The sequence below is a fragment of the Adiantum capillus-veneris genome, chromosome 2 (assembly GCF_014529385.1).
Source record: "Adiantum capillus-veneris isolate H3 chromosome 2, ASM1452938v2, whole genome shotgun sequence".
Lineage (NCBI taxonomy): Eukaryota > Viridiplantae > Streptophyta > Polypodiopsida > Polypodiales > Pteridaceae > Adiantum > Adiantum capillus-veneris.
The window spans coordinates 92,041,657-92,113,745 of record NC_140932.1 but is presented as its reverse complement, the minus strand read 5'-3'; the positions used below and the strand labels follow the sequence as shown (position 1 = coordinate 92,113,745).

At 42.6% G+C, this 72,089-nt stretch overlaps 1 protein-coding gene across 1 annotated transcript; it reads right to left on the bottom strand.

Annotated features, from left to right (window-relative positions):
- Nucleotides 1-23,503: 23,503 nt before the first annotated feature.
- On the bottom strand, nucleotides 23,504-55,139 carry LOC147463182 (translocation protein-like protein). Its single transcript, XM_086487702.1, has 5 exons — nucleotides 54,938-55,139; nucleotides 54,037-54,363; nucleotides 53,371-53,572; nucleotides 24,056-24,290; nucleotides 23,504-23,972 (listed from the first exon to the last, which is right to left on the bottom strand). Exons 1-5 carry the CDS (start codon nucleotides 54,977-54,979, stop codon nucleotides 23,729-23,731), a joined length of 1,050 nt encoding a protein of 349 aa, XP_086343828.1. The 5' UTR covers nucleotides 54,980-55,139; the 3' UTR covers nucleotides 23,504-23,728.
- Between the last annotated feature and the right edge of the window lie 16,950 nt (nucleotides 55,140-72,089).

Sequence of the window (72,089 nt, the reverse complement as noted above, 5' to 3'; positions counted from 1 at the left end):
TGGATCATAAATTTTACCCTAGAGATCTACAATCTCTATATGATGATGCAAGAACAGAAGTATCTGCTAAGAGCAAACCTAAAACATTGAATACCTTGCCATCTTTCATAGGAGAGCATGGAACTAAATCGGAGGTCAAGGTAGTGCCTTCTCAACGGAAACCAATTCCAAAGATGATGGACACCAAGAGCCTTCATGAACTGATTTCAACTCCTATTCAATGCACCATAACTCTCTCAGAGGTATTACATATTAGACTGCATCTATGGGGAGCACTGGGAAACATTTTGGAGAAGATGGGGCTGAAAATTTCTCATCAAGAAATTCCCTTAGATGAACACATGGGTAAACTCACACCTGATAAACCAAAGGTAAAACTAGTACATGTAAACAAGGTGGGTGATTACTGTGAAGGGGAAGAAGGAAACACCACCTTGCTACTAGAATACAAAGGTGTTAAAATGATTGACATACTAGATAGAGGGGTTGGAATGGGGGAAATGGGGAAGATCAACTCTCAAAATTAACAAGAATGAAGCTACAAATTACAGAGAGAAATAGAAGATATGTTGGAAGAAATCATAGTGTCCTCATGCGAAATAGAGTATGAACATAACTTTGCAATAGTAGACTTTGGTAAGAGAAATAACTTAAATGTCATTTTGGGGAGACTATTCATGCATCAGCTTAAAATGATGAAATATCAGGGCTACAACCATATCTACTTAAGGCATGAAGAGGTTACAATGAGCCTTCATCGTCAAGGACCACAATTATAGAGATGTTAGTCAGACTCCTGTAGAGGAGTTTGACTCAACAATGGTTTGAACAAAAAATAAATACCTGCATGGTTATAGACCAAAGCATATCTTTGGATGTGTAGAGCTTTCGAATGTGAGACCCTAGCTAGAGAAGAGTGCAATTTAGAGAGACCAGTGGAGGGTAAAGACTATATTCTAGAGCCATTTGTAGAGGAATTTTTTGCACCCTTTGGTTGGGATCAGATACTAGCTACTCTAGATGTATGCATGAATGAAGCAACTCCAATGAGGTTCTGTGAAGAAGAGGGCTTTGACTTAGCACCCTTCCAAATGGTGGTGTTATCCTGGAATCAGGGCCAGATTTTGAAGACTAAGATGCATTAAAAGCAGTTGAGTGCAAATGCATACTTGACAAGATTTCCATCGGAGATCTGAGTGATGAAAGCAAAGAAGGCTTCCAAGATTCATGGGATGGTGCTCTTGAGATAGATGTTGAGGGCGACCTATCAAGTAGCTGCAAGAGTGAAAAGAAACTAAACAAAAAATGGCGACCTTCTACAATTTCCTTAACCATAAATCTAGACGACAAGGAAGGTACTGCACAAAATGACTAAGAAAACAAAAGCATAGGCGAGAAAAAACTCTGCCTATTATGAGTAACAAAACGCATTATTTAATGCTCATAGGAGCAAAGTATTTAATCAAAGCAAAAGTTACATAGGGATACGTGAAGTCTGCTTCAACAAAGACAAACCCCAAGAAGCGGAGCAAAACAAAAACCAAAGACACAACTAAAACATCATCTAGGATGACAAAAATTGAGCGTAAAGGAGAATACCAAAAACTAAAGAAAACCCTGAAAGAGGTTTGGGCGATTGAAATGGAGAGTGAAGAGGATTTAGACACAAATAAATTTGACACACACTCTCACTAAAAAAAGTACATAATCCAAGATCATAAGATCATAGTTTTGATGTGAAAACTTAAAGAACTAGGGACATCTTATGATGGACCTGAGAAAGAAAATCTCATTGACTTAGCTAAACCTGGAGAGGAACTAAAGCCAGCATACATTGCCAGTGACCTCAAGGAAGAGGAAGAGCAGCTATTGATAGCTGCTCTCAAACAATTTGGAGATTTCTTTGCATGGTCATACAAAGACCTTAAGGGTGTAGATCTAAGCATTTGTCAACATATCATACCCCCTAAGAGTGATGCAAATCCTTACATATAATATCCTTATACATATAACGAAGCCTTTTGCCAAAAAGATCAAGTAGAAGATAGATAAGCTAAAGGAAGTAGAGTTTATCTATGAGATCAAACACACAAATTGGATTTCATCAATTGTGGTAGTGCCCGAGAAGAATGGGAAATTGCGTGCATGTGTGAATCTCAAATAGGTAAACACGACTACTATCAAGGATAACTATCCCCTACCAATTATTGATCATGTGATTGAGTGAGTTGCAGGCAAGGAAGCTTATAGCTTTCTTGATGGTTTTTCTGGCTACAACCAGCTTACGACCAAATACAACCTTTGCTACATAATGGGGCATATTTTATTATAGAGTGATCCTTTTTTCTTGACCAATGCACTTGCCACATTTCAAAGGCCGACGAGTCATGCATTTAAAGAATATCTAAGACAATTGTTAGAGATATACATGGACAACTTATGTGTGCATTCTTTCTTGAGAAACAAGTATATAGAGTATTTGAATAAGATCTTTGAAAAATGTAGAACCTATCATATTTTCTTGAATTCAAAGAAATGTGTCTTCATGTAAGACAAGGAAAAATTCCACTGAACTTGAGAAAATTCAATTGATTGTTTCTTCCCCAAGATCGACGAAATCTAGGGAGGTATAAGCCTTCATAGGCCATTATGGATATTGTAAACGATTCATCTATATTTGCAATCATCACCAAATCTCTTGTCACAAAATTTGAGTGGACCGAAGAAAATGTGAGGAAGCATTCTAGTTATTGAAGCGGAGATTGATTTCTACTCTAATTTGGAAAGATCTTGATTGGACGAACATCTTCCATGTCCATGTCGATGCATCAGCTTATGTTATAGGATGCATTTTAGCATAGCCTAGGAGAACATGTTAGCGTGTTGCTGACAGACATCTGTAGCATAGCTATCTGGCACTAACATAATGTCAATACTCAGGGAAGTGGCTTGGATGGGGCACGAAGACTCTTTGAGGTTGCCGACCTCAAGAAGTGAACCTAACAAGCAAACACACCAACTCAACAACCAAACCACCACTCAATGATCGGAAAATTTTCATATGTCCTTTCTCATCGCTCTAGATCCTCACGCCATTTTGGCACTCGAACGGACTCTAAATGCAACAAAACTTTAGGAAGAGGTCTAGGAAACCTAGGGGCGCTATCCTACCAAGTCTGGTCGCAATTGGACAAGGTAGAAAAATCATGATCCATCATAAAAAGGTCTTGAAAATTACAATAGTACTATCCAAAAAGGTTGCCCTATGGTGGAGAACACTCTCCTATGGTCAGAATGTTAAAGAACAATGATTTAAGCACTCAAATATGAAGATTAAGCTCACTAACTTGTAGTTGTTGTGAACCACAACAAAATTGAAAATGCTTACACTTGAATGAAAGATCAAAGAGAGAGGAGCACAATGCAAGTTTCAAAATCCAAATTGCATTACCAAATCATTCAAAAAGTTGATTATAAGCTGGAGAAGATTAGTCGCTTGAGCGTACGTTTTGTAGAGCTCCTTTCTCCTCAAAATATAAGCCTCCCTTTCACATTAAAGTTTTTGACCTTTAAACCTAGGGCTTTCTAAATGTCCAACAGCCAGCTCACATGGGCCATTACACATATCATGACAGAACTACAACTCAAGGAATCGACTTGCTACTCTAGAATTAGGATTTACACACAGTGTAGCTACACTAACTCAAAAAAATAACAGAGTATAAAAGTGGTGTCTGGCTATGTGTCCGGCCAGGTGGGTGTCCGTTTGGTCAATCCACTAATATTCCCCCCTTTAGCTTGTGTTGTCCCTTGACATGACCATGTGCAACATTGTTAGTAGGGTTGCTTGTAGCATTGTCTTTAAGTTTGGTCTTTAGCTTTGAAAGTGTTTTGTCATTGGTCACACTCCCCCCTTCCTTGAGTGATTCATATCTCCTGTATTGGACTTCAATTGTCAAGGCAACTTTGCATCTTGTTGCTCATTTATCTTTTTTGCCACTTTTGGTGGCGAAGATAGCCTTTGATATGCCTGCCTTGGTCAATAACTTGATGTTGGACCTGCTCTTCGTATCCTGCAATACTTCACTAGCTTCAACACTGTTGAGATTTTTATGTTTGTTGTTTAGAGCTCTCTTGTTGAAGTTGTCATTGTTGGCTAGTTGGATTTGTATGTCATTCTTTGTCTTGCCCTTATTTGATGAAGCTTGTAACATCCTGCAAGATAAGAGTTGCTCTTGACTAGCATGTGGCGATCTACAGTTGTTGCTTTTTATTACAAATGATTTTGAGTAGCCGTTTCTTATTGCTGATGTAGAAGAAATGTATACAAGAGGATGATGATAAGTGTTTTTGGAACCTGGATGACCAAAGGGAAAAATCGGTGGGAAAAAAGTGCCTTTGGTATACGCTCTTATTGGAGTGGAACATTGAGACTTGAAGTACATGTTAATGCAAAGTGAGTGTCGGGGAGAAATAAAGAAAAGTGCCTAATGCAAGTGCCAATTATGGGACACTCTATATGCCTATGAGAATTTTGTCAAACAAAAGCATGTAGTGCGAAAGAGGGATTTGATGGGTGCTTCAAGGATTAAATGTAGCACATGTGATATCAAAGGACATTGCAATAGCTTCCATGTTTCCAAGAAGGGTTTTCAATGTAGAAGCTTCTCCACTCATACCTCATTGTGCTTAGTGTGTGAGTGTTTTGTAAACTTCCTCCTTCACTTCACCAGACATAAATAACATAGACTTTGACTCTTATGCTCACCTATACCAGCATGAGCAACACAACATAACTATGCTCAACTATTCCAGCTTGAACAATACCTAGAATAGCTAAGACGCTTAGACTGCAGAGAATATTACTTCAAGCTTTGGGACTAACACCTCACTCATTTAGTGGCTTAGTTGCCCGACTCTAACTTTTATGCCATGTGTTTTTAATAATGACTTAGGCATACCCGTTCAAAGCCAGAAATCCAATACCATAATTTCTTGGAGATTTGGGCATCTTCCATTGTGTTGGTCTATGGATGCCACCATTTTTTCCAATAAGTTGGCATATTTTGTCTCCTCTTGACTTTCTTATCGAATGTGGATCTTGCTTCGTGAAACATGTTTTTTATCTATAATTGTATGGGCTGATGTAGCCTTTGCTTTATCTCCCATGAGAAGTTGTTGTCAATGTGTGTGGGTTATTTGTGTTTGAGTTCCCACTAGCGATTTCAAAACCCACCTTGTCGTTGGTCTCTTTGTGACTCTCTTTTGCATTTGCTCCTTTTGCTTGATGACTTAATGGACACTAGGCTTCAATATCCATATCATATTAATGGACACTAGGCTTCAATATCCATATCATATTATTTTTGTTGTAAAAGCCTTGCTTTTGTAGTTAAGGATGAGGTATCCATCTAAAGGTCATAACACTGTTAGTTTTGATTGGCTTTTGTTGGCACTTAGTTTTGACTTTTTGCCTTTGGGTGGAGCCCTCTATTCCCTGACTGGTCTTTGTTATTCTTGGCTTTGGTAAACCATATCTAAGTGTTACCTTCATAAAATCCTTGTTCTTTGAGTAGCTTCACTACAATCATCCGCTACTGCACCTGTTTGTGGTGGGTAGCTTGACTTCAAGACCCATACTTGTCGCATTGCTTGTTGCTTTGAAGTTCCTTTCTTTTGTCGTTTGTTGTTGTTCTTTCTCTTGCTTGAGTTGTTTGTCTTCCATTGATAGCTCAACTTGCTCTTTGTAGAACTTCTTTCTTAAGGTGAGTAGATCCAGGCTGTTACTTTAGGCTTTTTAGCCCAAACAATGGTGTTTCCTTGGAAGTAGCCTTGAGCAATTATTGACTCATTTGATGCTACCCACCTTGTCACCTTTTGTTGTTGATGTTCAACTTGTGCCTCATGTTCCCAAATAGGGTCTTTGACTTGGATATGCTCTTTGGATACCAACACTTGGTTGACTCTCTTTGGCTTCTTCTGGAGGCTTTTTTGTGATGGAAACTTTGGTTGAGAAACTTTTTTCTTCGGTTTCCATTGCATTGTTGATGGTGTGGCTCTTGATGTAGAGGCTACATGGGAAGTTTGATGAAGGCTCGTTGAAAGTAAATTTGTCTTGTGAGGTCGATCTACTTCAGTGTTTACCTTAGCTTTACATTTTTCTGTGATGCTTGGTTGCTCCTTTTTTGCATGGACTTGAGGTTCTTTTGGGGCTTTTGATGGTGTTGTTCTTGAAGATTTTCCTTGTGGTTGAAAGAAGATGTCCCTCCAAATTTTTTTTCAGGACCACACTCTCTGTGATGTGATAAGAGTTGATGATGTAGAATGTATCCATAATCTCCCCAATACTCAACTTGAGTACGGCTTCTACCACGCTAAAGCTAGGAATCAACATTCTTGAACTTATGTACACAGTTTCTTCTAGCTCTTTGATATGTGACTTTCCCATCATTATCCACATTCCATAAGACATTAGATTCTTTGTTGCATAAGGATCTATCAGAGCTAAACATGTGACTTGGAGTATTTTTTTCTCCACATATGTTGAATTTGATCATCGTAGGAGACAATCATTCTTTTGCCATTTCTATGTTCTTCTCTTGATCCTGAGTTTCTTGAGCATCTGATGTGGAACTTAAAACTACTGCTTCTTCATCTGATGTGGAACTTAAAACTACTGCTTCTTCATCTGATTTCATTGTGTTGTTTCTAGAGTTAGCTTCTTTGAAATAACTTTTGTCCATTCTTCTTGTATCTCAATGATGACATAGTCTTGTGGTTGCTCGTCCTCCTTTGTTTGTGTTTTTGCATCACGCTCCATGATGTAGCTATTTGTCTCACCTTTTCTTCTTTCATACTCAAAATCTTCATTAGCCTCTTTCAATACCTTTATTGTAAAGCAGGGAGTTATGTCATAGCCATTTTCATTGCAGAACTTTGTAATCATTGTTTTGTTTAGGCGCACATCTAGAGTAGCCAGTATTTTCTCCCATCCAAAGGTTTCAAACAAATATTTTGGCAATGGTTCTTAAATGTAAGCTTCATCCTCTACTGATCCCTAGAATGCAATCCTCTTTTCTCAGGCTTTCGCATTTAGATTCTCCGCACATCAAACATGTGCATCTTTCACTAACCAAGCGAGCAATTGTGTTCCTAAATCTGTAGTCACAACAAAGTCTTCCACCAAGGTTCGGTTTACATCCCTATAGCTGTAGTCCTTCATGCTAACCTTGGGTGTGATACCTTTATGTCGTAAGTAGAGATGGTCATAGCCCCAATCTTGAACCATTTTGAGTCGATTCATTGATGGCCGTCCCAAAATAACCTCAAAGTTGTTGCCTTTTCCAAAGTCACTTATGGAAAAAGTGTGTTTGTACTCGATTCCACAAGAGGATACAATAATTTTTTCCAGGATCCCTAAGGGACTTTCACATATCAGTCTGCTATTTGAAAATTTATGCACATTGTCTTGAGGGCTGGTCTTCCCCATTTTTCCCAGATTTCCTTGTAGCAATGGCTATTCCAGCCCCACTATCAAGTATGGCTATGGTTTTTATTTCTTTGTACTCTAGTGGTAGGGTGGTGTTCCCTTCCTCGCTTTTGCAATAATCACTCACCTATTCACTGATACATGCTCTGCTTTGGGTTTCTCTGGTTGGTTTATTTCCATGAGTTCATCTACAAATTTATTCTATGGATGGATATTTAGCCCCATTTTTTCTAGGTTTTTGCTCATTTGTCTCCATAGATGTGGTCTGATCTTCAGAAGTTCTATAAGAGTAATGGTGCATCTTATAGGGGATGAAATCGATTCATGCAGGCTCTTTGTGTGAGTCATCTGCAGAATTAGATTCCATTGAGATGGCACAACCCTCACCTTGGATTTTGTCTTGTGTTCCCTTATGAAAGATGGCAAACTATGTAGAGAGTGTAGTTTTCTCTTTTGAAATGCTATAGACCCTACATCTCAGTATAGAGATCGTATATCTCTAGGATATTACTCGTGATCCATGTTGATATATTGTAAAGTAGCACTACCATCTTTTTGGTTTTTGATCGTTTTCCATAAGGATTGTGGCCACCGCTTGTCCACTTTAGGAGTTGGTTGCATCTCATGAGACTTTGCCTCCTCTGTAGTGTTTGCCACTACTCTTGTATCCAATGGCTTTTCATTCCCTGGTTTGATTGGCTCTACTGATTTTTTGCCTTTTTGTGTGCTTGTGTTGTCCTTTTTTTATGCAGGTACTACTTTGTATACATACAGATTTTGGGACTAGATCACAAGCAGCACTTGATTATCCATCAACCAACATTGAGTGACAAAGATCTCACATTCATTTTGAGCCAGCCCCAACGTATTCATTCTATTAAAAAGTAGAAAATAGTGGATTCTCAATGAGTCACTCTAGTTTGCTCAAGGGTTTTCAATGTTTTTGGCTACATTAGAGATTGAGCTTCCTCTATGAGTTGTTTGCACATTTTCATCCATTTTGTTTCAAATTCTGGATGCAGATATGTTAGCAATCTTTTTTCCACTGTCTGATTCGTTTTCAGCCTAGCCTGATAAGTTTGCAGCATGGCATCTAAGAGCTCATTCACTTTGCAGAGGTCCCTCTGAAACTCTGTACCCACCAAATTGGTGAAAATTGCTAGTTTTTTTCTTATAAGTTTATTTGTGGAGATTTTTCACACTAGCCACATACATATGGCGAAGACTATACTAGTATGTAAATCGCTAGATTCTTGCTTCAGTAAAAAGCTTCTTGATAGAGGGTGGTATGATAAAGAGGTGGATGGCGTTCATTTTGCGAGATTGCATTGGACACTTGGGTGGCCAAGTACATTATCGGCACACAGTCACTTCTCATCTCTTTTTGGTACAAGCACTCTCAATTCGTTGCATGCTCCTCTCAGCTTGTGCCTATCGATCAAGAGTCGGAAAGCTTCAAGAACAACGTTGTCAAAGATGTGGAGGTGATGGACAAAGAGCTCAATCTTGTGACAGTGATCACAATAAGGAAGAAATGAAACCTTCTTCAACTCCAGCATGACATGGTGGAGGAGATTGCAAACAACGAGCCCTCACAGTTCTATTTCTTACTAGGTAGACGTAAAGTAATGCAATGAAGGAAAAAAGAGATTGTCTATAGAGAGCTAAGTGACCAAGTTCAAATTGTGCCAATCTAACTTGAATGAATTCTATTGGGTGTAACTTTTCCTTCAATTGAAATCTATATTGATGAATTCCATTGTAATTTTTTGTCCAATTAGTTGTATCTTTATTTCAATAGTAAGATGAACATGTTTCTCTCTCTCTCTCTCTCTCTCTCTCTCTCTCTCTCTCTCTCTCTCTCTCTCTCTCTCTCTCTCTCTCTCGGGATAGCTTCCTACGATGTTAAAATTATCTTCTTCTTCTTCTTCTTCTTCTTCTTCTTCTTCTTCTTTCTCTCTCTCTCTCTCTCTCTCTCTCTCTCTCTCTCTCTCTCACACACACACACACACACACACACACACACACACATCATTGGAACCACATTGATAGGTACAAAGAATAATATTAGTGTGCATAGTTAGAATTTCAAAGAGTATTTGTAAGTACAAATTTGAAAATAGTCAATGGGCTATAATACAAGTTCTGTAGATACGACATCAAAATTATTTCTAGGTAGAAGTCATGCTCATGCCCTTCAAATGAGGGCGGGGAGAGAATTGAGACAAATAGAATAGATGGCATGAAACTCTCTTCTCTCTCTCTCTCTCTCTCTCTCTCTCTCTCTCTCTCTCTCTCTCTCTCTCTCTCTCTCTCTCATCTGACCAGATCATGATCGTATGATATGATTATCATGTTGACATGTGTGACTCTTTAATTTGCCATAATAGTTTGCATGATGCCAACGGACCAATCATTTATTATGTTGGGGGTGGGGATCTATTAGACCAAATCATGATCGTATGATATGATTATCATGTTGACACGTGTGACTCTTTAATTTGACATAATAGCGTGCATGGTGCCAACAGACCAATCATTTATTATGTTGAGCGGGGGGGGGGGAGAGAGAGAGAGAGAGAGAGAGAGAGAGAGAGAGAGAGAGAGAGAGAGAGCAACATAGAGAAAACACTTGTTCCTCTCTTTGTCTGAGCAATCAACAAGAGAGACATTCAAATAGTCCACTATATTCATCACCAAGTGTATACATACATGCCAAGCCCAAGGAAAGGTTCTCCTCCTGTACATTTTCTTCAAGTTCTCTGCTCAATTTCCTTTGAATGATGCATTGAGGAATCATGGCACATGAAATTTGTTTCTGCACATGCCTTTGGTTGTTTCCTCAAATTTTTGCCAACGGATTGCGTAGCGTCCATCATATTTGCTGCAAATTACCCCGTGCACATTTGCAAGAAAAAATTGTTTGTGTGTGTGTGTGTGTGTGTGTGTGTGTGTGTGTGTGTGTGTGTGTGTGTGTGTGTGTGTGTGTGTGTGTGTGTGTGTGTGTGTGTGTGTGTGTGTGTGTAAGTATGAAAAATCCCCTCATGCTACCATACTTAGACAATTGCATTAGATAATATATTAAATAACAATATTAACAAGATGTCATAAATCATTTCATATACACCAATACAACATTTCGTATCTAATGGATAATACAATCATTTAGATCAAAAATTTGATCTTTGCTCATTACACTATAATATCTTAGTGTTGTATCTTATGTGCCCATCCTTTGGGATGAGCTTCCACTACATCTGCATGTAGAAGGATCCAGCTGGTACATTTGCTGGTACATTGGACGATCTTCCGTTACTGCTACAGTTTCCGTTGTAATCCCAAGGAAAGAATCTCTTACCTGACACCATCCAAGAAACACAAGCCTGTCAGAAGTGGCATTACTTGGGAAGACAGGTGTCAACGACTCCCTCCCCTTGTTATTGGTGTCAAAAATTACATCAAAAACTAGCAACATAACATAGATCGAATATTTATACAAAAAGACTAAGCAATTTATTTCCGATATTGTTTACATCTTTTAATTCCAGAAAAAATCAGACAGCATCCCCTTTCTAAATTGGATCAGTTCTCAAAAAGTCCAGTCTAATGCCATCTCCTCTGAAACCCCCACTTGAGGATTAAAGCTCTTTTAACAATCATTGGATTAATTTCCAAGAAAATTACAACCCTTTGTTTCAAAAGCTATGCATTTATTCGTCGAGAAAGGATAGTATCAAAACAACTCTGTGAGTTCACTACTATATACTTACCTTTACCAAAAGTGAGCTCCTGCATAGAAGTTCAATTTAAGAAAATTGGTTTTTACTAATATCTACAGTAGGTCGTATTGCATCCTTCTTTACCAATGTTTACAGCTATGCATCTGTTCTTACTAGCCTTGAACACAAGATAAGATAGTTCCGAGCTAATAAAGTTGGGTAAGTAGCCTTGAAATGATTCCCTGCTTCTGGTATTAAAGATCTCTAAAAAGAAAAAAATTGGGCAGCATCTCCTTTGTAAAACGGACAATATTTCAAGTTTCCAATCAATGCCATCTCTGCTGAGACTCTCACATGAGGTTTAAGGCTCTAGCAACCAATACATATGTGTTATTTTCAAGTCAAAAAGTCATCATGCCAAACTTGGTCATGCCAAATTTTGAAGTCTACAAACAATTCTCTTTATGATGCAGTAAACTAGCCATGTATGTTCAATCATGTAGGTAGGTCACAGCATGTATAAAAATCAAGTAGTGACGTCCTGTACCATTTCTGGTTCAGAGGGGATACACACCAATAATCGAAATATGCCTCCTATGACTGAATATAGAGCCAAATGACTAAACAAACCTTTTCCTTGACTTTCTGCTGAGACTTCTTATATTCTTCTATGACTGAATGTAGATCGAAAGAGTAACTAAAAAACCATTTTCATTAATTTTTAGTGGCACACGAATCATGCTAGCAATATGCTTGTGTATTTGACATTTTTCCAAAACATAACAGTAGAACATCCTCCAAATACATTATAAGACCAGAAAATGCATTAAAAAAACTAAGTTTTACGACTATGCATACGATTTTGGTGGTCACTATCCCTTTATCCACAGAGGCCTAAGGCATATCTGTATACATTAATTGAGTCAAATTTGTTAAATAGTTAATCATGGCCATCTATCTAGCAAACTTCCATTTCTACAATCTGATACATCCTCGTGTATCATTATGTACCCTCAAAATAATCTAAACAAGGACTGCATGCTTATGGTTATTATGCTCTATTAGATTCTCTACGACTATTCTACTTTGTCAAGTATATGAATTTTCAAGAAAAATATCACATTACATACGTCATATAAAAAATCCCAAGATTACTGAGTAGGTGCAAATGCACCTACCTGTAGTTTGTTCATGCACCTTCCGTCGAACATGTCAATGAATGCACAGGTGATGCTACTCTCATGTATACCCCAGTGTTTCCTTCGTTCCTTCTGCATGCTTTTGGTGTGTTTTGTGCCTGTCGATGGAGTCAATAAAACTGCCCAGGGTTATGATCCATTGTATCCCATGAAGCCCGTTTGTTCCAATTTTCTTCAAGGTTGTTGAACTCCGATCGAGTGTGTGTGTGTGTGTGTGTGTGTGTGTGTGTGTGTGTGTGTGTGTGTGTGTGTGTGTGTGTGTGTGTGTGTGTGTGTGTGTGTGTGTGTGTGTGTGTGTGTGTGTGTGTGTGTGTGTGTGTGTGTGTGTGTGTGTGTGTGTGTACTACAAAAGCCGAGTATCGGTCTAAGAGCTTGGCATGGTTGTATACAAAGACAGGGCAGCACACGGTTACCCATGCGTAGCAGAAGCAAAGTGATGTGGGTGAAACATATGCTTGAAGATACTTGCGGATTTCCTGGGGATGGCCTCTGTGTGTGTGTGTGTGTGTGTGTGTGTGTGTGTGTGTGTGTGTGTGTGTGTGTGTGTGTGTGTGTGTGTGTGTGTGTGTGTGTGTGTGTGTGTGTGTGTGTGTGTGTGAGTGAGTGAGAGAGAGAGAGAGAGAGAGAGAGAGAGTGAAAGCAAAATTGTGTACAGCAATAACAGCATGCGCAGGGAGTAGTACAGCATGGTGATCTGGGATAGGGGAAGCCCAATATGCGTAATCCTGAATCAGAAAACGGCCTGGAGAGTTTTGGGGCCGAGCGAGTAAGCTTTATGTGGGAGGGTGAGATAGCTTCAAGCCAATACAAGGATGCCAGCAATGAGAGAGAAAGGTGGGGTAGAACCAAAAATTGCTAGGAAAAATAGAGAACAGTAAATGGGATGCACATGCATGGCCAAATAAAGAGAAGAACAACTCATATATTAAGTCACCAGGTGGTTGGTGTGTATGTGTACTTACCTCCAACCGGTACCCCAATTATGGACCTAAATACGTAGTGATTCCGTGAAAAAGTCTCCAAGAAGGGAAAGGTCCATTCTCTACAGATAGAGACAATCAGAGAGTGCGAGAGACTCTGCACATATTTGTACCAATCTTTCCTCGAGTGAGTGGGTGCTCGGAAATTTACTGACTTTTTGTGTGTACTGCACACCATTGAGAAGGGCGGGCAACACCAGGATGTATCACCAAGCCAAGGGATCCGACAAGGCCTTCCAGAATGCCGTCATGGCGTAGATATAGGAATCGACACTATCAGCTCGTATAGTGAGCCAAAGGTCGTGACTGGATAAGGGACGAAATAGAGAATAGAATCTATATTTAACAAGCAAGGGCGTGTGTGGATGTGGTATATATCTGGTATAGATTTGGTACCATGAGCAAATATAGGTGGTCTTCTCTAGCGGCTCGGTGCACCTTTTCTAGAGAGTAGCAACTCTAGGTTAGCACACCAAAGAGGGAAGATGTCAGCCAAGGGTTAGCCAACGACTTGTGAGCTAGATAAGTGTGTGTGTGTGTGTGTGTGTGTGTGTGTGTGTGTGTGTGTGTGTGTGTGTGTGTGTGTGTGTGTGTGTGTGTGTGTGTGTGTGTGTGTGTGTGTGTGTGTGTGTGTGTGTGTGTGTGTGTGTGTGTGTGTGTGTGTGTGTGTTATTGCTGAGGTGGATTCAAAACCTGTGGTCTTCTCTAGAGACTCAGTGAAACTTTTCTAGAGAATAGCAGCTCTAGATTAGCACACCAGAAGGGGAGTTGTCAGCCAAGGGTTAGCCAAAAACTTGCCAGCTAGATAAGTGTGTGTGTGTGTGTGTGTGTGTGGGCGCGCGCGCGCTTTTACCAAGATGGTGTTGATAGTAATATATAGTTTTTAAGTACACACAAAATAAATAATTATATGTATTCATTTTTTATTTCCAAAATAGTTTTTGTGAAAATTTCTAGGCATGAGAGCTCACAAAAGGAAGAGACAGAAAGTAGGTCCGGAGTGTTTGATTGGGCACCAGCATGCAACTTCGTCTTCACTCAGTTGTTAACAGGTTCACAAGTAGGTAAAAATTATACCTCAATAGTCGTGTCGATAAATGCAGTAGAGATCTCCAACTAGGTAGTCTCTCAAACCTAAGCCTTTAGAGATTCTTGGTGTGGCAGTAGAGGAGCTTTTGTTGAGCTCAGATGTGGATGCTACAAAGGTAGAGTCAGAACCTTCTGCAAGTCAGGAAGACACTGCAACACCCAAGGTTCATGTCCTCACCTCACTAAAGAGGAAGGTGGATTTTATATCAATCACTGACTTTGGGCCACCTAAAAAGCGCAACACAAAAGATAAGAAGGCAAAAGATAAGGTATGTGGCATCTTTAATGCCACCTTCAATCTTGATGATCTTCTAGCTCAGCACACAGATTTCTTATATCATGAAAGAGAGAGGTTTGAGCTGGAGGTGCAAAAGGGCAGGGTCACTCTTCATGACATGGTGGTTGTTCACTTTAGAGATTGTGATCCCAGAGGAGGTTCATATAGAAAGTACAATCAGTTGCCATTGTCATATAGACCTTGTGGTGCCCTATGCACAAAAGGGAGTTCAAGCTTATCCATGAGTCCATTGGATTTCTTTTCTATCTGAATATATTATTTGCTAGTCTTATGAAAAAACTTGATGAAATCCTACGGGAACAAGATCTACAACCAGATGAAGAAGAGGAAGTCGAGAAGGACTACAATGAAGTGGAAGAGATAGAAGAGTCTATTGATTTTGAGGCAGAAGCAAAGGAGGTTGAACAATGCAAAATACTGTCTGTGAAAACATCAAAAATCAAGCTACCCTTGGATGTGACTCGATTCAATTAGAAACAAGCTGCGTTAATGCTTCCAAGCGTGCCAAAATTCAAATTTGGTGACAAGACATACATTTTCCTCCATGACATTCAAAGTATTTTCTGTCTGCGGGAAGACTTTGTGCTAGGCACCATCTCCAAATTCCACGAGGAGAGGAGTGGCTTTGTCTCTAAAGACATCAGTGATGCGACAAGGCATTGGAAACCTCCAACAACCCATTGGAGTGACTCAAACTATGTGACCAGAAAGCAAAAAATATAGGGAGACACTCCCTGATGAGGCCACTTTTTCGGCAATGAAGAATAGTCTGAAGCGCTCAAGGAGCAATGAAGAAGTAGAGGAATTGTATCAGTGCCCAGCACAAGGGTCAAGCCGCTTAGTGGACCTATGGAAGGACAAACTATGGATGCAAGATGAGAGTTTCATGGTACCCCCCCTATCTCTCTTTGAATCTGACACTTAATCCTGGGTGTAGTCTTGGATTGCTAAAAAGGATGACTTTCTCCATCATCGAACCAGAGATTATCGTGGAAGAGATACAGCTCTTTCACAATATCTTGACACGCAAACAAAGTCATTCTTATTTAAAAAAATCTTTGTGAGAGATTATTTTGGAACAATCCTAGGTATACAGGCGGTCATGCCATATATTACTACACTTATACGGAAATGGAAATATCCTTAGGAAAACAAGACCCAAATGAACTATTAGAGTATGGCCATAACATATATCTTACATCTCAAAAACTTGATACACAAGTTGTGACTTGTACATGTTGTCTTACATTGCAGATTGTAGATTTGCACATGTTTTGTGGTAAACACATTACCGTAATTTATAGAAGTACATATTATGTCAAACACCCAATTTCTTGCTCCACCTATTGTTCACATATTCCATTGTCTCTCTCCACTTTCTTTGGCCTTCTCGAGCACTGGAGTTGTTGAAAACCTCAGACCATTTATTTTTTCTTTGTTGTAGTTTTTTTAATTGCCTGTGTTGTTGCTGAAGACGCTAATACTTTCTTTGTTGCATGCGGTGAAGGATTTTGCGATAGAACCATTGGAAAAGCTCGTTTAAATTGCTATTTGCCTTATCTCGAGAGCCACCATGCTAAGTGTAATTGAAGTAGGCATTCCTTACCATGTAATGAGACTTTTCTGAGCCCTGTGTATTCCATATGCTTGGGTTTCTGTATTTTTGAATGAAGTATGGAAAGTGGTTGAAAATGATGTGATGCAAATGAAGAAAAGTTGGTAAGCACAGACACTAACATAGTTAACTCTAATCACAAGAATGGTTTTGAGAGTACCATGTAATGAGTAATCTGAGTGTCTGTCTTGAATGATTTTCTTAGAAGCTACAGGTTCTCTTTAAACTTGTTGAGATCTTCTTGTGACCAATCATCTTTGTCACACATAAAAAAGAGCACATCTATGGAACACCAGACATCAACCTTGGCGTTGCAAGTAGCTGGCTCCTAGTTCTTCACGATCATATGCAGTTTTTCCCATTGTAGATACTCAACTTTGCTAGCATAGGTGGAGTGATATATCCTTCCACGCTTTGTGAGCTTCATATCTTTTATGCCTAGAGATTTAGATAAGAATCTACAAGCCTTGACACCACCAATGTATCGTTTGGAAGGCACATCCTTCTCAATGCTTGATCTTTTCTCGTTCACTAGATTTTGACATTGCCCCCATGGAGACTCATATCAAACATTACTAGTTTAAGGGCCTTTAGAGCCATCTAGCGCTCACTTGACTTCTTCATTTTCCAAACAAACCCAATGAATAGATATACTAAATTCTCCACAATTCTGCAAAGAGCATGCATTGTACAAATGTGGACATTAACAAGTGGAATTTCCAGAACTGGGCAAAAGGTAGGGTCTTCATTGTGACGAGTAGGAGGCTTTCTCCACCACTTTGGGTCCATCACCTTTGCAGACTCCATGCAGAACAAGCATGGAGATTTTTCCAATGCACCCATTTCACAATTATACATACACTTCAATATTTTGAGGTCACGTGCAAGATGCCACTCGACTTGAAAATCTCTCCTACCCATCCACAGACGACACAAAATAAAACAAAATGTCATGGTCCTCTTTCTTCACCTGCAAGATTTATCATGATGTGTTGTCAAATAAAATGTATTATTTAGTAAAAGGATTGGAAGAAAATGAATTACCTCAATAGCACCCAGCCACCATATGTTGGTTTCTAACTGAACACTGAAGTATAAAGGATTGTCGAGAGGACATTTCAAAAGTGCCATATTCATCAATGTGACTAAAAGGGACAACCAAGGAAGTTGTTATGTGTGTTGTTGAGCTGAAGTCTCTCATTTCAAACACTTGATGTTGTTGGTAGCAGCTTGGATTATATTCCCTTCTTTGCAAATATGGAGGAGAGAGACTGTTGAATAGTTGAATATCCTCTCTTGCTCACGCCAAGTGAGTGAAGTGTGCCTGGTATCTATGTTTTAGGCACTGCATTCTCAGATATAAATTGGTCCATGACATCCCTCTACAAATCCTTAAACTTTTTGTCATGGATAATGTCTTTTGAAAGACTACTGCTTATCAAGGGCTTCAACTGCTTCCCTACATTGACTATGGGATCAATGTTTTCTTTGTCCAGATAAATAGCATGTCTACAACAAAAGAAATTCATAATTCAAAGCAACACATAGATAACATGCTTACAAAGAAAGCATAAATTAGTCAAATCAATACATTGATTAGCATGTCTACAAAGAAAGCAATATATAAGTCAAAACAATAAGATTGAAGTCCTCACCTCAATGCTTGGATTCTCTTTTTAAGACCACTAGATCCAACCTTCAAGGTTTCAAGGTTCCGTAGTTTCTTCTTTCACATACGAGCACCCAAGCTCGTATTTTTCTTTTGTAAACTCTGCACCTTTTCTTGTAGGACTTGTAATTCCTCTGTGTGCTGCAAAATGGTTTTTTGGTCACTACAATGCAAATCAAAAAGTCGTAGAATCTCCTTTGCTTGAGCATGAAGCATGCATCTATGATTTTCAGCTTGGCTATTTAAAGCTTTGCAATAGCAAAGCAACCCATTCTCTCCATTACCAGCAAAGGTCAGTAGACCAATAGGATTTGTAAATGCAAGAGAGGCATTAGCCTTAGAATTAAGAGGAAAGAGGGATCATTGTGTCCAAATCTACATGTTGTGCTCCCTCTACTCTCAGTCTCTCTTTTCTTGCTTCTGTGACTTGTGTGTTGGTCTTGCTTCGCTTACATAAAGGCATATATTGAGGATCCAGGTCAATGTTTAGATGATATGTAGGACGTTTGGTGAGGATGTTTGAGGATGTGGAGGATAGATTATTGCGCAATGCAAGAAATGTTGAATCACCCTCCAAGATGACGAGGTGTATTAATAAATGTAACTGAAAAGAGATGTTCCCTCAATCATCACGTCCGTTACGACTCTGTCGACAGAATCTACTTGGAAAAATCATTTTTGAACGATTGTATGAGGACACCTTTTCTTTTACCACACCTATTTTCTAGAGAGAGACGTCAAAAATTCTACTGGAACTTGACACACAGCTTGCCCTTGGTCCACTGATCCCTGCTATATGTTTTTGTGTAGTTTGGACTTGATTAGGTCAATAAAAAGTCAATCCCTAGGTTTGCTTTAACTGTTTTTCACCTTACACTATTTTTTGCCACTTTTTGAACTTTTTTAACAATGCTTCTTTTGGGAAAAGTGTTTGTCTATGTCTCATCTACCTACATCTCAAATCTCATCCAAAAATCTTGATGGGAGACATGGATAACGATCCATGTTCCATCAGATCTGGATGTCGAATTTGACATGCTAATTATTTGAAGTGGTAGTAGTCTACTCCACCACTTATTTTTTAATTTAGACAACTTTTTGTCAGTCAAAAGAAAGATTTATGTTTGCCTGTGGTTTTTGACTAGTTTCTGTGTTTGGCTATTTTGACAAACTTCTTTTAGTTTTCTGCTATGGTACCTATTGGGAAAATTGTTCCAAATGGTATCAGCTACCTACTAGTCAAATATCAGCCCCAGATGGTCAAGGGGGACATGGATTACGATCCATGTTTGACAACATTTTGACACCAAATTTAGCGAGTTGGTTGTCTATGCCTTGTAGATGCTAATGCTCAACTTCTTTTGCAAAAATTGCCTCTTGGGGACATGGATTGCGATCCATGTTCCTCCACACAATCTGGTCAAACTTTTTAGATTGCTTCTTGAGATTTTGCTAATACCCTTGATCAGCAAATTTTTGAATTTGGATCAGTTTTCAAGTCTCTACCATCAAAGTTCCATAATTTCAGAGTTATAGTCGTTTTGGCCAAAATATGGTTTTCAATAACTTTTGCCTTGATCTTTTAGCCAAATTTGATGGTAGTAGTTTCTACTTACCCTACTCCTAAGTACTAAAATGAAACTATGAATAAAAGAAAACAGAAGGGTACACAATAAAGTCAAAACTAAAATTGATACATCACTTTTAAAGCATAGATAAAATCAAAGAATGAAATGCTTTTGGCTATCTCACTCACAACTCTCTTTCCCTCTCAAGGATAGATCTAGCAAAGCTCGACTTCCAGACTCTACCAAGCACTAAACCTGATGTCTAGCTGCTTCACTCTAAGGTGTAAATTAAATAAAAAGACAAATCTTCCAAAAAGAATGCTCTAAATATACACTAGGTCACTCACCATCTAAGAATCATTCCCCAGCAACGGTGCCAATGTTAGCGAGTCGTCACGACGGACATTTGTAGCATAGCTATCTGACACTGACATAATACTTAGGGAAGTGACTCGGATGGGGTACAGAGACTCTTTGAGGTTTTCAACCTCAAGAAGTGAACCTAGCAATCAAACACACCAACTCAACAAACAAACCACCACTCAATGATCGGAAAATTTTCATATGTCCTTTCTCATGGCTCTAGGTCATCATGCCATTTTATCACTCGAATGGACTCAGAATGAAATGAAACTTTAGAAGTAGGTCTATGACACCTAGGGGTATTATCCCACCAAGTCTGGTCGCAATCCTAGAAAGTACCAAAATCACGATCCATCATGAAAAAGTCCTGAAAACTGCAACAAAACTATCTAGAAAGTTTGCGCTGTGATCTAAGAACACTCTCCTATGGTCAAAATGTTAAAGAACAATGATTTAAGCACTCAAATTTGAAGATTAGGCTCACTAGCATGTAGTCGCAAACCACAACAAAGCTGACAATGGTTACACTTGAATGAAAGAGCAAAGACAGAGGGATGACTTTAGTAGAAAGATTTCAGTGTATTTCAACAAGCTCGTTTTATACTTGTCAAAAAAACTATTAAGGCCCCATATATGGCACAACTATTCATCTCTCAAACATTCACGTATAATGGTTTGCCAACAAGTACTGTTTCCAATAGAGATCCCAGAATGACAAGTAATTTCTAAATGGGACTCTTTGACAATCTTGGAGCAAAGCTCAATTTTTCTTTAGCCTATCATCCTCAAACAAATGGGCAAAGTGAAATTGTGAACTACATTGTGCTTGATCTACTCAAAGCCTATGTAATAGAAGTAGGCCAATGCAACCAATGGGAGACGTATCTACCTTTAGTAGAATATGCATACAACAAAACTGTGCATTCTTCTACAAGTAAAGTGCCGCTTGATGTAATCAAAGGAAGATCAAAAGTTTCCCCCATTTTGAAAATGCATGGGAAGTTCTTAAGATCAAAGAAGCTTTCTCTATTACACAGTAAAATCACGAGGCTAGTGTTGATAAGCATAGAAGATCTCTTCAGTTCAAAGAGAATAATTGGGTTCTCTTAAAGTTTCCCAAAGCTTTCTTAAAGCACACTACAAGCAAAAGTTGGCATGGAGAACTCATAGGTCATCAAAAGTGTAAAGCTATAGTAGATAGATCAAAGAGGCATTCGTGGTCGCACCATAACAAATAGATAATTAGGAGTAGATTAGAGAGTAAGAACTCAATAAACAATGTAGAGTAATACTTGCTTGATTGATTAGAATTGGAAAGAGTTGCAAGCTTTTGATATATGGCCATTTATACGCTCAATGTTGAGAAGTCCAATCAATGATTGGATGGTCATGCACCATAAGTGGATTAGGCAAGGATAATGTGAGCTACCACAAGTGGCATGTGGCCATTAAGTGTGTAGCATGTGTTTAGGGAATGAGTAGCATGTGTGAGGATTTATAGGTTCCATATGAAAAATGTGACTAAGCATTTAATTGGTGCATGCTTAGCTTTTAGGGAGTGTTCTCACTGTGCATGCTATGGCTTACCCCAACAAAACAGGGGATTCTTCTTTTTTTTTTGCAAGCTCATGTAGAGATGTGGCGAGAATGAAAATATCAAATGCTAACAATGTTGCTAAGAGGATTCCAAAACATCCACAAGCTAATCTCTTGAGGTTTTCATTTAGTTCCACAAACAAAACTTGGGAAATGACATCAAACATGAATTTGAAAGTAGGAAAACAAATTCAAGAAAGAGTACAGTTAAATGTGCATTGAAATGTGTGCAAGCTCAACGACCCATTTGCATGCAACTCTTAGGAGAGAGGTGTGCATGCTCATTATGAGCAAATGCAAAGGAAGAGGGAAAAGACTACGAAAAAGAGACTTAGTGAGCATTTTTAGAATATCTCACAAAATGTGTTCAATAAAACCTACCTACCAATCTTAACAAAAACTTGTAAACGAACAACTTTTGTGTTCAACGAGTTTATATCAAAAGATTGCAAAGGAAGTTTTGCTCAAATTAACACATGATTTTCTACATTATAGAGTAAGGGCCTTTTACACAAGGCTCTCCTTCTCTATCTAGGTATGCTTAGGCTTTGTAGAGTACTCTCTTCTTGCTCTACAATGTAGTTGTCGCTCTCCTTACATATTTAATCATATACTCTTTTCTACAAAGAAGATCAAGTCCCAATATAATTTCTACAAACAAGAGTTTCCATTGTATACATAGATATTCATCATGCAACCTTCTATCTCACTCTCCATACGGCTACACAATTAATGTAATTGAATGACTTTGAGAGTGGCGTTAGGATAACAAGTACTCATGATGGTACAATATGAGCCTCAAGTCAAGTCACATAGTTACACTTGATTCCCTTGTTCAACTCCAATAAAAAAAGTTTATGAAGGGAATATCTTTAATTAGTAGCGCTCTTTGTACATTCCGGGCATCAAACACCCACACCGCACACCCCCCCCCCCCCCCCCCCCCCCCAAAAAAAAAAAAAAACTTATCTCCAATCACAGATACAAACCCAACATACCTATTGCAATATGTTGTCTTCTTGAGTGATGATGGCCAAGAAAAGGTAGTCCATTGATGATCTCTTTGCTTAACAAAGCTTCTTCAATTTAATTCCAACACAATGATAAGATCATGTCTTAGTGCACTACCCATTTTTCATGACGACATTTTGCTTGAGAAAATCACACGTTATTTGAATTTTTGGGTGCAAGTCAACTTATTAGAACGTTCAGGTCTTATCCTTCTTGGACAAACTGCACAAGGATAGGTTCCTTACAAAGAAGCGGTACATGATGCACAAGTGCTGCATCCCTCCCTTGGTAGTCCCTCTGATTCAATTGACCCTATTTGACTACTACATAATTAAAAACTGGATACCGCAAAGCCTATACAAAGATGTTGTGCATACATGATGATATACTAAAATCTTAACACATTTTACTATACAGAAAATTGGCCTCGATTCATAAGTTCAAGTGATGCTCAGCATGAGGGAACCAGAACATCTGTTCCTTCTTCACTAGATTGAAGAAGCCTATGTTTGAGCAACACCACTAAGCAAGGTTTCTTCTTTGTAACTTGTTCCTGTATCCAAGCAAAAACTCTGCCACTAATATGTAGAACACTTATGACCAGAAAAAGATCAAAACACAGGCCAATAGCAGTTAAGCATGTAGCAACGAATGAAGGTTTGCTTTGGTATTCCAAAACAATAAAACGAAAGGGAAGTCAAGCCATGTAAGGCTGTGAAATGGAGAGACAAGCGACCCATTAACAAAGTTCAAACAAAAGAAGATTTCAATTGTTCACATAAGAAGGTAGGTCCCATTAGTGTAAGAAATAATAAAATTTCACATGTACACCCAACTCTCTTCTCCAAGGCTTGTTTTAGAAAGCCAAACAACCCCCGTAAAGAAAATGAACGACATTTGACACAGCTTATGCAAGTAGTCTTTCATATTAGAGCTGCTCCAAGGCCAACTTTCCAAGTCATCTGGAATTCGCACAACCTACAGCCAAAAGGTATCCATCCAAGCGAGACCTCCAATTTGAATTGGACTAGGTGCTTACAATGCAGTGTTTCTAAAAGTCCCTACAAATTTTCTGCAATTAAGCACAAATAACAAACGACAAGTAGCAAAAATGTCTCAAATGTCTTAAGTATCAATGTCCATTGATGTTGGTGCTATCATAATTATCCTCGTTGGTAACATCACTTACATTTACAGCCTCCCCACTTTGAATAGGATTAGAAGGTTCTGCCTGCTGCCGAGCAGTTTCATTTGTCGTCGCATTCATCTGAGATTCATTCGAACCTGTAGAAACCTTTGCTTGCTTCCCGGATAAGGCCAACTTGGGGGACCACTCAAGAACATCATCAATTATATTCGATACTTTTCGATGGTACCTAAACAGGATCCAACCAAACCAGAGTAAGTCCCCCCAAATAAACCCAACAACAGTTTCTGACAAAAGACAAATCATTTTTACCTTGTACGAGCTGCTTCATCAGGTGCATAATGGATGGAAAACCAGACAAGAAGGCCGAGAACAGCAGCCACTGCCAGCCTTGCGGTCCATTTTGGTGGCTTTTCATCCTCCTTGGATGGCTCAGGCCAAAATTGAAACAAGTCCTTGAAAGATGCTTCTTCAGCAAGAATATTGGGAAAAAACCATACTCGCTTACCGAGAACAATCCACATGAACCCAAAGATGGCTAACCGCACTGTTAATTTCAAAAAAATATCTCTCTCTCTCTCTCTCTCTCTCTCTCTCTCTCTCTCTCTCTCTCTCTCTCTCGTTCAACTCTCCTCGTCGGAAAAATCTTTAAGGTCTCTTGGGATAGTCTCCTACGACCTTAAAATACTCTTCTTCTCATAGGTGTGTGTGTGTGCTAATAAAAAGAGGAAAATGGTATGACCTTTCTATCACCCAAGTGTGGTAGATTGGTTATGCCATTTCCCTCTTGAATAAGAGGTCTTGAGTTCAACTACATCTCTCTTACTGCTAATTACCGTCACGAGGACGTGGCAATTGCTAACCTTAGTTATTGGTTTCTTTCTGATGATTTTTATTTAGTTTTTGGGACACTCTTTTTGAAAGTCACAAATGGCCGAACATTGTGTGGCCAGTGTGAAACGGCTGACGGCCAAGAGTTTCACCCGCAATCGGGAAGGGCAGGTCGCCACGAGATGGTCGGGCGAGTCGGCACTGGAATCCGAGCAATAAAAGGGTGTCTAGGCTCTATTCAAAGTCTGTTCGGCCCCTCGCTACACTTATGTAAGGTGCAGCGGAATGAATGATGAACTTTGCTCAAGATGAGTGCTCCGAACTGTGCTCAAGGTTCCTTTTTCTTATGGAAGGGAGAGCCTTCCGTTCTTACCGAGAGAGCGCAATGGACACCAACAAAGTGAATGGACACTATGAGTGAAAGTGCATGAGATTGAGAGATAGAGAGAGAAGAGAATACGACACCAGAGACGTAAAACCCTCCTCCGAAGGCCCCAATCTCGATGGCGAGAGTGGTCTACTATTGATTGCACAATCTGGTACAAGAGTAGATGGATGATAATTGATGCAAGTCTAATGGGCTATGTCAATGTCGACAGTGGTGACGACGGGACCGAGTCTATGGCTGAAAACTAAGTGTTCCGATAACTTGTTGCACTGCTGTCCAAAAACGCCAAGGAGGCTGAAATCTGCTGATGCAAAAACGCAACATGCTGTAGCATGAAAACGTTGCCTTACTGCTGCCTTGAAAATGCTGCTGTTGTTGGCCTTTTTAGACTTCCAAAAACACTGATGATCCTGGTCTTAAAACGTTGATTTGCTGCCTCTTTATCGCTGGCTGAAAACGCTATGTGTTGAGGGTTGGAAACGCTGCACAAGCGGCTTGAAAAACGCTGGCAGGCTGAGGCTATGGCGATGAGGCTAGATACTAAAAACGCCAGGGGGATTGTCATGTGGTACGCTGGTCTTGTTGGGGAAAATCGCCACCAAGAGCGGGAGTCTTGCTTGAGAGAGAGGGGGGGAACCTGCTGCCTTGGCCTGTGTTCTCCTTGCTCTTCTGCCAAATAGTGCTAGCCGAGGTTTGCTTATATATTATCTTACCCAAATTGCCCTACTCAATTCCCAACAAAAGTCACTTAAAATAATAAGTGAAAAATGTCAAAAATAGGGAAAATAGATTTAATGCATTGGAAAATGCTCTTGATGGATTCTGTTGGATTCTGATGGTAATGCTAATGATCATGCTGTGTGCAACCAAAGGATATGCATCTACTCTAAGTGCCTGGGCATGCACGGTCTGCGAACAGACTCACAAAAGAGCCAGAACACTTCCTAAGCTAGACTGACTGGACTGACTTAACCCTTGTCATGCTGTAGCTTGTCCACGGACACATAGGGTTGGATGTGTCCCGTGACATCCCCTCCTTTTTAAAGTGAGGTACTGGTACCAAGCTGCATGGCTTCCTTGTAGTCTGCAAACAACTCCGGATAATCCTTGAAAAACTCTTCGTCGACCCACACGGCTTCGTAGGTCCCTTGATCTTTGAACTTCATTAAGTATTGTCTCACTTGCTTCTTCGAACCATGACAAAACCGATGCAACAACACTCGCTCCGGCTCCATAACTTCAGCTTCATCAATGACCTCCCATTCTTCTTCTTCCGAAATGTCTGTTGGAGGCGTTCCCCGAAACACTTTCAACCAAGAAACATGGAAAACGTTGTGCATTGACCGTGAGTTAGGCAACTACAATTTCATTGAAACCTCATTTATCTTTTTAATGACTGGAAATGGACCATACATTCGAAAAGACAACTTTGGACACTTCTTTCCAACTTGCTTAAGACGTTGCTTCATGATTCTTAAATACACCCAATCCCCTTCCTAAATCGAAACATCCTGACGATGCTTATTAGCCTGCCGCGAATAAGATTCCTGAGCCTTGCTTAGCCTAAGCTTCACTCTCTTAGAAATCTCATCCAATCACTCACTTTCAGCATTGGCATCAGGCATTTGACAGACCAAACGAGTCAAAAGTAATTAGAACGGACGGCCAAAAGCTGCCTCATGCGGAATTCGACCAATGGCAGAGGAAAAAGAGTCATTCAAAATAGCCTGAACCAATGGGAGATAGAGCTCCCACTGAGACTGCTGAACATACACATATGACTTTAAAACATCAAAAGCCAATTGATTGTAAATCTCTGTCTGACCATCTGACTGTGAATGAAAAGCCGAGGAAAAATTCAACTTAGTACCAAAATTTTCAAAGAGTACGCGCCAAAAATTGGACTTGACATCCCTATTTGAAACAATTGATTTTGGCAAATCACAGAGGGGGTACCAATGCTTAATGAACAACCGTGCTATATCTTGTGCAGTGACTATGGCTTTACAAGGAATCAACATGCAAAACTTGCTGAAACGATCAATAATTGTCAAACATTGAGTGTTCCTTGAATGCAAACTTGGTGAAAGGTTAGTCACAAAATCCATGGAAATATCTTGACAAGGTCCATCGGGAATAGGCAGCAGAAGCAAGAGGCCTTGCTGCTTACCTCGAGGAGCTTTTACCTTTGACATATAGTGCACTGAGTGACATAACGAAACACATCCTTTCGCATTTTAGGCCAATAAAAGAATCTTTCAATTTTTTCCAAAGTCGTGTTCATTCCCCTGTGCCCACCCGTGAGAGAATCATGTGCATCATGCAATATGGTTGGTATGAGAAAGGGCAACACACATAAACGTTAACGAAAATACAACAAACCATCACGAATGAAATAGTTGCTTGGCCCTTGGGAAGCAAGAGTCTGCAACCAATGCTTACCAAACTTGAAATCCGCATACTGATTCTTCATGCTGTCAAAAGACACACCATCCTGAACAGAAAATGTGGACCTTGACTCAAAAGCCAAAATTTGTCCTTTGCAACTCAACGCATCTGCAACAAGGTTAGCTTTTCCAGGTACATACTCAATCAAACCTCCAAATTGCTCAAAAAATTGTAACCACCGTGCTTGGCGATCACTCCAATGTGCACTAGGCATAGACTGGAGCCACTTGAGGGCTTAATGATCTATGCGAACTGTAAACTCTCTACCATAAAGAAAATGCTTCCAATGCTTAAGAGAGTGAATGACAGACAAAAATTCTTTATCATAAACTAAATAATTCTTTTCCGCACTATTGAGCTTCCGGCTAAGGAAAGCTACAGGACGACCATGCTGCTGAAGCACAGCGCCTATGGCGACATTGCTCGCATCCGTCCATACCTCAAAGGGATCATCCCAAGAGGCAAGGATAAAACACGGTGCTACTGTCACCGCAACCTTGAGAGCTGCGAAAGCCTCAATGGCTGCTTCGAGCAAGTCTACGCGCTGACGGCGAGTCTTTACCCCTTTCAAAACATCAGTCATAGGTGCGGCAATACGTGCAAAATTCTCTATGTGCGAACTATATGCTTGACATAAACCAAAAAAAGAACGCACATCATATGCAGTTTTGGGTACATCCCAATTACGAACCTATTCCACCTTCGCGGAATCTAGCTTGACGCCTTCTACAGAAATAATATAACCCAGATAAGTGACTTCAGTAAGAAAAAATTCAGACTTCTTAGCTGCAATGTACAATTGACACTCATCCAAACGGATTAGTACCCTTTCGACATCCTTTTCATGTTGTTCCCACGATGCACAAAAAATGAGAATATCATCAAGAAAGATGAACACGCTACACCGACCATATCGCCGAGACGGCCTACCATGAAACGATTAAATGTACCCACGACATCTGTCAATCCAAAAGGCATAACAATATACTCCCATTGCCCTCGCTCGGTGCGAAAAGCGGTCTTGAAGATGTCGCCTTTGAATACCCGTACCTGATGGTATCCACTCTTGAGATTGACCTTGCTGAAAACCTTTGCCCCATTGAGCCTATCAAGGATATACTCAATGCGAGGCATCGGAAACTTATTCTTAACGGTCATCTTGTTCAAAGCCCTATAATCAACACACAAACGAGACGAACCATCCTTCTTGCGAACAAACAAAATAGGAGCAGCAAAGACTTATACTAGGACGTATGAATCTTCTAGCCACCAACTCCGTGAGTTGTCGCTCTAACTCTTCCTCCTGTGTCTTGTTCAAACGATAGGGAGCCTTACTGGCTGTGCCCCCTCCATAAGCTCGATGCGATGGTCCTCCGGCCGCTCGGGTGGGAGACGGGGTGGAAGATCGTCCTACAAAAAGAGATGTTTAAACTTGGTAAACAAATATGAATACTTAGCTGGAGCCTGAATGCTCTAGGAAACTGGAGCAGCATAGATGAATGCCGCTTGTGCTCCTCGTCGTAATTCACGCTTTACCTGCACATGAGAGATGAGAGGCGAGAAATGCAAACCCTCCTCAGCATGAATGATGAGGGGGGAGTCGGTCTTGGCATTTAATATAAGTGTTAGCCTCCCAATCAATGAGAGGGTTATGCTCCCGAAACCATCTAATGCCCAAAAGCATATCACATCCTGAAAGAGGACACACGAGAAATTTTCTACGAAAAGCAGCTTGTTGAATTGTAAACAACACATCAAGGCACTCTCTCGTGATGAGAGAGTCCATACCAGGAGCGAAGCCAGAAACCTCGAGAGGAGATTTTTGACTAACCTCTAGGCAAGCTCTCTCAACAAGAGAGGCAGTAATCACATCATGCATACTGCTTGGATCAAACAATATGATAAAATGCTGACCCTTTACATGACCATAACACTTCATGAGAGACTCATCAATGTGTGTGTCAGAGACATGAGAAGATTCAGCTTGGTTCATTAAAGTGCTTGTGGTTGTTGTGGTTGCTGTGGGTGCCTTTGGTTCTTTAGGTGCGGCTGTCTTAGGACAAGCCTTCTTAATGTGACCCTTAACGTGACATTGATAACATCTACCTTCCTTTGCATAAATCACTTGTTCTTCAGTCGTGATGTATCCTCGAGGCTATAATTCCTTGTGCAACTTTTTCATCCGGGGTTAGCTTAGGTTTTACAGGTGCTTTAGCTTTACCCTTAGATTCATTGTTAGAGTTCTTTTCCGAAGGATTAGAGGAAGATGGGCTAGAAGAGTTACCATTCTTACCAATCTTACCATTCTGCGTGTTCTGAGAATTCTGCGAGGTTCCTTGAGAAGTCTTGTGCTCCTTAGGCTTTCCCTTATTGTGCTTCATCTCCTGTGCGAGAGCAATCGCTACCGCCTTGTTGAGATCGATTAGATCAAGCACCTCCACATTAAACGTGACATACTCGTCCAATCCGTAAAGGAATGCCTCCTTGCGCTCCACATTCGATTGGCGTAATTGAGTGCCGAGCTGCAAAACACGATTAGAGAAAAACATAATTGGCATACCATTTTGCTTGAGAGCGCGCCAATCGTTCTTAAATCGTGCGAGATACTGAGGTGGCATAAACCGCGCCTTGAGCTTGTCTTGGAAATCAGCCCAATTGAAGGAAAGAGGCGTGAATTCTTCGGCTTCCTCTAGGTGCGCGGCTAAACTGTGCCTCTTGCCACGCGTGGGATTCGTCGGCTTCCTCTAGGTGCGTGGCTAACTATGCCTCTTGCCACGCGTGGGACCAATTGATGGCATCACCGCCAAGGTACATAGCTGCCGTCAAAACCTTGCTATTTCCTGTCTTCTTAGTTGTCACAAAATAAGCATTAAATTGATGCAACCAAGAATGAATAACCGTAGAAATCCATCTTACCATCATACTTACTGAAAGTCAACTTCTCTGTGACTGGTTGTTAGAGTCCGAATCTCGGCTTACGCCACTTGAGGAACTATCAACATCTTTGGCTGGTTCGGACTTCGAGACAAGAACCTGTCGAATCAATTCTTGAGTGCGGAGGTCCCTTTGAACCTTCCGATCGGCCTCGAAGGCCGCTCGTCTTGCTTCGGCTTCCAAGCGTATTTGCTCACGCTCACGCTCAATAGCCACTTTTCTATGTGCTTTTCTTTCTTTGCGTTCATCGCACTCGCGTTCCCTGTCAACGCGAGTCGCTTCTTGTCATGCCATCATGTCCATCATTGATTTTACCAAGGCCTCCATAGGATTTGGTGCAATCCATGGCGTAGATGGCGAAGGGAGAGGGTCAGGAAAACCTCCCTGGTTTTTGAGGGTCTTGAGTTCTTGGGTTCTTTGAGGGTCTTGAGGTTCTTCTTTCGCTTGCAATCTGTGTTAGAGAAGGATCTTCTCTTCACCCGAGTTCTTCTCTTTCCTGCGGACGCACCCCTTGGCGGCCTTGCGCTCACACCAAGGTTGCTTTTTCCCGCCTCACGTCGATTGGCTGGCCGCTAAGTGCACGGTCCGCTCTCAATGAGTGAAAAGAGGCACAAGGGGAGGCTGGACAAGCCCTTCTTTCTTGGGTTTCCTGTCACTCTTCAAAAACACGTTAAAAAATCGACACACCCAAGCGAACTTCGTTTCGTGCGACCTCAACAAGCAAAAAAAATATGTGGTTCTTGTGGTTCTTTCCTTGAGTGATACAACACACTGCCAAAGCTCTGATACCAACGTAAGGTGCAGCACAATGAACTTTGCTCAAGATAAGTGCTCCGAACTGTGCTCAAGGTTCCCTTTCCTTATGGAAGGGAGAGCCTTCCGTTCTTAGTGAGAGAGTGCAATGGAGACCAACAAAGTGAATATACACTGTGAGTGAAAGTGCATGAGACTGAGAGAGAGAGCAAGAAGAGAATACGACACCAGAGACGTAAAACCCTCCTCCGAAGACCCCACTCTCGATGGCGACAGTGACCTACTATTGATTGCACAATCTGGTACAAGAGTAGATGGATGATAACTGATGCAAGTCTAATGGGCTATGTCGATGTCGACAATGGTGACGACGGGACCGAGTCTATGGCTGAAAACTAAGTGTTCCGATAACTTGTTGCACTGCTGTCCAAAAACGCCAAGGAGGCTGAAATCTGTTGATGCAAAAACGCAACCTGCTGTAGCATGAAAACGTTGCCTTACTGCTGTAAATCAGCGCCTTGCTGCTGCCTTGAAAACGCTGCTGTTGCTGGCCTTTTTAGACTTCCAAAAAAGCTGATGATCCTGGTCTTAAAAAAATGCTGATTTGCTGCCTCTTTATCATTGGCTTTAGGGCTGCTATTGCTGACTGAAAACGCTATGTGTTGAGGGTTGGAAACGCTACACAAGCGGCTTGAAAAACGTTGGCAGGCTGAGGCTATGGCGATGAGGCTAGATGCTGAAAACGCCAGGGGGACGGTCGTGTGGTACGCTGGTCTTGTTGGGGAAAATCGCCACCAGGAGGGGGAGTCTTGCTTGAGAGAGAGAGGGGGAACCTGCTGCCCTTGGCCTGTGTTCTCCTTGCTCTTGAGCCAAATAGTGCTAGCCTAGGTTTGCTTATAAATTATCTTACCCAAATTGCCCTACTCAGTTCCCAACAAAGTCACTTAAAATAATAAGTGAAAAATGTCAAAAATAGGAAAAATAGGTTTAATGCATTGGAAAATGCTCCTGATGGATTCTGTTGGATTTTGATGGTAATGCTGATGATCATGATGTGTGCAACCAGAGGATATGCATCTACTCTAAGTGCCTGGGCATGCACGATCTGCGAACAGACTCACAAAAGTGCCAGAACACTTCCTAAGCTAGACTGACTGGACTGACTGAACCCTTGTCATGTTGTAGCTTGTCCACGGACACATAGGGTTGGATGTGTCGCGTGACAACTTATAAGTTTTAACTCAAAAGAGGCAAACTGGACACTTGGTGGCTCCACGTGCACTTGCCAAGCTGATCCGAGCTGGGGGCGCCCATTCTAAGAGAGGGGGGACTGATTTTTCCTCTACAATGTGTGTATGAGTAGTGGGTGCAGGTGATCACAGCTTTAATGGAAAGCTTGCCTTCTCCCTTGCTCTATGTAGCACGACGATTTGCTCTCGCGTCTCTCTCTCTCTCTGCCCTTTGCACATATGGTGATGCCCCACTAGTTAGGCTTCTCAAATGACCATGTATAGTTATGGGGGTTTTATGCACGTTTGCCAAGGCAAGAGCCTTCTATACAGGAACCGAATTAGCTAGTTGCTAATCCCCTTCAGGTACGCGCAATTCCATCGCGAAGGAATGCGAAAATGGAGAGTTTTCTCACGTGAAAACTCCTCCGATTTTCAAGGGAACTGTCCCATTGCGTGCGGAAGCATATGAGACACGTGTAGACGTGTTCGCTCCACTCGAAACGGTCCAAAACAGATAATTACAGCCTGCTGTGTTTTTCTGCAAGTTTAGGGTTTTGCACCTAAACTACAGGGAATCGCCAAGGGAGCCTCGAAAAGGACTTGGGATGTGTGTACAGGGCTGTAGGCACCTAACCGTGGCAAAACAGAAACTTACAACACGCTGAAATTGACCTATAGCTCACCGTAAAGCTTCCAGAATGCGGGGAAAAGCCTCCTAGGCGTGTACTTTTGACCTACAGGGATTTTGCGCCATTATGTTGGCAAAATTTGGTCAAAAACCTGCGATTACAACTATGGATAGGTCCAGACAGCTTGGTGGGAGTTAGGTGAAAGCGATCAGATAGTTTTTTGCACTAAGAATAAAGAAATACCGAAAGGGGCGCCGGGTTTTGGGGCAAATAGGTTGTCGGCGTATGCTTGGTAGCACTCTAGCTTCCAGGCCAGGTTCATTTGAAATGTTAATTCCCGTTACAGGTTTTATTTGCAAAGTTTCTGTGTGTCCTAAAGTCTAAAGTAAAGTTTCGGGTGAAAGCCAAAGTCTACCGCCCTACGGGCCGATTTCATGGTTCCATCGCCGAGACAGAATCACTTTTTCCTCAAGAAGTGAGCCTTGGTTAATTTTTGGTGAAGACATAAGAGTACAAGAACTTGGAATTACACTATGGCAGACAGGAGAAACGACGCCAGAGAAGAGCATTCCTCTTCACAACACAGACAAGCTATTCCACCAGTGTTCGAGGTTGGCGAGAGTTCACGGCCACGTCTGTCTGTACCTCTTGTTGATGTGAATGCTCCACCAATGCAGGGCTTTATGATTGGGCAACTTGAAGATAATGCGTTCAGGACTCAATTGGTTGCTCTTGTGAATGTGTTTTCTCGATTGGTGCAGAACCCAAGGTTTATGGAGTTTTTGCAAATGCCACCGGTGCCACAGTAGACGAGGCAACTCACACAGCCAGTAGAGCCCGATGAGGCTCAAGCCGAGGTACTTCATGCGTCCCAGCAAGGATAGGGAGCACTCGCACGTTGCGGAGTCAGGGGCTCCAAGACAGGTTCCTTCCATCCATGAACAGGTGGTTAGGACGCCAATTCCACAGGTTTTGTCAGTTCAGCCCGCCACCTTTCAGGGGCCACGTTGCATTAAATGGACAGGGAACTAGTTTCCAGGCAATGAATCAGGTTTTTCCACCACCCATGGTACATCCTGGGTATTTGGCGAGTGGATCTATGTTCCAAAGTATGGCTGGTTATGCGCCTGGAAACCAGCAATATATGCCAGGAACAGAGTTTGGGGGTATGCAAGGCATGATGCCAAACCCCATGTATGGTAGTATTGGCATGCAACAAGGGTTTCAATGCAATCAGGGCCAGTTTGGGGTGCCACAGAGCAATTTTGGCATGGCTGGTTTTTCCGGACAGTATATGGCACTTACGACGCAAAATGTCAATGGCCAAGGAATGTCGATGACCCCTAAGGGTTGTCCACGTTCGTCGAACGGAACGTCTCGTCCGTTCCATCCCGTCCCGTGCGTTCCATACAGGACCCGTTCGATTAAAAAAAAAAGACCGTTGCAGTTTTTTTTTTACCGTTTTGAGATTATGGTTTTTTGAGCGCCTAACGGCTACAGATTTTGAACGTTGGGGGTCTTGAGCCTTTGGGCATCATAAGCCCTTAATGCATGATGCCATCAAGCCTCTCTCTCTCTCTCTCTCTCTCTCTCTCTCTCTCTCTCTCCCCCCCCCCCCCCCACCCAACATCCACACACACACACACACACACACAAAGCCACATGGGCCATTGCCATGGCACATGAACTTTGAATCATGCTCTCTCTTTAACCCTCCTCTCCCTCTCTCCTCAAAACCTATATAAGGTTGCCCACCCTCTCTTCTTCTCCATATCTCCCTCAAGCTCTCTCCATTCATTAAGGGCCAAGGCTTCAAGCCCCACACTCCATCCAGGCTTCAAGCTCCCTTCATCTCCTTCAAGCTCTCCATTATTCCTTAAGCTCTCCATTACTCTAAAGTTCTCTCATCACTCCCCATCCCTCAAGCTCTCCATAATGCCGCCCGCTCTTCATGAAGCCTTCACGAAGCATTGCCGCTACTTTGAAAGGGTGAAGAGTAAGCAAAATGTTTGCAAATGGTATTGCAAATATTGCTCCAAGACCGTGACCTCAAGCGCCACCCGCCTTATCATCCACTTGACCAAGATGGAAGGGCAACGGGCCCTTGTCCGAATATCCCCGACGACATTCTCCAAGAGTGCAAAGCAAAGTATCTCCCCTTGAAGACGCGCAAGGGGGTTGCAAAGGCATCGGAGGAGGTGGTGCCGCCCGACCATGATATCTCCGATTCGGGAGAGGATGCTTCTCCATCAATGTCCGTTGCATCCGGCGCCGCTACCATGGCCTCCACCGATGGAGGTAGCGTCTCAAAGATAGGAAAAGAAGTCATGGTGGGCGGCCTCCAAAGCAAGCTACTCTTGCACAAGCGGTGGGTGGAACTTCCGGTCCATTGTCTTTCCTCAAAGAGAGGCAACGACAAGCAGAGATAGACTCCGATAGAGATTGCACGCACCATCATTGAGTGCAATCTCTCTTTTCATATCTTCGCACGGACCGTTGGAAACGCATGGTGAAGGCTATTGCCGCGGTTGGTCCATGTGAGGGGTGGACGGGAGTGTCATACCATGACATGCGCACCAAGAAGCTTGATGAAGAGAGAGCACGAATCGACAAGTCTCTTGATCCCGTGCGTGCCGGATGGGAAAAGTATGGTTGCTCTATTCTCACCGATGGATGGAGTGACCGCAAGAAGAGGGGAATCATTAATATCCTTGTCTCATGCCCTCTCACCTACTTCTTGCGAGCGGTTGATGCGGGAGCAAGGGGGAAAAAGGTCACGGGTGCCTTCATTTACCGCCACATCCGTCAAGCCATAAAAGAGGTAAAATTTTTTATTCCACTCTCAAGTATCTACTATTTTCAATTTTGTCTTTTGCCTTGGCTCTTCTCACTTTCCCTTTTTCTCCATATGTAGATCAGTCCAAGCAACGTCATTCAAGTAATCACCGACAATGCCTCCAATTGTGCTTCCATGGCCAAAAAGCTAGAGGCGGAGTATCCACACATAGTATGGACTCCATGTGCATCTCATTAGCATTGACCTCCTCTTGGAGGACATTGGCGACCTACCTTGGGTGAAGGACATTCTATCCAAAGCCCTCTCCATCATCGACTTCATCAACAAAAAGGTGAGAGTACTTTCGATATATCGCACTTACTCCGGCTTGGAGTTGAAGAAGCCTTCCGCAACACGCTTTGCCGCTATGTGGCTCCTCCTTGAGCGCCTCTATGATGTGCAAACCAACTTGCAAAAGACAATGGTCTTCGATGAGTTCAAAGCATGGATGGAAGAAGAGACCCAATCATCCCAACAAGATGCAAAGGCCATCCAATGGCTTTGCTTGAAGGAGGACTTTTGGCAAGAGGTCAAGGGTCTTGTCATGGTGGTATTGCCATTGTATAAGGTGCTTCGGATGACCGACATGGAAGGGTCTACCATAGGTCTCCTTTACCACTTCATGGAGGAGGCTTACAAGGAGATTGAGAGATCCACCATTCTTGATGGAGCACCCCATGGTTCACGGTAAACATTTCACCTTATGATTTATATACATTGTAAGTTGTCTTTTCCCGTCTACGGTTCTACCCTTCCATGCTTGACTATCTTTCTCTCTCTCTCTTTGTAGTGATGTGTCGGAGGACTCTCCAAAGAGAGATGACATTCTCTTCCTTGTTAAAAAGCGGTGGGATTGGATGAGGCGACCAATCCATGGCTTTGCCGCCCTCTTGCATCCGGCTTTCAAAAAGCCATCCACCTTTGCGGATCAAGCACTTCAAGAGGAGCGCGACAAGTGAAACCGGCCTGTTCAATCCAAAAAGGGCGGTAGACTTTACTTTAAACCTTGATTTAGCTTTCACCCATTATTAGTCGTCTATTTTACCTGTACTTTCAAGACACAACAAAGGGGAGAGGGATACAGGCTGCTAGATTGCACCTGTATGAGTAGACAGACACCAGATTGGCCCCTAACTTAGGCGCCCCTTTCGGTATTTCTTTATTGTTCAAAAGAGGGAATAAACGCTGTGGTTCCTACAAGCTGCCCCGCACAAACTCGGCTGAATTTCCACTGTTCCAGCCCGATTTCGACAGCATAACTGTACTAGAACCCTTCACGGTCAGTATTCCCACGCATTGACTGACTTTCCCGACGCATACGGGCACTTTGCAAAACCTGGCGAGAATCTGCAGCACGCTGAATTCTCTGTTTTCAGCCCTGAAAATGCGCCAGATCGCCTGTACAGCGGTCCCCTTGCGTCCCCGAACCTCCTGGGGGTATTAGGGTCCGTTTAGGGCCAAAACCCTAAACCTGCAAAAATACACAGCAGGCTGTAATTCACTGTTTCGGGCTCCGTTTCGCGTGCCGGTCGCATCCCTAGCAAGTCCTCGAGCTCCCGCACCTGTAGGGCTACTTGCCCTTTGAATCGGACGAGATTTCTGGCGTGAAACCTCTCCGAATTCACCTGTACCTGCGGGGGGATTAGCCGCTAGCTAATCCAGTACCTGTGCAAGAGGCTCTTGCCTCGGCAATCGCGCATGAACCCACACAACTGTACATTGGTCAAATGAAGAGCCCACTAGAGGGGCATAACATACTGCCAAAGGGGAGAGAGAGGGCAGTGCGTAGCGTGCAGGGCATCACTCCTGGCACCGCACTGTGCATAAGAGGGAAAGCAAGCACTCCATAGCTCTTAACCTGTGACAAAATCTGAAAATGAGGCTCTCTCCTCTTCAAATTCAGCGCCACTTCTTGTTGCATAAGGCAAGTGCACCAGAAGGTGCCACTTGGCACTTTTACAAGCATTTTCCCGTTTCGGGGTTGCCGCCTAAAAATATCCCAACCGGTTGCCCAGTTGACTTCACGGCAGAGTAAGAAAATGTTCCCTTTGTCATTCTGGAGGTAATGACGCCAACACATTTTCAGGTCCCAAAATAGCAGTTCCCTAAATTTTAGGAGATGCTGCCATTGTATCTTTCTAGGTCATCCGACCCTCTTTGTACACTGCGGCCACATCCAGAACTGAAATGTAGCCTCTGTAGCAAAGGATTCCACTTTGGCTAGTCAATGACCCCACTTGGCTAACCATAGTCCTTGTCCAACCTTAGTGCTCTCTTGCCCTCAGGCCTGGACTCCCTCTGGACAGTTCCACACTAGCTATGCAATGCAGGGCAGTTAGATTTCCCGAGGGGTGTTTCCAAAAAGTGAAAGTAAATAGATAATAAGAACGAAATCAACAAAAAGGATAGATAGTAGTCACACGCTGGTGACAACAAGTACCTTCCAAAGATACTCAATGAAGAAGACCACCAAAGAGGCACGGCATTTGCTTCCTCAGTGTGTTGGAAGAGGGATTCGTTAGTGAAGCCTCTTTTTTGGTGGGAATGTTTTGGCTATCAATTGCCTTACCTTCAAAGGGTGACATTGAGGGTTCTTGGACAGGTATATCATATATATTATACCATAAATTATAAATTATAATCTCAATCATGTCATCATTTGACATGAATCACCTCTCAATTCCCACAATTCAAATCTCATGCCTCTCTTCTATCATCTATGTGCTCTAGGATTGCTCATCGGGTGCATGTGAGCGGAATTGGTCGGCGTATTCTCTTATACACACCAAGATCCGCAACAAGCTTTCTACGAAGTAATTGGAGCGGCTTATCTATTGTCGCTCCAATTTACGCATGTTGCGGTCCATGCATGAGATACCAATGGCTAGGCAAGTAATTGAGTTGGCTACATCGTACTCTTTATTTATGCTTTCACATGTATGATGTATCATGTGCTCATATTTTTGGCATGCCAAATTGCTAACTCCATTAATCTTCCTGCATGTTGTAAATGAAAAATAGGTGAATGTAGATGAATGCAAGCTCTCCATTGAGACTCTTAAGAGTCTCAACAAAGATCGCGATCCAGAGGAGGAGCAAATATTTCGAGACCTCTACTTGGAGTTGGAGAAGATTGATCGCCGTGTCTCTCGCACACGGTCTCGCAAGAAGGTGGTGGTGCGAGCTTTGGCAACTACAGGTAGAGGAGCTTCCACTCAGGTTGCTCGTGGGAGTGGAAGAGCGTCGGCACAAACACACAGGACCTATGTGCGGCGAGGCTCGGGTAGCGGATCTACTATGGCGGACACCACTTTGGCGAATGTGTCCATTTATAGGCCTGCAGATCCTAGAGAGCCAGAGTTTGATGATGAGGGCAACATCCTTAGTGAGGGAGATTATGGTCTTGCATCTAGTGCATCTGATGCAAGTAGTGATGAGGATGATGCAGCTACCGCAAGCTCAAGCTCAGACCACAACTCCGGTGATGAGAGCGATATGAGCACTTAGAACTCTCTCTTTATGCTTTAAAGTTTGCACCCATGGGCCATGAGACTATGAGTTGTGTCACTACTTTTTGTCACTTGTATCTCTCGAACCTCGACTCTCTACTTATGTAATGAAACCAAATGCAATCATGATCTTCTTTTTTCGAACATTGCCGTTTCCAATGTCCATGGCCAAATCTTTAATGTTCTTACTTGTAAGACATCTCCTTTAAGTTGTAAGTACTTAATACTAAGTAGTTACATTACTAAGGTCTATGTCACGACTCATAATAGACTATAGGCTCTAAAAGATATATTGATTTATTTTTTTGCATCGTACATTACTTCAACGTACGTCTATTTTTTTTTTGTTCGATTAGTACCCCACGTCTTCGTACGTGTAACCATCGTACGTGACCGTACGTGTCAACTATGCAGGCCCTACTACAGTGCCCATGTTGCAGACAATTCCCTATGACAATTTGGGGGCACTGCAAAAGCCAAAATCTTACAAAGAAGGTGGTGCAACTGTAAAGTTTATCACTTTCAATGGCTTTGAAGATAAGGCAAAGGCTTTCCTCCATCAGTTTGATATAGCTTATGCACGGGGGAATTTTACAGAGGCCTCCAAGATCAAGAAAGCTACCACTTTCTTGAAAGGCAATGCGCTCACATGGTGGACGACACTGTTAATGCGAGGACAGGCACCCGCCACATGGGTATACCTCAAGCAAATCTTTGCATCTACGTGGCTGTCAAATGTATTTGAAGACGATTTCATGACGTAGTGGCACCAACTCACTACGGCTACTTGCAAGATCCTACAGGAGTACAATCAAGGGTTTTGTAAAGCGTTGCTCTCAGTAACCTCCTACAGGTTTGTGCCACTGATAGAGCAGATTGAGAAGTATTGTTGTGAGCTGCCTAAAGGGCTTAGAGATTACTCTACAAAGAACAGACTGGCTACCCTCACTCAGCTTATGGAAGTTGCCAACATTGGTCATACCTTGTTGAAGGGAGAAGGCAATGGGTTTCAGGGCAACGCGAAAGGGGGTACGTCAAAGAAAAGACTAGCAAAGAGGTCCTTTGCGAAAGCGGCTCTGGAAGCTTCCCAGGAGTCTGAAAGAGAAGAGAAAGCTGAAGATTCACCCGAGTCTTCTAGAGCACATGCCAAAAGAAAGAAAAATTAAAGGAAAAGTTGCAAGGCGGTATTTGGTGAAGTTCAAGAACTATCCACCTATGGATACAAAGTGGTGTGTGTGTCTCTCTCTCTCTCAATTCAGTTGTTATTGAAGTGCTAAAAGTTTGTTCAATCTGTTCTTTTCTATTGGCACGTGGTGCCCGTCTTGTGACACTGGTATCAGAGCATCAGGCGTGTGCTTTACTCAAAGCATACCGGTCCTACAAAAGAGCAGACATAGCTATTGGAATTTTATCTGAGGTATCTTCACCCTCCAACCCGGACATATTAGCCACTCATACCCTTACTTCATCGCGCATCGGGCGCGCTCCCGTCTTCACCGCTCATGTCTTACAAGGCATAAGCCATTAAGATCACCCGCAAGAGGAGATCCAAGAGTTGTTTCGAGCTGCTGTTTTTTTCAGAGACAGTACCATGCAGATGTCTATAGCTACCAAGCCGCACACTTCCAAGGACTTGGCAAGCTTTCAAGAAAAAAAAAAATGCCCGAAGTTACATGGTTTCTGACAACTTCCTTCGGAGTGCAACATCTGGCAGAGTGGGGTATCCTGAAATGCTTGCCATGGAAACCCTAGCAGATTATAACTTAAAGTTTCTCGACATCTCCCAGTAGATGTCTCTTCATGAGCAGATGACCTTGGAGATTCGGTGTAATTGCTATCTCTTGGGACTACCATCGCCGCCAAAGAAACACTGTCTGTCCAAGAGCTGATGGACCATGCTGTGCTCGGCTACGACCTCATGGAAGGAACCTAACCCTAATTTTTGGTGCAAGTTTCAAGATGGAAAGTCAGTCGACTTTATCAGTCGAGATTGCTTTTTAAGTTTGAGTTTTGTTTGATCTTGTTTGGTTATCCTGTTTGGAATTTGTTTGAAACGGATGGCATCTGTTTTGAATCTGTTTTGGTGCCAACTTGAATTGTTTGACTCTGGTTTGATACTGGTTTCAATGATTGGTGATTTTACTCCCGAGTGGAGAAGTGAGAAATATTGTTTTGGTATTGTTTGAACCTCGGAACCACGCAGGCCGATGCATGGGGAGCGTTTCGTGTATGTTTGAAAACCTCGGAACAACGAAGGCTGATGCCTGGGGAGCATTCCGTTGTATGCTAGAAAACCTCCGAACGACGCAGGCCGATGCCTGGGGAGCGTTTGGTTGTATACTTGAACCTCTGAGCGACGCAGACTGCGGTCTGGGGAGCGTTTGGTTGAACAGTCCTCTAAGCTCATGGCCCGGACCTTTTTAGATTATTTGCCGGGGGGGGGGGTAACGAGGTAGTCCTTGAGTAGCTTCATACAGCATACCGTTTGTCTCGGGGGAGTGCTCAGCGGCACTGTTTGTTATGTCTTGTAACATGCATATGTGAGAATTTCTGTTGCATTGTGATGTGTTAATTACTGAATATTCCTAATTGGATGAGATTGCCTGGGTATGTAATTTTAGTGCATCAAGACACCCGTGGAAGATCAGTACAGTCTAGGTGTGATGGCTAATTTTACTACGCCGGAATATCAAGAGTTCCGATATGGACGAAAGGAGAAGCTAACTCCTTGATCAAAACAGCCGAAAGGAGAAGCTAAGTCCTTGATCAGAAGAGCAGAAAGGAAAAGCTAACTCCTTAATAAAAAGAGCAAACTGATTGTCCCTCAGAATGTCCCTCGGAAATGTTTGAGCTAACTTGAGTTGTTTTGCAGATATGTTGTAATCGCGGACGATTACTCTCTTTCAAGATGGGGAGAAATAACAAATTGCTGACGTGTCAAAGCCTAAAGAATGGAGCCAACTTACAGATGTGGTCGAGCGGCCTAAATTGTCACAAAGTGTTGACGTGGCTGCTCGAGAGAAGAAACTCTAACCCTAATTTTTGCTAGAAACGGTGTGACATGAAACGTTTTGGGGTTTCGAGGTTTCTGAAACGTTTCATTTCGGGGCTCAAAGAAAGCGAAACACATGTTTCGTTTTACATGTATGTACCTATAATTATACATTGAATATACATATAAATTTACCTGCCAAAACATGTGAAATACCAAAATATGGATGTGAGACTTGAGTCACGAGTAAACAAGGTATCGATTTTGTGAAGCGGCCTAGCTTTAAAAATCCCCAAATGGGTCGTTTAAGGTCCACTGGTCAAAAGGGGACCAAAAAAAAAAGTCGGCTCGTTTCGAACGTTTCGGCCGTTTCGGCGTTTCAGAGGGCCGAAACGCGTTTTTATGTCACACTGGCCAGAAACCCTAACTGTTGAAACCCTAATTCTCGAAACCCTAACCCTAAAACTGCAAAGACCCTAACCCTAACCGTAAGGGCAACAAGGAGATTTCCGAAAATTGCGCTGGCATGATGATGTGGCAGGCTGTACGGATTTCCGTAAATTACGTTGGCAGCTTTTGGCATTGCTTTTTTGACCAGAAGCTTTTGAGTTTTAAAGGCTTTTTACTGTAACTGCTTTTCAAGCCAAGGGCCTTTAAATATGAGGCTAGGGCTCATTCTCTGGCACCCTTCCTGGAGAAGGTGCAGAGTCTGGAGTACCGGCTTGTACTGTGTTGATGCAATACAAAGAAATATCGAAAGGGGCACCAAGGTTTGGGGCCAATACTCTCTGGGGTGGAATTCCGCCACTCCGTGTCGCGTGTTCTCTCTCTCTCTCTCTCTCTCTCTCTCTCTCTCTCTCTCTCTCTCTCTCTCTCTCTCTCTGTTAAGTTGTTATTGAAGTGCTAAAAGTTTGTTCAATCTGTTCTTTTCTATTGGCACGCAGTGCCCGTCTTGTGACACTGTACGGCTTTCCGTGATTTGCGGCGCCATTTGCGGCAACAGGCTGAGCGTACGGAATCCCGTAATTTACGACAACTGTACGGATTTGCTTTTCCTACGCAAGGCTAAAAAAGAAAAAATCATACGCAATGTTTGAGAAGCTTTTGAGAGCTTTGCTTCATTCTTAAGCTTATTTTGAAAGATGGCAGCTTTTGACATCTTTTGGGGCTCTACTTTTGGCATCCCTTGTAAACAAATAAATAAGTGGTTTGGGCTCCCGCTCTGCAGAGCATCTGGCCGCAGAGTCTGAGAGTGAGAACCCTCCCTCTCCCTTGTACTTTGAGTTATAAATGAATACAAAAAGAAATACCGAAAGGGGCGCCAGTCTTCGGGGCCAATATATCTAGGCACGGAACTCTGCCGGGCCATGTCAAATCGATTGTCAAATGTGAACTGTTTTGAAGTGAATTCCTGTCGTGTCCCGGTAGATTCTTGATTTGGAGTGTCCAAGTTTGTTACAAAAGTATGAAGGTCTCATTAAGTCATTTGTATCTATGTATTATAACATTTCTTGCGGGTAAATGCCATGATAAAAGCGTGCTAACAACACAAGGTCATCAATGGCATATATATATGGCATGCAATCGAGGACGTTTGCGATTTCAAGAGGGGGGTATGTCACGAGGACGTGGCAACTGCTAACCTTAGTTGTTGGTTTCTTTCTGATGATTTTTATTTAATTTTTGGGACCCTCTTTTTGAAGTCACAAATGACCGACCATTGTGTGGCCAGTGTGAAACGACCAACGGCCGAGACTTTTACCCGTAGTCCGAAAGGGCAGGTCGCCACGAGATGGTCGGGCCAATCGACACTGGAATCCGAGCAGTAAAAGGGTGTCTAGGCTCAATTCAAAGTCATTTAGGCCCCTAGCTACACTTATAAGTTGGTGGGAACTAGGAAATTAACTCAAAGGAGGCAAACTGGACACTTGGTGGCTCTAGGTGCACTTGCCAACATCCCAGCTAGGGGCGCCCATTCTAAGAGCGGGGGGACTGATTTTTACTCTAAAGTGTGCTACAGTGTGTGTGAGTAGTGGGTGCAAGTGATCACAGCTTTAATGGAAAGCTTGCCTTCTCCCTTGCTCTATGTAGCACAACGATTTGCTCTCGCGCATCTCTCTCTGCCCTTTGCACATATAGTAATGCCCCACTAGTTGGGCTTCTCAGATGACCATGTACAATTCTGGGGGTTTTATGCGCGTTTGCCAAGGCAAAAGCCTTCTGTACAGGAACCGGATTAGCTAGTTGCTAATCCCCTTCAAGAACACACAGTTCCATCGCGAAGGAATGCGAAAACGGAGAGTTTTCTCACATGAAAACTCCTCCGATTTTCAAGGGAATTGTCCCATTGCATGTATAGACATGGGTCTCCACTATATATGTGTACTTAGTGTCCAATATCTACACACTTTTTGGGTTCTACATGCAGCATCTCCTCTCGTCTCTCTCACTCTCTCTCATCTCTGATAAGGTTCAACATGGTATAACACACATTATATAGTGGGTACTGAGAACGGTGAACCCCCACAAACACACATTATATAGTGGGTACTGAGAACGGTGAACCCCCAAGGAAAAATGAAGCTCGTCACAAGTGCAACGGGTCTTTTGTGTAGCATCAAATTGGCTGTCAAAATTCCATCTCTCTCTCTCTCTCGTAGAGGTGTTCGCTCCGCTGAAACGGTCCAAAACAGAGAATTACAGCCTGCTGTGTTTTTCTGCAGGTTTAGGGTTTTGCACCTAAACTGCAGGGAATAACTCGAAAAGGCCTTAGGATGCATGTATAAGGCCGTAGGCACCTAACAGTGGCAAAACAAAAAATTACAGCATGTTGGAATTAACCTGCAGCTCACCGTAAAGCTTCCAGAATGCGGGGAAAAGCCTCCTAGGCATGTACTTTTGATTTACAGGGATTTTGTGCCGTTATGCTGGCGAAATTGGGTCAAAAACCTGCGATTACAGCCATGGACAGGTCCGGACAGCTTAGTGGGAGTTAGGTGAAAGTGATGGGATTGTTTCTTTGCACTAAGAATAAAGAAATACCGAAAGAGGCGCCAATTTTTCGTGCCAACAAGCTGTTGGCGCCTGCTTGGTAGCGTTCTAGCTTCCAGGCCGGGTTCATTTGAAATGTTAATTCCCGTTGCAGGCTTTAATTGCAAAGTTTCTCTGTGTCCTAAAGTCTAAAGTAAAGTTTTGGGTGAAAGCCAAAGTCTACCGCCCTACGGGCCAATTTCAGTGACCTCAACTTCACTGCTTGTCCAAACAAGAAGAATAAGATTATCACCTTTATCATGCATAGCTTGGACAACAGCTATGACATCTCTACTCACGTCGTCAGTGCCCAAGAGTAGGTGCACGTTTGTATAGAGAGGTTATTCATGCTTTGAACGTTTCCCTACAAAACCAACGAGCTTGAACGTACTCTACAAACCGACGAGCTCAGTTTCTATCACCCTCCGGAGGTGATAAGCATACTCAGCCATAATAAAGGCTAGCATTTGTCAAGCTAGAGTAAACATACTAGAAGCGCTAGGGATCAAAACTACAAAATAGTGTGTTCCTAAGTCCAAAAATAAATGGGCTTTTAAGCTCCCCACTTTTATTAAATTTACTACTGATTATCTTGAACATTCCAAAGTAAGAAACATTGAAAATGAACTTACTACGATGCAAAAATGAACGAACGTTTTTCATGATTCTTTTAAATGAGTATCCTTTCTCGACAAGTAAAGAAATAAGATGGCACGATTGAACAACACAAGCAGATTCACTAGAACGACGACGAGAAAAGCTAAATAGTTGAGAGTAAATAACACCGTACTAAGCTAAAAGAGAAATGTTCGAAGAAATGTGAGGCATACGGATGATATTTAGATTGGCATATTTTGGTTCAAGGCGCTTATCATAGATATCTACTTCTAATCCCAAGGGAGTCTGAAAAATCTTAAGGTCTAGAAAGGCACAACAATCACTATTTGTGGTACACTTAAGTTAACAAAACTCCTGAGGATAAATTCCTCCACCTACAGAACTCGAATTCAAGTACATAAAATCTTGAAAAGAAGGAACGTCAGGGAAAAAAAGATCAACTACAAAGCGTCTTACATTGCATAACTTGTGCAAAAATATGGGATGGTTCCATACCTTTCTCACACAAGGAGGGAGAGCATCCAAAGCTTCTTGAGATCTCAAAATAGAGCTTAATCCAATCTTGTCTAAGAAAGGGATTTTTCAGACTAAGACACTTGGACTTAAGAAATTTGCCTAACAGTACTTGAAGTGAGTATTATGAGACTCTCTTAGCTCCAAATCTTTAAGAGTACTTCTCAAGTGTCACGTGACACATCCAACCCTATGTGTTCGTGGACAAGCTACAGCATGATCAGGGTTCAATCAATCCATTCAGTCTAGATTTAGAAGTGATCTGGCACTTTTGTGAGTCTATTCGTAGACCGTGCATGCCCAGTCACTTAGCATAGATGCATACCCTCTGGTTGCACACAGCATGATCATCAGTATTCCCTTCAGAATCCATCAGATTCAGTCAGGGGAATTTTCCAATGCATTTAGCCTATTTTACCTATTTTTGGCATTTTTCACTTATTATTTTTAAGTGACTTCCCAACAAAAGTAGGTAGGGCAATTTGCTAAGTTAATATATAAGCAAACCCAAGTTAGCACTTTCTGGCAGAAGAGGCAGCAGGAGCTTCCCGCTCAACAGGCACCTTCTCAGCAGGAACCCCCATCAGCACCCTTGGCGTTTTTGGTCTCCATCCTCGCCACAGATACCCCAGCGTTTTTGGTTTCCATCAGCATCCCCACCTAGCATTGGTGATTTCAGCCTTGATCATCGCCGACAGTCCCAAATTTCAGCCTTGCTTGATCGCCACAGACAATCAGCCCTAGCTTTTGTTCTCCATCAACACCTAGCCCTGGCGTTTTTGCTTACCCTCAGCACCCCTACAACCCTAGCGTTTGCAACCACTCCATGATCGCCAGCAGACCCAAAACAACCAGCGTTTTTCACTAACGCTAGGAAGGCAGCCAGCGTTTTTGGTTTTCAGCCCTTTTCCAACAAAAGACTCGGCGTTTACAGCATGCATCAGAAGCAGCAGGTTCAACCCTAGTTGATTGCAGAAGACCCCCAATTTCAGCCTCGAAAACGCAGCCAAAACAGTCATTTTCAGCCACCAAAACAGTCCCAAAATTCAGCAGTTAGAAGACTACAGATTTCAGCCCTAAAGTCGTCGTCGTCGTCACAAACATAGTCCCACATTGCATCAGTCCATTGCATCGTCATTGTACCACTTTGTGCAATCAATGAGTAACCACTCTCGCCGACGAGAGTGGGGCCTTCGGAGGAGGGTTTTACGTCTCCGGTGTCATATCTCTCTTCTCTCTCTATCTCTCGGTCTCATTCACTTGCACGCACAGTGTCCATTCACTTTGTTGTGATCATAGCACTTTCCATTAAGAACGGAAGGCTCTCCCTTCCATAAGAATTAAAAGGAACCCTTGAGCACAGTTCGGAGGCGTGTCGATCCCTAATCGTGTTTTGTTGAAGAGTGACAGGAATCCCAAGAAAGAAGGGCTTGTCCAGCCTCCCCTTGTGTCTCTTTTCACTCATTGAGAGCGGACCGTGCACTTAGCGGCCAGCCAATCGACGTGAGGTGGGAAAAAGCAACCTTGGTGTGAGCGCAAGGCCGCCAAGAGGTGCGCCCGCAGAAAAGAGTAGAACTCGGGTGAAGAGAAGATCCTTCTCCAACACGATTTGCAAGCGAAAGAAAACCTCAAGAACCCCAAGATCCTCAAGAACCCAAGAACCCAAGACCCTCAAGAACCAAGTTCCTCGTGGACTTAAGAACCAAAGATCATAGTGCATGGTCGTCACCCAAAGCGGAATGGATACTTCGCATACAGGTGATGAGCATGAGAGAGGTGGCGAAGATTTTCCCCCACCAGGAGACTTTTTCGACCCTCCCCCTTCGCCATCTACGCCACCAAGTGTACCAAACCCTATGGAGGAAATGGTCAAGCAGATGATGGCCATGATGGACAAACAAGAAGCAAATCGCCTTACTAAGGACCGTGAGCGCGACGAAAGAGACGCAAGACTTGCCACACAACAAGAAGACAATCGCCTTGCTTTAGAACGCGAGCGCAACGAACACAAAGAAAGGCGGAAGAGGCGGCAAGAAGCACGGCCTTGGAGGCCGAGCGTACAACTCAAAGATTGGCTTGGGAGACCGAGCGTGAAGCTCGACGAGTGGCTTTGGAGACCGAGCGTGAAGCTCAAAGAGAGCTATGCACTCAAGAATTGCTTCCACAAGTGCTAGCCTCGAAGACCGAACCACCCAAAGAGCGTGGGAGTTTATCAAGTGGCGCAAGCCACGATGCAGATTCCAACCATCCAGACACAGAGAAGTTGACCTTCAGTAAGTATGACGGTAAGATGGATGCTACGGTTATTCATTCTTGGTTGCATCAATTTAATGCTTATTTTGCGACAACTAAGAAGACAGGAAATAGCAAAGTTTTGACGGCAGCTATGTACCTTGCCGGTGATGCCATCAATTGGTACCACGCATGGCAAGAGGCACAGCTAGCCGCGCACCAGAGGAAGCCGACGGATTCACGGCGCACGCCCCTTTCCTTCAATTGGGCTGATTTCCAAGACAAGCTCGAGACACGGTTTATGCCACCTCAGTACCTCGCACGATTGAAGGATGATTGGCGCTCTCTCAAGCAAAATGGTATGCCGGTTATGTCTTTTTCTAATCGTGTTTTGCAGCTAGGTGCTCAATTACGAAAATCGGATGATGAGCGCAAAGAGGCTTTTCTCTTTGGATTGGACAAGTATATCAAGTACGATGTCGAGGTACTCGATCCAATCGATCTCAACAAGGCGGTAGCGATTGCTCTCGCACAAGAGATGAAGCACAACAAGGGTAAGCCTAAGGAGAACAAGACGTCCACAAGTACCTCGCATACTTCTCAGAACCCTCAGAACGGTAAGAACGGTAAGAATGGTAACTCTTCTAACCAATCTTCCAACAGTCTCTCAGAAAAGAATTCTTCCAATGAATCTAAGGGTAAGGCTAACACACTTGCTAAACCTAAGCTTACGCCAGATGAAAAGGTAGCACAAGGAATTGTAGGAGGATACATCACGTCGGAAGAGCAAAGCACTTACTCTAAGGAAGGTCGTTGTTTTGATTATCACATTAAGGGTCACATAAAAAGAATATATCCTAAGCTTGAATCGAATGAATCTAAAGAATCCACAGAACCCACTTCCTCTGTCAATGCAATGAATGATAGCACAAGTGTGCCCCACGTTTCTCCTGACCCTCCCATTGATGATTCTCTCATTAAATGTTATGGTCGTACGTCGGGGCAACGTTTTGTCATATTGTTTGACCCAGGTAGTATGCATGATGTGATCTTGTTGAGAGAGCCCGCCTCGAAGTTAGTCCGAAATCTCCTATCGAGGTCTCTCGCTTTCGTCCCGGTATGGACGCTCTCATCACGGAGGAGTGCCTTGATGTGTTGTTTGGAATTCAACAAGCTACCTTCACTAGAAGATTTGTTGTTTCTCCTCTCTCAAGATGTGATATGATTTTGAGCATTCGATGGTTTCGTGATAATGACGCTCTCACGAATTTTTCGGCTAACACTCTGACTCTCAATGCCGGCAGTGATTCTCCTATTGTCATTCATGGAGAGGACATTGCTCATTCTCCATCTCTCATTGCTAATATGCAAGACAAGATTGAAAGGATTCATGAGAAGGAGACTCTCTCAATCTCTTCTTCTCCAAAGCATGACACACAGGATTTGCATGATAGTGAAAAGCACGATGATTTGAATGATAATGATTTGCATGATGATTTGGATGACAAAGACAAGCATGATGAATTGCAAAATCAAGATGTGATTTCTCACGAGCATAATGAGTTGCATGAGGAAGATGTGATTGCAAGGATGATGTGTTAGTGGATGCTTTTTCTAGCGAAGCTAACATCGTTGCAGATTCGAATCATTCGATCAATCACGAAGGATCAATCTTGGCTCTCGAGCCTAGGTCCAAAGAACCCTCACAGGAAGTATTATGTGTTCGCATGATTGATACACACGCATTGTACGAGTGTTTCATTCATGATCGTTTCCTGTATTTTAGTCAGCATCGTTATGTGATCCCTTTTCCTAAGCAAACATATTGTATGTTGAGCACGTTTCTCTCATGGATGAGCACGAATGTATGCGGATTTTTCGTGAAAGCTGAAAAGTATGTATGTAAGGAAGTCACATTCCATGTCTCTTCCTTGGCATGACACAGTTTCCGCACGAGCACATGAAAGTGTGAGCACCATGCATGGGCATTTCCATTGTGAATTGCCATAGTTGATTGCTCTAGATCATAAGAGGAAGATTCGATCTCATTGTTTGCATGTGTTTAATGAACGGGTTGTCACTCCGTCTATTTGTTCATCTACATTGCATACACGGTCTTTAGAGAAGACAAGATTTTTTCCCTTCACTTACATGGAATAGGTATGTTCATGGTTTTGTGTTGGAAATGGTTTCAAGAATTTTCAGCCATGGAGATTCTTGAAGAAGAAAGAAGCTTGACTCTCGACGAAGTTGAAGCATTGAAAAAGGCTTTGTGTCGCTTTCGGCGCAGCCCAAAGAAGCAAGCGTTGCAGACCTTTATGAAGTTCAAGTACCGCATGACCCACACATCAGAGTGGGCCGACGAAGAGTCCCTTCCAGGATTCCGAATGCTATTGGCGATCTCCCTCGATGCCATACAATTCGGTACCAGTACCTCACTTTGAAAAGGAGGGGATGTCACGTGACACATCCAACCCTATGTGTCCGTGGACAAGCTACAGCATGATCAGGGTTCAGTCAGTCCAGTCAGTCTAGATTTAGAAGTGATCTGGCACTTTTGTGAGTCTATTCGTAGACCGTGCATGCCCAGTCACTTAGAATAGATGCATATCCTCTGGTTGCACACAGCATGATCATCAGTATTCCCTTCAGAATCCATCAGATTCAGTCAGGAGAATTTTCCAATGCATTTAGCCTATCTTACATATTTTTGGCATTTTTCACTTATTATTTTTAAGTGACTTCCCAACAAAAGTAGGTAGGGCAATTTTGCTAAGTTTAATATATAAGTAAACCCAAGTTAGCACTTTCTGGCAGAAGAGGCAGCAGGAGCTTCCCGCTCAACAGGCACCTTCTCAGCAGGAACCCCCATCAGCACCCTTGGCGTTTTTGGTCTCCATCCTCGCCACAGATACCCCAGCGTTTTTGGTTTCCATCAACATCCCCACCTAGCATTGGCGATTTCAGCCTTGATCATCGCCGACAGTCCCAGATTTCAGCCTTGCTTGATCGCCACAGACAATCAGCCCTAGCGTTTTGTTCTCCATCAACACCTAGCCCTGGCGTTTTTGCATACCCTCAGCACCCCCACAGCCCTGGCGTTTGCAGCCACTCCATGATCGCCAGCAGACCCAGAACAACCAGCGTTTTTCACTAACGCTAGGAAGGCAGCCAGCGTTTTTGGTTTTCAGCCCTTTTGCAGCAGAAGATTCGGCGTTTTCAGCATGCATCAAAAGCAGCAAGTTCAGCCCTAGTTGATTGCAGAAGACCCCCAATTTCAGCCTTGAAAACGCAGCCAAAACAGTCATTTTCAGCCACCGAAACAGTCCCGAAATTCAGCAGTTAGAAGACTACAGATTTCAGCCCTAAAGTCGTCGTCGTCGTCGTCGTCACCGTCATCGTCGCAGACGTAGTCCCAAATTGCATCAATCCATTGCATCGTTATTGTACCACTTTGTGCAATCAATAAGTAGACCACTCTCGCCGACGAGAGTGGGGCCTTCGGAGGAGGGTTTTACGTCTCTGGTGTCGTATCTCTCTTCTCTCTCTATCTCTCAGTCTCATTCACTTGCACGCACAGTGTCCATTCACTTTGTTGTGATCTCATCTTGAGCAAAGCGCAAACAATCATTCCGCTGCACCTAACATCAAGGGTAGGTTAACAAAAAATTTATGGTTGTGTAATTGTATGAGTGCTCGTGTCTAATCTCTCAATTTTGTTGCATCTAACATTCATATATCACAGTTGTGATTTTGCACTAATCATCTAGTCCTTCAAAAAGAAAACTATAGTGTTTAGAGTGTCCGCTTGCGCATTTCCCACAAGGACGACGCTTCTCTCACTCAAGGAACTACAGGACCCGCCATTACGCAAAATTTTATGCGCCTAGTGGGTAAGAAACATTAACACTGTATACCCAGGGTTCCAATTGTGGTGTGCTTCAATCATATGTTGTTTTGTGTGAGTGCTTTGCTTAAGTCTTGTCATGAGTGCAAAATGGATCCTAGGGGGCACTAACAAAGGGGTCTCTTAAACAAATTGTTCAAGAACCCATTTGTGTGGTGTGTTGGTGTCTCTCTCCATTCTCATTACTAAAATAAAACTCAGTTACAAGATCAAGCTAGAGTTCCGGACAAAATTACAAAATACATATTTTTTTTCGTTGGGAATCTAGTTTAGATGTTGAACCTACATTCGCAAGTGTACAACATGAGGTCACAAAAACGGTCAGCCATGAGCTCGAAAGAGGATTAATTCCAACTTGCTATCCTGTTGATGGTCTGCACCACCAACCACATTTTCCATTCAGCCGAGGATAGGTCGTAGGTTGGTTGAAAACGCTTCGCAATTTCAACAGCCAAATTTTTAAAGTTTCATCCCGTTCTGTATGAGTGGTGGATTTTGAAATTTGAACGGATGTCCCGGCACATTGCCTGATGGTTAAGTCGAACATCTCTATCAAACCACCCGATTGTAGGGGAACTCTGCTTGCATTTAAACGTCATCTCGTGCACATATACTAATAGAATTTTAAGGACCACAACTTTATAAGCAAGCCTAGCAGTTCTGAAGGTATAGACTATGGACCTTTGATTGTGCTAAATCATATTTTAAGATTTGGAATTGAAAAAGTAAGCCTCTTGTTTACTAAAAGAACAACTTAAAGTCCAGAAAAACTTACAGAAAAGAAGAGTAAAAATTGCAGCTAGAAACGTAAAGCATGTGTAAATGACCACCAATTTGCACCAATAAGGAGAGACTGGAAACAAGCAGCAAGCCACTGTCACAATTGGAACCAAAATGGAAAGAACTGTCTGCCACAAAGGTCGTCGTCTCTCAAAAGTCCAAGCAAAAAACGCATCATCCACAGAAAAGGATTGATCCTACAAAAAGAGAAAAGACACTTGCACTTGAGTGAAAATTACAGCTTCTAACAAAACAAAACAACCATCAACAGAAAAATATCTCGTGAAAAAGACTAAGTCCGGGTACAGAGAACACAAAGACATTATATATAGCTGCATGAAAGGTGCTAGTGCCTTGATCACAGGCATGCCGATAATTACTATGGTGATTAGGATGCTTCTGCCTCAGGGGTGATTATCAAACCCTTGCAGTTCTCAATGTCTTAACATGAAACCGTTATGATACTAAAAACATGCATTTGTGGGTGCATATGGTAACAGATGAGAGGCTCATTGATCCTCCGCATCAAGGCCCAATCCTTATAACAATCATGGGCTTTGCAAATCAAATTATACAACTACATAACAGTTATAAACAATGATAATATGATTATGTTCACATGCCAGGAAATCACTTATTAAAAAAACTTGACAGCACTTACTGGATGCAGCTCAAGGCGTGCTGGCCACTTTGAAAGCCTCGTCTTTCCTGGCCGCAAAGTTTTAACAACACGATCACACCTAACAATCAGTTTTCTTTTCAAAAGAAGGTTTCCTACATCATCTTCAGATTCAGTAGAAGCTTGATAGGAACCCAGAAGAGCCTTCGTATCCTGATGCCCTTGCAAAAATGAGGTGAAGTCTTTGCCCCTGAAGTACTCGACCCTTGTGTCTTGCAAAACAGCCCATCGTGACTCCAAGTCTTTGTGATCACGAATTTTCTCTGCGAATGTTTGCACGGGGTCAATTTCTTTCTTTTGCTTTTGCTTCTGTCAACAAAACAATAAAATGGTCAATTATGTGCCCCCCTTTATGTTGCAATCTCAGCTCTGCTTCATATTAAAAGCAAACCAATTTACGTCATTTTGATATGCGAACAGAACACAACCAGAACATTCAAGGAAATTTTCCTTGTTCTTATTATGATAAAAATTTATCTGCAAAACAGACGAAGAATGGTGCAAGATTGCGCTTTCTCGAAGAAAAAAATCCAATGGGCAGTATGGTAGTAAGGCACACTCAGTCCAAAGTAAACAAATGAAACAGGCCTAATTCTATGATGATGGTAGCATGTCCGTCTATGAAAGAACACAACCACAGAGCAGAAACACAGCAAGCAAAAGACTCCTCTTCCAATGCAGCAAACTCATCGTGTTAATCTATAAATTACAGAGAGAGCCTGAAATGTAAAACTTGTTAGATGATATTGGATCTATACACTTTACACAAATGCATGGTGATGACCCACCTAAGAACAAAACGCGACCCACCCAGCCTTCAAAGCAAGACGAATCAGATTAAAAAGCACCAACAAACACAGAAAGAAAGAGGAAGAGAGAGAACCTGCGCAGCAGGTGCGACCTCAGGCACTTTCTTTCTCGCCATTTTGACGCATCTAGCAAATCGCGCAGCTGTTTATGCCCACAACGCTGACGTCGGGACTGCTGTCTGTTGGGCAGAATGTTCCTAGCACCCTATTGTTTGACTTTCACTTACGGCATGTTCTAACCATCTATCGATCATGGAACTTGTGCGTCCACTTTTGGAAATCAAATTCAGATTGTTGGTTGGCACGACCTAAACAGGCTAGTGCATTATTTTAAGGAGGTTGGGAAAATGGGTATATAGTTACATGGAAATTGCAGGATGCAAGGTCCAATTGTGTATTGCAGTTCTAATGGACACATTTGTTAGAATCTACTTTCAAGAAGGCAGCTTAGTGTTGCTCCTCTAATGGACACATTTGTTCAAATCTACTTTCGAGAAGGCAGCTTATTGTTGCTCCTCTTCTTCACATCTCTTTAGCTTGATCACTCACAATAGTTATGCCTTATAACCTAAGGCCTTTCCTATTTAGATAGCGCCTCTTTCTTGTTGGATCCCTCACATAAGCCCTTGCCACTCGCCTCCTCAACGTGATTCACAATAGCAATAGATATTTGCATTGCCTTTGGACTTTACAATTTTTTGGTAATTCCTTTCAGCTTGACCAATGCTCTGTCAAAGTTGGAATGAGACTCTTGGAAAAGTTGCTTGCTCTTAAATGCCAAAAAAACAGAGGATTAGTCTTTGTTTAGGTGGTCTTTGATTCAACAATCAAATGACCGCATGAGGAACAAATGAAGCATGCATATGTTGTTGGAGAGCTCTTGATGAACACTACCCCAACACAAGTGAAATTCTATCAAGCAAGGAGAAATGTCTTAATAAAGGATATGCTTTTGGTGGAACTCAAGCTCACACAAATCAATGCTTAATTAATCAATTGGGCAGAATTAGCACAATGCACACACAAACTGGCCACGATGGAGTTTAATAATGAAGCACACATGCTTGAGTTGATACAAAGGTATGGAAAGAGCAGACAATCAAGATGCAATTTGGCCAAATTTCACACAGTGTAATGGAAATGGCATATGAACTTTGAGAATAGCGGAATTAAGAGAATTAAAGTGAGCATTTTTGTGAGATCACTTTTGAGAACATAGAGGGTGAACTAAATTGATGGTAGCAACATAAACATAATTCTTAATTAACTTGGCATGAACAATACTTTTGCAAGAGAGAGAGTATTAGAGAACATGACAATAGTTGAGGACCGGATTTACTTGGAGCCGGTCCCCCCTCCAAAAGACGTTTGTATTATAGATTCTCCCATCAAGAGAGACTTGGTACAATACAATCTTTGTGTTCCTTGTGACCTTGGTGATGCTATGAAGATGGAAAGCTTCATGCATCACGAGCTTAACATAAACTTTGCAAAAAGCATTAACTATCCCAAGCCTCAGTCCCAAGGCCTCAAACACCTTCGAAGGTGGAGAGAGCTAGCAGGGAATGAGGGTAGGGAAGAGGAAGAAGAATCATCCATAGGAGAAAGAAATAGTTCCTCACTTATCATCAATCTTCTTGCTTAGCATAGCATAATAGCATAGTAATGAAGATGAAGAAGATGGCAAGCTTAAGCATTGAAGCATGGCTCTTGGTTGGATTTGCATTCCATAGCCAAGAGTGTTGGTGTAGGCTCTCCACTTCTCAACAAGCTTGGAGAAGGAGATGGAGCTCTTGCACTTTGCACTCCACACAATGAGAGAATGCGCGCGTGTGTGTGTGTGGGAGAGTACACCCCCCTCTCATGCTTGGTCCACACCTCTCTCTCTCTCTCTCTCTTATTATTTAATTATTTCATTTGGACATGTGTCCTCTTTTTCTTCTTTGAGAGAAAAAACTTAATTATTTATTTTTATGCGTCTAAATTCTCATTGAACCCCTTTAAAACCTATCCAATAGGATTCAAGCACATCATGAAGGCCACATGTGGAGGATCATTTGAACATGTGTATTTTATGCTTGTTAAGTCATTTTATTTGAATTGAATACTTCAAGCACTTAGTCAATCAAGCATGGAAACGTTTTATGCCTCTTGAGAGTTTATCTTGAATTGAACACTTCAAGAACCTTAGTCATTTAAGCATGTGAGAAGCACCTCAAGCTTTTGGGCAAGGTTCCCTCAAACACTTAGCAAGCCGGAAAGTACCTCATGCTTGGGTAGGATTCCCACAGCAAGGTCAGCCCTAGCTTGCCTAAGGTCAAAGGACTTTTTAACACTAACTTTTGGAGGTATTTAATGAAGCTAACCCTAAGGTCTTTTAAGCTCCATTAGATGCACGTTGTTCTTTGATAGACTACCTCCTTTTTCGATCCCTATTGAGATGTAATCATCTCTCGTCTTGGTCCCTTGCTGAGGTAAATCTAGAAGCACTTATTGCACATTACTCTTTGGTAGACCGTCTCCTTTTGGACCCCTATTGAGATGCAACCATCTCTCCTTTTGGTCCCCTGTTGAGATAGGTCTAGAAGCACATATCTATATCCTAACTCTTGTTCCCCTTTGATCTTCCCATATTAAATGATCAGTTTAATATGAGAAAATCATTTGTAAAGTTAGATATTATATTTTATGACACACACAAAAGAAAGACTACTTACACTGAAAATCTATAAATCTTACTATTCACGATGTAACTAGAGTTTGTTATCCTCATCTTGCAAACCACGTGTATTTTTTTTAGATCAAATCAGCCCTGGTGTTTTTGGCAAGAAGTCGTAGTGTTTGCAGATTTCAGCCCTTGCGCTAGCCTTAGCATTGCAGATCAGCCAGCATTTTCACTTTTAAGCCCATTCCGTCGCGAACAGTGCAAGATCTGCTAATGCTGTCTATTCCCGTCACGGTCCGGTACTTCGGCAGCCCATGGAGCCTCATCTCGGCCATTACCTCGCTGGCATCGAGTGCTCAAATTGTTGTCCATTATCGCTGTCATCGAGATCTACGTTTTCAGCCCTGCTCTACGTGAGAGATCTACTGCGTTTTTCGTCGCAGATCTGCGTTTTTGCATCCATCATTCAACCCTTCATTCCTCTCACTTCAGGAGCGCAAATCAGTCCCAAATCTACCCTTGGTGGCCATCTGCAATCCCACATCGAGAAGGATCCAAAGGTGCATCAAATCAGCCCCGGAGGTGCCTCTTCCCGAGGAGTTACCGCGGTGATTAATCGTCGTCAAGTCAGTAGAGTCTGCATTGAGGTATTGCATTGTGTATACATTCCATTTACGCAATCTAAAGCAAATATCACACCGGTAACGGTGTGGGGGGCCCTTGAGAGGGTTGGTTGGGACCCCATCGGGTGTCTCTCTCTTCTTCTCTCTCTTTCTCTCTCCCTCTACACATCTCTATTGCACTCTCTCAACCCCTCTTTTCAGGGGAACATAAAAGGAACATTCATTGAAGCACAAAGTGTTCACTAACGGAAGGAAAGCAGGAAAGGATTTTGTGGAAGTGTAAAACTAGATCTTCACCATTTTAATTCCGTTGGACCTGACACTAGAAGAGGTCAAACTGCAAACAATCTCTCCTCGCGAGCTTTTGTGAAGTCTTAACCTGAAGTAGATGCTCTACATGATGGCATGGTACCCTCTGACAATTAGGGAGCGTTACCTGCTCAAGGAATTGCCCATGTCTCTTGGCTTGATGTTTCAATGTTTATGTCCAACCCCTTGTTTCAGGTAAATGCTGCTTCTGCTCCCTCTAGCACCTCGATTAACATGTTATCAACAGATGTTCATGCACATGTTCTGGCAAAACCTGGCACATTTCCGCCCCAAAATATATCTTATGCTGCAATGGCAGCCATTCCCCCAAACTCTGATCATCCTGGGCTAACCCCTCTAGAGCACAAGCCATAAAGAATTGGTTGGTTGATTTTAATGTCAAACCTGATTTTATATGCCTGCAGGAAATGAAAACAGCGGGCAACTCACTTCACTCTAACTTGGGAAGACTGGGCTCAAATTTCAAATGGTTTACTACTAATCACAGTCCAAGTGAAGGTGGAGTTGTTATTGGCATCTAAATAAAATACAGCCATTTGGTGAGTAAAGTACAGTTGTTCACTAAAGGATGTTGGGTTGCAGTAACTTTGGACAACCCATTCAGCTACACAATAGTCTCTTTATATGCTCCTAATTCTTTCTCTTAAAGGACTCGAATTTGGGAAGAGATCTCTTTGTTGGAATTAGGGTTGCAGAGAAACGCACACAGCTTTGAGAAGACGAAGGAAGCTCAAGGCACACAACAAAGAGTGTATTACTTAGTGTGCAATGGAAAGATGGATAGCCCTAGAGTGATGGGCGTATATACCATGCATGGGGGAAAAAACCTCCTAAAGAGGGAAAAAATGCCCCAACGGTCCTAGCTTGTTCACACACATCACTACCACATGTATATGGTAACAAATCCCCCTTGGAGTGATGCGGTGAACGAGAGCTGGCACATGAGTAAAGGGAAGTGCCATGCCCTAAGGACATGATCAATCCACGAAGGGGAGTAAGCCCAAAGCTTTGCGGAAAGCTTCAAGCTTCTCATGAGACAATGCCTTTGTGAAAAGATCTGCAAGGTTGTCCTGTGTTGGCACATAAGCTAAGCTGATCTCTCCTGCTGAGAGTCTCTCCCTGACATAGTGGTAATGCACCTCAATGTACTTTGTGCGAGCATAAAAAAACTGGGTTCCTCGCAACTGCCGATGCTCTGACTGTCAGTGTAGATAGTGTTGGCAGTGTCCTGTCCAACACCCAAATCATCCATAAGGCGTCTGAGCCATACACACTCAACTGTAGCTGTGAAGACTGCCCTGTACTCAGCCTCACAACTCGAAGTGGCCACAGTAGGTTGCTTCTTGCTCAACCATGATATACATGAACTGCCAAGCATGAAACAAAAACCACTTGTGGACACTCGCGTGTCAAAACAACGAGCCCAATATGAGTCCGAAAAAGCATGTAAGTCTGGCGGCAATGATCCCCCCTTGGGATAAAACAAGCCAAGATGTAAAGTGCCACTAAGGTAGCGGAAAATCCTCTTGATAGCCTGCCAATGCTTAGACCTTGGGCTATGCATAAATCTGCTGACTTGTGAGACTGCAAACTAAATATCTGGCCTTGTGTTGCATACATAAATGAGGTAGCCAACAGCAGTTTGGTAAAGTGTGACACCAGCAGGATCGCCAACATCATGTAGACTCAACTTCAAACCTGTTTCCATGGGAGTGGCAATAGGTATGCAATCCTCAAGTCCAAAATTACCTAGCAATGTCTCTATGTAACTTTTCTGACACAAGGCAATACCACCATCACACTACTTAAACTGTATACCCAAGTAATGATGCAACAGCCCCAAATCTTTCATCTTGAAAGTAGCATTCAAATCAGCCTTAAATTCAGCAATATGTCTCTCATTTGGTCCAATGATCAGCAAATCATCGACATAAAGAACCACAATGAGAAGTACATCACCCTCACGCTTTACATACAATGTGCTTTCTATTGGACTGTTACGAAAGCCTCGTTTAACCAAATGAGTGTCAGCTTTCTCATACCAAGAACGAGGAGATTGCTTCAACCCATACAAAGCCTTCTTACATCTGCACACTTTGTCCTCTTGTCCTTTTCTGACAAAACCGCGAGGCTGCGTTACATAAACTTCCTCAAATATGTCACCATTCAAGAAAGCAGTAACAATGTCTGGTTGATGTACATACCAACCAAAGTGAGCTGCCAATGCACATAGAAAACGCACAGTAGTCATACGACAAGTGGGAGCAAAAGTCTCTTCATAATCTATGCCTTTTTGTTGTGCATAACCCTTTGCAACAAGTCGAGCCCTATGGCAATCGATCTCACCATCCGGCTTGCGTTTCAACTTGTAAACCCACTTCGTACCAATGGCCTTTTTGCCAAGAGGCAAATCACATAAAGTCCACGTGTCATTTTCTATAGGTGCATCATATTCTGATTGCATGGCAGCCATCCAATTTTTTGAATTCTGTGCTTCATGAAAAGACAGAGGCTCCTCAACATCATGTAAGCTAGACACAGCCAAAGCATAAAAATCTGATGCATAAGATGCATGGCGAGAGCCTGAACGAGTACTACTAGACAAAGGTGCATCCAATTTACTGTCACTCAAAGTGTGCACCAGCCATTTTGGCATACCTCTAGTCTGCTCATTTTCATCCCTTTCCTCATCAAGTACATCATGTACATCTGCATCAGTAATAGGCTGATCTATAACATTTTCAAAAACCCCCATAGGCTGTACATTTGTCTCATTGGAACTTACATTTGTATTCCACCACTGAAAAGAGGCAACAAAGTGTCATAAATGTCCTGTGAGCTTACATTACTGTCTCTAGTACATGACAGGAAGGGCTGAACAGAATCTTCCATAAACACTGCATCCCGTGAAACCAGAATACGCTTTGTTTGCGGATGATATAACCTATAACCTTTGCTTTCAGCACTATAACCAACAAAAATACATTTGACAGCTTTATCATCCAATTTGTTGCGCTGTGTTTGTGGCACCAAAGCATATGCCAAACAGCCAAAAACACGCATGTGCTCAATAGAAGGCTTTCTATCATGCCATGCTTCATAAGGAGTAATAGACTGCAAAGCTTTTGTAGGACACCTGTTACGTACATAAGTGGCACACATGATGGCCTCAAGCCAAAAAGAATTTGGCAAAGCTTGACTTTTGACCATACATCGTGCCATTTCCTTCAGTGACCTATTTTTCCTCTCAGCAACACCATTTTGCTGAGGCGTATAAGGCACTGTACATTGGTGTTTTATCCCACGACTAGCCAGAAATGCATTAAATTCATGAGACATATACTCCCCCCCTCGATCGGAATGGAGGGTGCATTTCGAGACATTTTCAGCCATAGCCAGAAATTGTTTGAAGCACATAAAAACTTCGAACTTTGCTTTAAGTGGAAATACCCATGCATGCCTGGAGTAATCATCAATGAAAGTCACGAAGTAAAGGTAATTTCCCAAGGACGGAGTTTGCATGGGCCCACAAACATCACTATGCACAAGTTGCAATCTGCATGTGGCCCGAACTGAACCATCCTTTGGAAACTTAGAACGTTTCATCTTACCCAAAATACACCCTTCACAAACATGTTTGAGAGGTGCTTCAAGAGGCGGCAAAGAAGCAACCATATCAGATTTCTACAAATGCAGCAAACTGGCAAAATTCAGATGACCAAAACGTGCATGCCAAAGTCTTGCATCTGAAATAGCCCTTGAATCTACAACAGCATTTGCAAAATTTTGTCCACACTTGTCATACAAAGTGAGCCTATACAGCCCACGACACGAAAGACCAGATGCAACAATTTCATCACCAAAACTGAGATCATGAACTGTGTATCTGTCATCCACAAATTTAACTACAAGTCTAAGTCTAGCAAGTGCGAATACAGACAAAAGATTCTTCTTGATCCCAGGTACATAAAGTGCATCAACAAGTGTGAAGGAACTACCATTTGCAGCAGTAAGCACAATCTTTCCAACTCCCTGAACTGGATAAGAGGCATTGTTGGCACAAGTGACTGAAATCCCATGGGACAGACTCGAGAGAGGTAAACAATTCATGATGTGAGGTAATGTGCTTTGTAGCACCACTATCGAAATACCACACATGTCAATCTGCAGCAACTGACAAGCATGCATCATGGACAGCAGGATTGTAAGTGCACTCTGCGCTAAAAGCCCATTCTGCATCAACATCAGCAACACAGTCTCCTTTCATAGAAGACTCAACAATGGCTGCATTTGTAGTGGAACCACCTTCTTTCTTCTTAGCCTCTTTGGCCCTCAACTTAGGACATGACTTGATCGAGTGATCATTAGCTTTACAATAATGGCAATGCATCTTCTTTTTGCCCTTATCACCAGAATTTCCAGACGAAGTGCTGCCAGCAAAAACATTTGGGAACAGATGTTTTGCCACTCGCAACAGAACCATAAGAAGTGGCTGCATTACTGTTACCACCCTTTCTTTGAGAAGCAATAAAAGCCTGTTCAACCGCACGCTGTCTAGTCCTGTTTTTTCTGGAAAGTGACTCTTGCAACAGCAATGTGCATAATGCATCAAACTTGACAACTTCTGGATTTTCTTGGGTCATAAGTCTCCAAGTACTAGCAAAAGTCTGGTAAGAATCTAGTAAGGCATCAAGAACAGTCTGCACAAGGGAACTGTCTGAAATGACTTCACTTGCAGAAATAAGTTGCTCATTGATATCCTTGACACTAGCAAGGAAAGTGTCCATATCATCTTCCTCATGCATAATCTTTGACTCCAGCTCTTTACGCAGCAAAGCAATTTTAGCCTCATTGACTTGCATAAAGACCAGCCAAAATATCCCAAGCTTGTTTTGCAAATTTTGCTGAACGGATGTGAGGAACAATGGTGCACTTCAAAGACAACGCAATCAATGCATGAGCCTGCACATCCTTTACATCCCAACGAGCTTGTTCTACTGTAGGCAAAAGAACTCTAATAGTAGCAATCCTTGCATCAAGACCTGCAACATCCTCAACATCGCCTGCATCCTCAAAACCAGGACGTACATCAATGCCCTGCACAATATTCCAGACGCCCTTTGACACAAGAACATGTTGCATCATATAAGCCCACATAGGGTAATTGTCCCCATCCAACTTGTCCTCAGCAGCAAACATCTTGAACACATCTGTGTTGTTGTCAGCCATGGTAAATATTGCACTTGATGTGAAAACTGCCCGAAAATAGGAGAAACGGAGCAGGAACAACACGTGCTATAGAGCACAAACCGTAGAAGACTGTAAGGCACCTTTATGCACAAATTAGCACTGACAAAAATTCTGCACAAAATGATGAAATTGCATGTGCAGACCTGCCTGTAGTGGAAACGGAGGCCGAAATGAGCCCGAATCAAAAATCTGAGCAAACTAAGCTCTACGAGCTTGCTCGAAATTTTTGTCGACCTGCGAACGCTTGCCAAATCTCACTGAAATCGGAGAAAGTGAGCAGGTGTGTGCTGGAGTAGCAGGCGACTAAGCCTGGGAGGACGCAACCTGCTCTGATACCAATTGTTGGAATTAGGGTTGCAGAGAAACACACACAGCTTGGAGAAGACGAAGGAAGTTCAAGGCACACAACAAAGAGTGTATTACTTAGTGTGCAATGGAAAGATGGATAGCCCTAGAGTGATGGGCGTGTATACCATGCACGGGGAAAAAACCTCCTAAAGAGGGAAAAAATGCCCCGGCGGTCCTAGTGTGTTCACACACATCACTACCACATGTATATGGTAACAGTCTTTGCTCTCTAACCCTTGTGTTGTCACAGGAGACTTCAACATGGTTGAGCAATGAGGACATTTTTTATAGATGGAATCAGCTGGATCAAATAATTTTTGGATCAGAAAAAAGGGCTTGGGATCAGATGGCAAATAAGCTACAGCTACTCAACATTTCCACAAACACTAGTTTCACTTGGAGTAATAAACATTATGGTGAGTGTTACAAATCAGCTAGTCTTGACAAGATTTACATGAACTCAGGGTTGTTATCATATTTTTGGCTTGTTAATTGTAGCAAAGATGCATCTATGTTACTGTCAGATCGTTCTCCTGTGCTTTTTGAGTTACAAAAAGAAGAATGTATGTTTAAGTCTTGCTGGCCTCACCTAGACCAGTCCCTCTTTCCTATTCAAGTTGTAAAAGAGAAGGTCATGGATACGTTTGTTAAATCTTTCAATTCTATTGATTCCGCCTTCAAAGCTTGGGATGCTGCAGTCAAAGATGTTCAAAGATTAATGATTGATTACAAGAGGAAGGGTAGAGAGATTCGAGTAGAAGAATGATGATACATAAGAAAATATCTGAGCTTGAAGCTTCTGTTAAGCGTTCTAGTCCTCTTGACCCTACCCTCATTGAATTGAAAACAAGACTTAGGGAGGAGGAGCTCCTTTTTGCTAAGACCTCTATCCTATGGACTAGGGAATTTTGGGATGGAAAGCTAGATAGACCATATAAAAACATGTGTTCTCTCCTTAAAAGGAAAAAGGTTAAGGATTTCATCCCTTACCTCAAAAAGAAAGATGGCTCTATGGCCTCAAACCATAAAGAAAACATGGAAACTGTTAAAGAATACTTTTCTGTTATCTTTGAGGCCCCTCCTCTAAGAGGAGCTAATCACACAAAAGCTAGAGCAACTATTGCAAGAATAAGGAAACAAAGTGTTCCTGCTCAAATAGCTAAAGTGTTGGATCAGCCCTTATCTGAGGGGGAACTCAAGGATACTATATCTTCTTTGAAAACAGGAAAATCTCCTGGATTGGATGGTCTACCTATTGAGTTCTTTCATGAATATAAGGACTTTCTAGCTCCATATCTCTTGGCCTTATGGAAAGAGGCACTTAGAATAGGAGCTCTTCCAGCCTCTTTCAATACTGGAGTTATCAAATTGATACATAAGAGGGGGATGAAGGAGGACATAGGCAACTAGAGACCCATTTCTTGTTTGACTTCTGTTTGCAAGATTTCTCTCTCTCTCTCTCTCTCTCTCTCTCTCTCTCTCTCTCTCTCTCTCTCTCTCTCTCTCTCTCTCTCTCTCTCTCTCTCTCTCTCTCTCTCTCTCTCTCTCTCTCTACTATCTACTATTGTACCTATCTTCAAGTGAGGAGACCCTATGGAGAATTATCGCATTATCATGATTGGACACACATTGGCACGGTTGTACACATCTATTCTTGAGCACCAGCTTAGTAGATGGGCAGAGAGGAAGAGGATACGTGCAGTCGGGCAGGCAGGGTTCAGGAGAGGCTTCTCTAATCTTGACCATAGCTTGACACTCGGAGCCATCATTGAGGAGGTTAGATCACATGGGAGACAGATCTATTGTAGCTTTGTGGACTTCCGCAAAGCATTTGACACAGTACCCAGAGCTAGATTGATGCACAGACTACAGAATATGGGAGTACCCACATAGCTCATTTGGGGGATCATGGGATTATACAGGTCAGTATTGGGGCATGTACGCACCTTTGAGGGTCTATCTAGACCGGTTCACTCCACTATTGGGGTGAAGTAGGGTTGCCCACTCTCTCCTACTCTATTCGGTATGTATGTGGATGAGGTTTCTGACTGCATTGAGAGCAATGGTGATAGAGGTGCACAACTGGTATGGGACATGGATTCCACTATTGTTATATGTTGATGATATTTTGTTGATCTCCGACTCGCAAGAGGGGATGCAACGTCACTTGGATGCTTTGCATAGGTTTGCCCACGAAAGTGGTTTGTCTGTCAACCTTGGTAAAACGAAGGTTATGGTGTTTAATACCACTCCAAAGTGGATCAGGAGGTCAACACCTACATTCACATACGGCATAGAGACAGTGGAGTACACAGATTCTTACACTTACCTTGGAGTGGTTTTTAGCGAACCAGCATTTTCATTGAGGAGAGAAGTAGAGACCAGATTGACTAGAGCCCATGCAACATTGGGTAGATTGGAGAGGATGTGTTCACAGGTTCAGTTTCAGGCGAAGCTCTGGCTCTTTGACACTTTGGTGGCTTCTGCATTGCTCTATGGAGCTGAGATATGGGGACCTTCATTGCATCATCACGGGAGGTCGGGTCGCACTGATGGATGGGGGGACATGGAGAAACCTCTAGTCTCTATGATCTTGTGGCTTGTTAGAGCCAAGGTTTCAGTACCGCGTGCCATTATTCGAGCAGAGCTAGCGGCCCCTCCACTTGTAGTTGAGGGGCTCACCAGATCAGTCTCCTTCGTACACCGCATGTGGGAACTTTTAGAGACAGATATGCCCGTCTTGCACTTGAGTCCTCTCGACAATTAGCCATGCAGGGAGATACAACATGCTAGTATGGGGAGATGACATCATGGTTTCAGGTGCATGGGTTCAACATAGACACATTGCCACCCTTCTAGTACTCACTAGATGCACCATCTCTCACTCTTACACAGTCCAAGATCACTAGGCTCATCTAGGACTTGACTCAGCTAGACACCAAGAGGACGTGGATACAGCCAGCACAGGAGTTGGGCACGAAGATGGCTTTCTACAAAGAGCATCTTCTCCAGCTTACGGAGGACAGTTTTATGACAAGACCCAGATACATGGATACGATGTGCTATTCGCCAGATACACACATCTCATACCAGCTGCGGATTGAGACTGGGAGATACAGTGGAGTACCAGCAGAGGCCAGGACATGCCCCTCATGTGACATGGAGCCTGAGACAGAGTTGCACTACACATGCCGTTGCCCCGTCTATACTACGAGATACGAGGTTGCTTCTATTGCCTGTTCAGAGAGGGTTTTGGACCGCTCTCCAAAGTCATGGGGTACGAGGATCAGAGATGCCTGGGTTTGTTCTTGCTCGAGCTGCGTAGACACAGAGAGAGCTTGTTGAGAGGAGAGGCTAGGCAGTCTCAGAGACGGATCACAGATTTCTTTAGAGCAGACACTGGACAGCAGGAGGAGCTACTACCACAACAGAGCTCACATTCGTCTCACACCAGAGGCACACTGATTGACCGACCGATTGAGCTGGGGAGATCCAAACGCCCACGACTACGGAGGACTACACAACATCGACGGAGGCTGCATCAGAGGATTCAGATCACTTTGGCTAGGCATGCACGATGCCCCGGTCAGACTATTGACCATGGAGGAGATTGATGAGATCCGACAGCGATCGATACTGGATCTCCTGTGATTTAGCTATTTAGCTATCCCAGCCAGCTGCTTACTTTGCTTAGTTCACATCAAGCAACTTAGGATTACATAGTATTATTATTTTGTTATGTTGTTATTTCGTTACTCTGACAGATCCACCACATTGTAACTTTCTGGTCTCATTGGTCACTTTGGCCTTTTGAAGACGTCAATATAACGTTTCATTTCATTTCATTTCTCTCTAGCCAAAAGGATTAGCCCAATAATGCATATGATTATATTACCAGAGCAGAAAGGCTTCATCAGGGGTTTATTTATTTTTGATGCAATAATTTCCTCGTGGGAAGTTATGGATTATGCACAGGAAAGTGAGCAAGAATTTGTCTTCTTCAAAATAGATTTTGATAAAGCATATGATAGAATAGAATGGTGTAAAAAACTGGTGATGTGGTTGGTCCCCCGGACATACACTCACACACCCTGCTGCCTGAAATGCGCCGACAGGCTGACATGGCAACCAACGAAAAATCCACCGCAAAACGTGCTAACATGCTGACGTGGCAAGCTGTATGGACAGAAGTACGGACGCTCCGCTTTTTGCACTGGAAAGCTGTACAAAATTTCGAAAGTTACATTGCACAGCTTTTGGGCACTATGCTTTGATTTTTGAGAAGCTTTTGGATTACAATTCCTTTTAATTTTAAGAGCTTTTGAGTTTGAGATTTTGGGGCTTTGCTTTTGGGCATCCCTAGTAACAATAAATATGTCTGTTGGGCCCTCATTACTCAAAGCATCTCGACACAGAGTCTGAGTGTGAGTCCTAGCAGACTCCCTTGTACTTTGCACCAAGATTAATATTAAAAGAAATACCAAAAGGGGCACCAGTCTTTGGGGACAATACCTCTAGGCACGGAACTACACCGAGTCGTGTCGTCTTTTGTGAACTATTTTAAAGTGAATCTTTGCTGTCGTGACAGAATCTTGACTTGGGGTGTCCAAGTTTGTTACATTGGTATCATAGCACAAAAAGAATCTTCTACGGAGGATCAGGTCCTTTTTGTAGTGCACACAGCTTTTGGGAAAGAATCTTGACTTGGGGTGTCCAAGTTTGTTACATCCAGTCTTACAAGTATCCCAAAATCTCTGGCAGTAGTCATCCAATGTATCTTTCTCAGTCATTTTCAAGTGATGCCAAGGCATGATGACATCTCTTGCATATTCATCGTTCTTTTCAAGTAAGATGCCGTCTTTCGCTCCCTGGAATGTTTTGAGAACCATGCTCCAGAGAAGGCGATGTCAAACTGTTGTTCAACACAAGGGCTCGATGGGTGTCCTGGCCTGACTCCCTTCCTTGAACTCCTTGGTTTTCTTGTTGATCTGGTCATTGTCAAAAGAGGACGACCTCTCCTCCTTTAAATGGCTAGATGGCCTTCCATGCCTTCTAGATTGTTTCAAAAACCGCCTTCAAAAGAATCTTGTCTTGGGTGCTTAGAAATTTAAGATTCTTAGCACCCTCGAACACTTCAAATGGTGTATTTCCTGTTTGTCGTTGTAGGCAAACTCCAGCAAGGGCAAATACTTTTCTCATTTAGTCTTCTGATCCAAAGAAGAAGACTTCAACAAATTCAAAATCATTGAATTGGTTATTTCCAAATTGCCCATTGTTCTGCAGGTGGAACGAGGACGAGAACTACAACCACGTGCCAATGTTCTCCCAGATTGCCGTCCAAAACAACTAGTAGATCGGGGCTCTTTGTCCGAAACAATGGACTTAGACATGCCATATATTCAAACGGTTTTTCCAAAGGATCGGGCTTAACTGTCCTCTTTACTGCAGAGCATTGAGCCTCCTTACTGAATCTATTGATGACCGTCCAAAGGCCATCATGTCCATTGTCACAAACTGGTGATGTGGCAGGCCCTCGGACAAACACACATATACGTTGATTGCTGATGTGGCGGTACAATCAGGGCCGCTTTTTTGCGCTGACAGCTGTACGGAATTTCGTATTTTGCGCTCATGCTCTTGTGGGTAGATTTTTGGGATCAGTTGCTTTTGGAACAAGCTACTTTAAGGGACTAGTTGCTTTTGAGTTTAACTGCTTTTGGGGCTCTGCTTTTAGCATCCCTTGTAAGAATAAAAGAGCCCTAAGGGCCTCACTCTTCAGAGCATCTGGATGCAAAGTCTCAGGGCAAAGGTGTCACAAATGGGTCACGTAGCAGCAGACCCCGAGACACACATTGACACGTGGCAGCAGACTCAGACACATACACACACTGTTGAGATCTGCCCGAAAAATGCGCTGGCAGTGACACATGGAAAACAGTATGAAAACCCCCGCTTTTTATGATGACTGATGCTAATGTGGCATCCGTATGAATTTTGCGGATTTTGCGGTGTGAATTGCGGAGCTGCTGACGTGGCATTGTGTACGGAAATCCGCTGGTTGAATTAGCAGCTTATTGGGATAATTGCTTTTAAAAGTGAAAAGCTTTTAAGTTTTATTGCTTTTGGGGCTCTGATTTTGGGCATCCCTTGTATCAATAAATAAGTGGACAGGGCCTCACTTCTCAGAGCATCTGGACGTAGAGTTTGAGAGTGAGCACCTGCCCGCTCTCTTGTACTTTGAACACATGTTAATATTAAAAGAAATACCGAAAGGGGCGCCCGTCTTTGGGGCCAGTACCTCTTGGCATGGAACTACGACGGGCTGTGTTGACTCTCTTTTGATCTGTGAAGTGTTTTGTGTAACAGACATGGACACTCCAAGTCAAGATCCGTGACACTAGAAGATTACACTTCAAAACAGTTCACAGTTCACAATTGATTCGACACTGGCCCGGCAAAGTTCCGTGCCTAGAGATATTGGCCCCAAAGATTGGCGCCCCTTTCGGTATTCCTTTTCATATTAATCTGTTGCAAAAGTACAAGCGAGTGGGAGGCTCTCACTCTCAGACTCTGCGTCCAGATGCTCTGCAGAGTGGGAGGCATGTCCATGTATTTACAGAGTTTACAAGGGATACCAAAAGCAGAGCGCAAAAAGCTTCAAAATCAAAAGCTTTTAAGAATAAAGCAAAAGATCTTCTCTCTCTCTCTCTCTCTCTCTCTCTCTCTCTCTCTCTCTCATTTGCATAGCCAAAAAAAAGTAAAAACTACCACAAAGCTGCCCTGCTTTTTTTTCCATACGCCAGCTGCCATGTCAGCACTTTCGTACAGTCCCATGGACTGCACCGCAAAACCCGGAGAGGTCCGTACACTGCGTGCTACGTCGGCATCACCGTGGGTATGCCAGTCGGGGGTGGGTCTGGACTCTGTGTGTGTGCACTGGACAACCACGTCACTAGTTTGTGACATACCCCCCTCTTGAAAGCATTGTGATCGCCCTCGATTACGCCTGCAAAATAGATAGAAGTTATAAACTGTCTTAGCAGACACTAACTGTCAGTACCGACGCACTAGGGACACACATCTAGCACATGTACCAAAACGACAGTCACATCACACAACATCACAGGACATCACAGGACATCACATGACAAATCACATTCAACATTCATTCGGATCTCAAACCATGATTTATCGGCAATCCAATTAGCAATCGCATCTAGATCCACTCAGGACCTCATAGATTCCCTAGTGACTAATCCCTATTGCAACCATGTCTATCGAGATCATTCAGACCAAAATGCTGCAATCATTTCATCTATCAGTTCCTGCACTTAAACAAGTCAAGAACAAATTAGTTTCATATTATCTGGAATTCCATTTCATAAAGTCATACAACAGAATACTGTTAGCTCTTAGTATCCCTGAAGCTCAAAGAGACAGCTCATCAGGCTCCCCATCTTCGGGCACATCACCTTTAAAAGGCTTCAAGAGACTCACATGAAATGCATTGTGAATCCTCCAAGTCTTGGGCAGCTTCAGTCGGAAGGAGACACCATTGATCTTTTTGGAGATTTGGAAAGGTCCATATTATCGCATACTAAGCTTTGGAAAAGCCTCTCCTTTCCCTTTTTCTTTCTCAGGAGTGCCTTCTCAAAACGTAAGAGCATCCAATCATTCTCCTTCAATTTCAAATCGCGACGATGGCGATCTGCTGCCTTTTTCAGTCTTTCCTAAGATTTCTGCAAAGCCTCGCGGACCTTGGCAGCCGTGTCCAAGCCGAGCGTGTACTCATCGGCTTCAAAAATCTTATCTTTCGTGCTTAGGAAGGGTGGAACCTTCCCAGCACCTTCAATAATCTCAAATGGCACCTTCCCCATCGAAGAGTGTATCGTGTTGTTGTAGGCAAATTCCACCAAAGGTAAATACTTTTCCCATTGAGTCTTCTGATCCGAGATGTAAGACTTCAATAAATCTAGTACCACTCAATTAGCAATCTCAGATTTCCCGTCA

Coding starts and splice junctions, on each gene's coding strand:
- LOC147463182 (XM_086487702.1), bottom strand. CDS start 54,979: ATGGCGAGAAAGAAAGTGCCTGAGGTCGCACCTGCTGCGCAG. Junction 53,573..54,036: donor CACGCCTTGAGCTGCATCCA/GTAAGTGCTGTC, acceptor CTCTTTTTGTAG/GATCAATCCTTTTCTGTGGA. Junction 24,291..53,370: donor AATTTTTACTCTTCTTTTCT/GTAAGTTTTTCT, acceptor TGAAATTAACAG/TGCGGTTAGCCATCTTTGGG.